The 72089-nt window shown below is 34.1% G+C and overlaps 2 protein-coding genes across 2 annotated transcripts in view; both read left to right on the top strand.

The window, feature by feature from the left end:
* The window catches only part of LOC115446897, an 8604-nt gene extending 7462 nt beyond the window's left edge, over positions 1-1142 (top strand). Inside the window, exons 7-8 of the mRNA XM_037440792.1 lie at positions 151-258; positions 1005-1142. Coding sequence (XP_037296689.1) covers positions 151-258; positions 1005-1142 — 246 coding nt within the window. The remainder of the gene's footprint in view (positions 1-150; positions 259-1004) is intronic.
* A 13655-nt stretch (positions 1143-14797) lies between these two features.
* LOC115446884 (A disintegrin and metalloproteinase with thrombospondin motifs 3) lies at positions 14798-62106 on the top strand. The gene is made up of 17 exons (XM_030173705.2): positions 14798-15458; positions 15551-15657; positions 15769-15937; positions 17416-17581; positions 26719-26859; positions 28623-28742; positions 39290-39422; positions 43012-43181; positions 44821-44966; positions 45659-45777; positions 49331-49439; positions 51029-51393; positions 54481-54581; positions 57803-57925; positions 59804-59908; positions 60546-60678; positions 61190-62106. The coding sequence occupies exons 1-17, from the start codon at positions 14861-14863 to the stop codon at positions 61472-61474; spliced, it is 3090 nt and encodes a 1029-aa protein (XP_030029565.1). The 5' UTR covers positions 14798-14860; the 3' UTR covers positions 61475-62106.
* Positions 62107-72089: the final 9983 nt, after the last annotated feature.

The raw sequence follows: 72089 nt of genomic DNA, 5'->3' as shown, positions 1-72089 counted from the left end.
ATATGTTCTGTATTCCTGTATCTTTGATTCCTCTCCTATTTGAGGACTTCTCCTATCCTTCCTATTTGAGGGTGCTGCGTAATGTTTTTTCTGATATTTGATGAAACTTAAACGTGGAATCGATATTTTATTAGGTTTCGTTTTTTTCAGACAATTTCAGTAAATATTACAAAGTGTTTGATGAGTCTTTTTTATTTGGGTTATAACATGTTCACGCTCTACATCATCTGTCGGTGGTGTGAAGAAATCACAATTCAGGTATTTTGAAATTAATTAATGAACATTGTATAAAATTACTATGTGAGGAGAAATAAAAGCGTTTTCTTTTGAAAATAGGTATTTGATACTTGAGTTCTAAATTAAAATATCAAGACTTGTCACATAGGTGCAATGATTTTTAATACCTACTAGATATGTATTTTATAGTTCTGGAATACAAATTAGGTCTAAAAAAAGAAATAACTTTTTTACATTTTAGATGAAGAAACTAATCTTTAAAATTTATCACTTTTATATTTAGAAAAGTATCAACTTTGTAGATATGAGTTACTTAAATAAATATTAAATGCATTTCATATCGGACGTAACTTTCCGCAACACCTCTAAGTATTATCAATTTAGCATATCTTTTATCTTCGAAGCGGTGCAACTGAACTGACGTTCCCACAATAACGAGTCCCACTTGTTCCATTTGAAAGAAAAACTGATATTGGATGTGTTAACTTTACAAATTTACTAACATTTTCATTCTACACAGAAATACTTTGTCTACAAACATAATTTTCTATTAGAGTTCTTGTTTGTAAAAGCACTTGTGCACAAATTGAATTTATCGTTACATAAAATCACTGTTATAATTTTTCAATTTCTGTGGCCCATGAATATCTTACAAGGAAAAAATAACCACATAGGTTAGAAAATTTGTGGTTATTCCTTGGTATAGATACCAAACTAAAATCAATATTATGAATCATACAAAAATATTTTATCTTCTCATATTCTAGAGCCAAAACATCGGAGAAGCGATTTACTGTTCGGGCTGGGAACAAGGCATGTCGAAAATACGTGGCGTTCGGACCACCATCCTTTTGGTGATGTTACGATCCAGCAAACCCCTAATATTTATCTACCAATGCCGTTAATATCACTAAGACATCGATATCTTCTGACTTTACACGACTCAGAAAAAGAATTTAAAAATATCAATGAAGACCCCAATAATATATTGCAAGCAGGTGTAGCATGTATTTTGAGTTTATATGGCGCTCCGTCTAAAACTCATGATTTAAATACATTAAGGTTTAATTCTTTCATAAAAGCAACATCCAAAATACGAGTGTTCTTTTGTCATCACAACAACTGATGCAGCGTTTGAGCACCTTAAAAGAGTGTACCTACAAATTCAGATATGGCTAGGAAATGACGTAGTTATTGAAAATTGGGGATGGAAGTATTCCAATAACATGTACATCCCAATAACAATGAATCAATTACCTGCTCTGGATAATTTATTGCAAATGTTATTTTGTAATTGCTAAAAGAGATGTGGAGCTGCGTGTGGATGCAGAAAAGTGGTTTATACTGCAGTGTAGCATGTTTACAGTGCAGCGGAAATAGTTGTTCCAATACTTCACCTATTATACAGATAGATGAAGTAGAAGAAAATATTTGATGTAGACAACAGTGTAATATATTTAAATAAACAGATTTTGTACTAATTTTTTTTTTCTTTTCATTAGTCGTAATTAATTACCTTATTTTTAAATGTACACAACAGAGTACGTTTCATTTATAATTAAACTGGCCGAGAAATTCCATTGTACATAGCAGCTTTCGCTCCGCTCTCGCTTCCACGTTTTTCTACTGTTGGAGACCCTACTGCTATTTTTTTACACAGGTATCTTTGAATAATGTTCCTATATGTCTACTCAGGTAAGATTTAACATATAATTAAAAAATACTGTTTAAAGTGAAAATATTTGGTCAAACATTAATTTTTATAATATTTTTTTAACAATGAAAAATGGAGTGCACAAAAATTTTTGGGTAAACATTGCAATTTATAGTTTAAAAAACAATATCCCACATCGATCGTATTAATTCATTCACTATAACTCTAATCCGAGGTTTTACGGTTTTGAATGTTCCAGACACTCCACTAGAGACACGTATATGAAACATCGTGTATTATTAAATCTGAAATTAGCATGGTATCTTACCATAATAATATTAGATATAAGTGGTTTAAATCATAAAATATATACACACGCCATTTATACCCGAAGGGTAGGTAGAGGCGCAACTGGTACACCTACTTTGCACCGTGTTTCTTCTGTCCTGTGATGTAATAGGAGAAGGGCCTAACACCATACCGGACACAAACCTCTTACTCCAGGCATATATCGATCAGTAAAATTCAATATTACTATGTCCGACCCCGGAATCAAACCCGAGACCTCAGTTAGTAGTCGTACCGTGATACTATTACGCCACCGAGGTAGTCATAAAATACGTAGTTGAAAAACGCCCTATAAGCAGAATTAATGATTATTACTCATTTGACTATCGCATGTTTAAGATTAATTTTCCGTAGCAGAACAAATTTCTTAATATTTGCACTGTCTAATAGGTCAATCAGTAATATTAAAGTTTACATAAATCTCCTAAGCTTATCAACATTTATTTGAAGAGGCAAAAGGTATTTTGCTGAAAGATCAAAAGTCTAATAATTAAAAATAATGTCGAATTTAAAAAATGATAGATTGAAATCACGAAAGGTTCAAGTATTTTGGGAGACACTCAACTCTATATCCAGAGGAAGATTATTGTTAACAAAATAGTATGTGAATTTCATTCATTCTTTTTTATTCTGTATAAAAATACATTAAGGTGACTTTGAAACGAAACAAATAGAATGAATGAGTATTTATTGATGTTTACGACGACATTTATACTTCACGTGTTATATAAACACTAGAGTGAGCATTTTTTAACAGAAGCCCATTACAAATTCTTTATAACACTTTTCACATAATTTCGTTTCTTTATAAATGTTTAAAAATTATTTGAAGATAAACAATTCTTAATTTGAATGGTAATGAATAAATGCTTAATGATAGATTATCCTTCAATAGAGTACAGTCAGCCCCTTAAGTAGCTGAACTTATTCAAAACTACACATTGATTATACAATATTGTGTACTTACTATTTATTTTTCTCGTCACCTTTAAAAAATATATATGTATTAATTAAACATTGCGCAAAAAATATTTTAATTAAACTTAAGTCAAAAGAGTCAACAGTCAAAAAAGCAGCTCATCTTATATTAAAAAGTATACGACGCATAAATACTATCTAAGTACTTACCCAAATTCCAAAATAAAGAAATTATCATCAACTAGCGACCCGCCCCGGCTTCGCACGGCTGCAATGCTGATACTAAATACACTACAGAAAAACTGTGAACGTTGTATATAAAAACATAGCGGCCCACTCTGGCTTCACACGGGTATAACATAACAAAATAACAGTATTTCTCCACTATTTAATGGATGTTATTATACATATAAACCTTCCTCTTGAATCACTGTATCTATTGAAAAACCGCATCAAAATCCGTTGCGTAGTTTTAAAGATTTAAGCATACAAAGAGACATAGGGACAGAGAAAGCGACTTTGTTTTATACTATGTAGTGATACTCGAGATTGGGATTACGAACGAGAAGGGATTTTTGGATTCACTGAATCTCACTCACCATTAATAATATTTTTATCACTTTTTTTATAAATGAAAAAAAATCTATTCGAACCCAACAATCTCAAACCGAGCAAAACTATCCAACAAATACCCTCATAGATATCGAAACAGGTATTAAATCAAAAGATAGATAAAAGCACTCGTCCGCTTTCATAGAACAGGTCTATCTATTGTTAGGAACAATGGCTCCTCAATTCAACGCTAGGAATTAAAGGCTGGAACAATCCGTTGAGAGATAGTTACCGGCATCGTATCGTTTTCAAGACTGTATTGTTGATGCGATGTTTTCTATAACATAATTAATTATAGGCACATATCTTAAAGGATTCTTCGTAGAGTGGGCATTAGTTATACCGTAACATAGATTTGTATGAAATATTAAAGCTACACATAAAGTAAATAATTAAAACATATGAACTTCGCATACTACTGACAGCGTATGTAAGTAGGAACAAACAAACGTATCATAGAAGCCTAAAGAATAACAGCCCTCGACATTATATTTCGCCACATTGTATTAGACACGAATTTAGATTCGCAAAAATTTACCTCCTGATTGTTCTGAAGTATTTTTTAAGGAGAGCTCCAAGCATCGCATTCGCGGGTACTGTGCTGTCTGTCGTATGATTGATTAATTAGTGTTTCGATTGGCTAATTACTGGGGCGAACCCGTGCGGCGAGTTAATTTACAAGTATGTCTACGCGCGTAAATCTTTTCGTCAATTTTGTTCGAGTGTTAACATGCTTGCACTTTACTATGGTTCACTACGTAGTTACTACTTTTTATAAAATGCTCATTGAAATTTACAATAGGTGTGTGAAAAGGTCTCTACTGAATATTGGCATTGTTGAATTAATTGAAAACTATATACTCTCGCCAAATATTCACAGCTCAGGTCTCCAATAACATTATGCATACGACCAGGAGAGCGTGGAGTATAAAGCGACGTCACTGCTCCAGGTAACTTTTCACCTACGTCGCTTCAAACAACCACACCCAATGCGCTAGGAAACTCGTGATAAATATACAATATACATATGTATGCAAGCTTACGCTTTTAACCTAGTAGGGTTAGGCAGAGACTCAAGTACACCTACTATACTTCTCTGTGTGATGTCATATGAAGTGATAGTGTAAGGTAATGATTTCTTATGTTTACGCGAATATTAGACATTGAAATTAAATTATTTTTCGGATTTTATCGTGGTTTTTTATTTTATAATTTTCTCCCGACATTGCGAAGACTTTGCAGCCATCAAGCTGAGAGAGGGTTGGTCCTGACTGAGGTGTTGGTCGTCCGATTAGTGAAAGTTACTATATCTACTTACATTCTATGAAATAAAAGTGATAGCGCAATATAAGCTCACCACATCGAAGACAATTTTCTTTCTTGGCGATTATATCAATTTGATACAAAGAAGCCGCACGAAAGTTCGTTGATAGGCCTAGGAATCGAACCATGGCGGAGTTCATGGCCAAAAATCGTTGACAGTAGACAAATGAGGCGATAAATCTAAAACACTGTATTAATTTTTCTTTGCCATAACAGTAAAATAATATATTGCGTATGTTTATTTTCAAATATTCGTAGAAAATGTTCATCATACTAAATTGCTTTAAACACCGCTTCCACGAAATATTGCGTTATTATTAATATCCTGTTTATACTTTTACCTATCAACGATGCGGCATCAACCATTTTTTGTAACGAAATAATCCTTTACAAGTTTTTTCGCCCCAATTCTCTCAGAATCCTTTGTTTTACATTAAAATTTTCATAAATCTATGGTCAGGAGATGTTATGGTTGACAATTGTTTAGTAACCTATAAGAAGGCAAATAAAGTTGAATATGCTAATAATAATATTAGCCCTGTATTATATACTGTCCCACTTTTGGGCACGGGCCTCCTCTACTACTGAGAGGGAATGAATGAAATGAATATGCTAGCACTTACCTAAAAGTGAGATATTAAAATGAAATATGATAGCAAGATTGGTTTATCGCTTCATATAAACCCTGGGGATTGGATTTCCGGCTCTAGCGTAATTTATGAAAGTTTTCAGTTGGATTATGTTCTGGTATTAGATAATTTCCCGATCATTTGGAATTCAAATTTATTTTATTTTTAATTGTGTTTTTCATAAGTGCTTCTATATCGCACTGTCTCATGGCTTAGTTATATAATGGGTTCTTATTCAGTATCAGCCCGGAGTCTGGAATTAGTGCCCGGTATGATGATACCCTGGCACTACGTCGCATCTAAGGTCGGAATATGGACGGTGGAAAGTGGGTACACCTATTGCGCCTCTGCTAACCCCGCATAAAAAGCGTGTGTGTGTGTGTGTGTGTGTGTGTTTTTTGTACATTTTTTATCTTTACACTTTTGATTACTTGTACTACAAAAAACAAGTTTTTCTTTTATACTACGCTAATAGCTCTGATAAAAACAATTCAACAGATGTAAAACGATAGAATTCTTGTATAAAGAGAGATTATTTTTATTATTATAATGAAGAGAAGACTTCTTTACCAAAAAAGTAATAAAGAGTGCATCTTCCTTTAATGAAAAACAGACAAACACGAATTGTCATTTTAATCTTATTTACGGACCGCATTCTCAGATATTATTCCAAGCGGAAGAAGTATTCACTGGAAGCAGAACGCTTTTAAATCCTTTGAACTTATTTTTATAGAATATTGTTAGGGTACAATACGTACCTATGTAGACTCATTGTTCACAAGGTTTAAGTTTTAGAGTTTCATACCTCAAAAGGATTACTTTTTTGACCGCTTATCTGTCTGTCTGTCAATACTTATAAATACATAGGAACGCGTAGAGGTATCAATTTGTATAAGTCAACGCGATCAACGATATAACCGTTTATGTATCATATTGTCGTATAGGTACTTAGCTATTTCAAAAGGGTACTTCCCGTTGACGTAGACTTATGAGATTTTGTAAGAAGCAATGTCTTAAATGTAAAGGAGTAAATGTAAAGGAAAAAATAATTTTTTTTTATGTCATAAACATTTGGGGAACGCGCAATGTGCTCTTAAATCCTTATAAAATTTCTACGCGGATATCTCGTCATGGTGGTTATTAGTTTAGTAATCAATTATAAGGCTCTTTCTCCAAACGTCATATTTTACAAAGAAAACAATACCAAATTGAATATGCATTTAATGAACTTCCTCCGTTATAAGTTACAGCTAAACGGAATTAATATTAAGTTAATGTTGTTTTGCGCGGGACAAACTTCGTGGTAAGTCGTTCCTGTGTTCCGTTCAGAGTGTACTAAGTGCGGCCAACTATTACACCTACAGCTTAATTAGAGTGTATGGCTTTCTGGGAATATATTTACCAAGAATTGTTATGATTAAGGCCATCAAATAACATGAATAAGATAATTCTTGGTTTGAAAACAATCATTCATTTTACTAAATTAAGTTTAAACATCAATTTTACTTACTTCAACAAATAGCGTATATTAAATGAACAATAATTTATTTCCCCAATTTGGTTTTCGACTAGTAGAGCATGGATTATGTTTCTAGGTTTCTCTAACACAATTTCCTCAAGATTAGATCCTGCACAGGTTATAAAAATCTGCGATATAGAGGAAAATGTGCCCAAGAGCAGATCGAAGACACTTAACTATCAACAGCCACACACATGACCTTGACCTCAAATTAAATAATAATTATTATTATATCAGCCCTGTATTATATACTTGCCCACTGCTGAGCACGGGCCTCCTCTACTACTGAGAGGGATTAGGCCTTAGTCCACCACGCTGGCCTAGTGCGGATTGGTAGACTTCACACACCTTTGAAATTCCTATAGAGAACTTCTCAAATGTGCAGGTTTCCTCACGATGTTTTCCTTCACCGTTAAAGCGAACGATAAATTCACAAAGAATACACACATGATTTTTTAGAAAAGTCAGAGGTGTGTGCCCTTGGGATTTGAACCTGCGGACATTCGTCTCGGCAGTCCGTTCCATACCCAACTAGGCTATAGCCGCTAATCAAATTAATTTATTGTAATAGGTGCCGAATCAAATTTTAGTTCAAGTATGCTAATATAAATATCGAATCCAAATGCCGGTCAAACAGTCAACAACCGACTGTCTTTGATTTAGAACTGCGAATTATTTTTAAAAGCCTTTTTATTTTATCCACGTTTGAAGTACAACTTGCGTTTCCACGTAGATCGATTTATATGACTTCAGCGTCGTTCTAACGCACCTTACAGAAATCTTATGCAATCCTATAAATAAAATAAGGCCACTTTATTTTTATATTCTTTTCAGTTCAATATTTTTTACGAATAACAATTCAATTTGATTAATTTCGTGCATTGTTTAATTGCTTTTATCTTTAATTATAATAATTGAATAATCATCACAAATAATTAGTGTACTCCATTTCTGTTAATTTATTATATCACTATCAGAGTAACCTTTTTTTTCTGACATAATGAGAAGACGAGCAATATTCTCGCCTCACGTCTGACGGTAAACAACTGTTAATTATAAAGCACATCGACATGGCGATAGGCACATCACATCATAGGTCGGAATACACACAGTGTGAAGAGGGTGCACAGGTTGCGCCTCTACCTACCGCTTCGGTGATAAAATGCGTGAGTGTGTATTAAATTAAAACTAAAGGTCTAAAGATAAAAAATATACTAAACAAATAATTACAATACTTTGAGTTCATACTATTATTGTTTGTTATTAAAAATGACATAAGTAAGTAGGTTCTCTTAGTAATGCAATCAGACACAAAACCCAGGGGCCCGTTATTATAATCGTTATAATAATATATTCACAGTCAGATGGTTTGTAAGGTGACTCAGTAGTGCACCGTTTGAATACAAATCATTACAAAGAACTTCACCTCCGCGATATATTCACGATGAGAAACACATCGCTAACAATTGGCTAAAATTAAACAATTGTTATTCGTAGATTTACATTAATTCATTGTTTCCTACTACACCTTGTATCTCATCAACGTGGAATCAGAAAGAGGTATATTGCATGGAAGAATCTATCAGAATAGGTACGTATGTACCTATATGTGAAGCTAGAACTGGGCCCTTATTCTGTATGATAGTGTAAACGCGTAACGCGGCCGTGTCATGTTATCTCCGAGAAATGTGCGTGGAATGGTATTCTGTAAGTCAAATTTCTATAGTCCTAAACATGACGCGTTGTGTTACGTGCTTGTTAAGCACTGTTAAAATAACGTGCGGGATAGAGAATAAGGCCCCTGTTGTGTTGTTTCATTTTCCACGGGCGTAGAAAAGTGACCTCTGTACCTGATGGTAAGTGAAGTGGGGTCCAATAGAATGTCGACTGACGAGAAACGATTACCCCCCAACAGTCGACACAATTATGCTGGTCTGTTGAAACCGAATAAACACAACCTGATCCCGGAAGTAGGCCACTATGGCGGGTTTTAACATCTTGTGTACGGTGGTCGTTAATCGTTATCCGGTTTTGTGTTTTGGTTAGGCATTGTTTTAGTGTAATTATAGGGCATTATGTTATATCTTATCTTAAATGAGTAGCGCAGTTCTATACTTTATAATTCAAATCTTGGAATGACATTGAAGTTATTTATAAAACTATAGATACCTTCTATCGCCTCATTAAGTTCTATAGAAACATGGCCCAAAAGCTTGATACTTACTTATTATTATTTTTTTTAATCAGGTTTAAATCGAAAACGAAGCGAGCAAGCCGTGCAGGTCATTACAGAAATCTGTTTAAATTGCCGTTTTAAATTGAAACAAAATTTAAACACTGATTGTCTTTAATGCATTTTCATATTTAACTTAACAAGTATAACCTTTTATATATATTCTGTCACAAAACCCAAAGCAGGAACAAATATTTTTAAACCTAACCTTAATTTTGTCGATGCAGGGATCAAACCCGCGACCCCTCATTTCACGAACAATGGACGTCGACATAAATCAATAGAATTGCCAAAAATAAATACGCTACTTATATCAGTGCTCTGCCGATGATATTTTAAATGTTTAGAATTTATGAGTCTTGTTTATTTTAGTTTGTTTCGAAGTATCTTCATTCCCATATTGGAGTGTACACCTATTGTTACGGGTACATTGTATTTAAAGTATGGTTTAATGTAACTAAGTAATAATACATACAATTATTGTTCGCGACTTCTTTTTTTTTCATTAAATAGCTTTAGTTTCTTTTTTTTTTATTTCACGATTTTACAAAATTCGGTTTTATTTGCATACATTAAAATTACTTTTACAAAGATTGTGTTTTAACCGTAGGAGTGTTAGAGGGTGACGAGGATCCGCTATTTGATACGTTGCTCGCCACAAACCTAGTATTTAGTAAGTTCTAGTATAAAACTAGAATTTATGTCTGATGTTTTTACATTATGTATAATCCTATGATCTATTTTTGAAGTCAGTCTCAGAAAATTTCCAACGTATTTAATTATTCATATAACTAATTATTGTTTAAAATAACTTTTCACTGGCGTGAAAATATTGGTCATTATATAAAATATATTAGTTTTTTTGCGGCGAACAAAAACACTTCGTTTCCCTAATAGCCCCATGTTTATTTTTCTGTCTCTTAAAAACGAATACAGGAAGTTGTATCCATCATACGATATTTCTATATTGAGCTTGGCTAAACAAAATTCATATTAAAATATTAACACCCGGATCCTCCAATGTGAAATTTGACAACTAGTCGTTATTTAGCATATTTTAACAGTAGTACAAAGTGAATAATTTAACAATACTAAAGGACATAAAAAAATATAAGACATAATAATACTCATAGAGCGGAAAATACAAAAAAGTAATTCAAAATCTAAAAAGTTTTATGTAGACAAATCCAATATTTACACCAAGAGAAATGTTTAAGCAAATTATGTACTAAATGATGGTGGTGGAAAACTCGTTATGAACACATACTAGGTATTTGAACTTGCTGTTAATTAATCTGTTCCATAGATTCGATCTGTGCCCGCAGCTTTATTAAAATACATATTATGCCTAACACTTTCAAAAAATTACCAAAAAAAAATATTTCTTCGAAATACACATTGTGTTAAATATAAATTGTTTTATTATAGGTGTAATAATATATTGTCTCGCGTTGTCACAAAAGATATATTCATTGATTATAAGGAAAATATTTCATATTATTTCGTTTATTAAAAAATAAATGCTAACTATAGTGCACGTAATACATTATAGGCATACGAAAATAATAAACCACACAAAAAACACGACTACAATAATTCCCTAATCTTATATTTGTTTAATTAAACCACTGCTAAGCTGGTAAAATACGGATACCGCAGTATACAATAACATAAATACTCTTAAAATATGCATCCAATTTAGTCGGATTACAAACGGTTTCATAAAGATAATTTGTAATCATACTCGTAGACTAAATAGCAGTTCTATTTAAAAGTGAAGTTAAAAGAGCAATGCGATGTACAAACGGCTGTTGGTCGATCGGGATTAACTTCAAGATTATTGTATGGGACAGTGAAGGAACCCAGCTCGAAGTTACAGTGACTGGCTTGTGTAAATACTCGTGAAAACTTACGCAACTGTGACCAATACACACGACAGGGCTCCTCCAGCGGATTACAAAATAAAGAAGCTTTGTAGAGCCAAATGTTTTTACTTTTAAAAACATTTTCAAGATTAAACTTACTTTGAAAACCACTCATTGACTGTCTAGAAAACTGATGTTTTCTTATTCCATCGAGAATTATAGAACTGTTGATAAAAAGTATTTTATTTTTATATTCTATTCTTCTCTCTATACAATTTGACTCCTTAGGCATCCACGATTTCGCTAAATATCCCTACTTAATATCACAAATAATTAATATCGAATTGCGAACCCATAGTAATTAAAGTGAGAGCTTCGCGCCACTTATTTCTTGCTACCTGTAGCTAATAACGTGGAGAAAACGTAGTTCTTTGTGTCAAAGGCTAGGGGCAAGCTTAACCTCGCGATGTGCATACGGAATCCCAACGAATGAGTCGGCTAGACTTTGAAGGTCTCACTCACAGCTATTTCTAATTAGAACTTGTTTAGCTGGATTAAACAGAATATTTATAATGTGCATGGGTATACATTCGATGTGAATACTATTGATGCGGGGGAATAAAACATTGTATTAGATGCGACGATTCGTAGTAAATTAAATTATTAATTTTTTTCCTAGTGTGAACATACAGTAAGGAAAGACTCAATCATGGCGGATAATTTCAGTCAAAAAATTGGTTTCCATCGAGCCATGACCTTAGTAATATCAGTTTTAAATTAGTCGTCTACATAAACCAATAACAGGAAATTGCTCATTTTCCTCATCCCATAGTACACATTTTAATGAACGATGCTCGAAAACATTTAGGTCAAAGTCCTTTATTTTTAAAAATAATAAAGGATTAAGATTACAAAAGCAATAAAATTAAGAGCATTCATGAGCACAAATTGTTAAACAAATATAATATTTTAAGACAAAAGGTAAACTCATAAAACCTTTATTAACTATGATTATTTTTAGCCAACCAAAATAAAACGGGTAATCCAAACTACGCAATATAGTTACATGAGCAGAAATATAACAGTGCCTAAAAAACTCTAGTGAAAAAATAACTTTTCTAAGCAAAAAAAATCATTATCTACATTTCGAATTAAAAAAATTAATTCGATTATAAAGTAATAAAACTTTTAAAATGTTCTGCGAAATGCGAAACAGTCTAACTTAATATTATTTATACACCCACAGATTTCAGATGTTCAATGAAGATCACATACATTTTTATTTCAATGAAGTTTACTTCCCTTTCCTGACATCAATGCTGTTTGCGTTAAATAAACGTGAATTCTGGTCAAAGTTACATAAAATAATATAAAATTAAACCAAATTATCATAGATGATTATACAAGATTTCATATACTACAGAGTAATGCTCTGGTTTCAACCATGAGTGGCGAAGGAGGACGAGGTACCGTTATTAAGGATGTTATTAAAATACATAGCTCGCCCCCTGATATATTATTCAGGTAGTAGAATAAAGTTGTGCTCATCTATGTTGAATTCCATTTTAGCGTAGGTAAATCAATAAACATTGCAGAGGATTAGAGAAGGTAGCGGAAATCGAAATTTTCTCCACTATGGATCGAATAAGTTTCCTTCATCTACGTTTAAATCTATTGTTCTTATTAATATTTGTTTCATTATTCTAATAGATACCGATATGATATGGATCATTAAGATTGTGATTAATAAAATGATATCGACATTGTTTCGACAATACTTTGAAAAATAAATCCTCAGATATAAAAACTAAAAATAAATCAAATCTTTCTTTTTTCTACTTGTAAAATAGAATTTTTCACTAAAATACAGATATAATAAACGTAGGGCCTAAAAGTGAATGAATAAAAATTATACATGTAAATAATTTACGTCAATTTACCTTCAGAGTATATAAGGATATTTAAGAGCAGCGAATATTTTATTTTAAATATGTTCGGAATATTTTATAATTTTTTAAAAAATATATGTTATTATTAAAAAACCAAAGATGATTGTTCATGCCATTTGATTGTCAACAAAAAAAAAAACAGAAATGAAGCCTCCAATATAAAATAGCTTATTACACGACTTGTTACTGAATGGAATTTTACAAAATCTGCTATTGATGGAACTGTTGCATTTCCTACACCTTTATAGGTAAATAATAATAGCACTAAAATGCATTATTCCAAAGTAGATCGAAAAACTTGATCAAATAAACGTAATTAAAAATAATAAAACGATACACATCAAAAGGTTTAAAGATCTATCAAGAAGCTTAAATTCTTGCTAATAGATTCATTATATAAATATTAAACGTAGTCAGTATGAGCGAAATGCGAATGCGTTGATGAATTTATGTGAAAATAACAACACAACTGCTTTGCTCACGCAGACAGTTACGATGCATTTCTGATACGAGAAATGAACTTGCACAGCGAAATGAGTTAATGCATCATGCATTTGTAATGATTTCTCAAGCTTTAAATTAATAATTAATGTTTTTGCAGCATGTGGAATGTGATTAATTTGTTTCAATCAAACGATGACCTTAGTTTGTCGCGTTTCTTATCTAAACGATTTATTATAATATTTATATAATTTTAAATCTTGAGATTATTAGGTTTTATTTGCGAAAAAAATAAAACTGGCCATTATTTTATTTTCTAAATATTTTTTTTTATTTCTATCGATGTTGTAATATATGTAACAATCGGTACAATACATATACCGCGATATTATAAAGTAAGATTTTAGGGGGTAAAATGTTCCTTTCCAACTACAAAACTTTATACTAAACTTAAATATTATTTGTTTAGAGCAATATGATGTATTATTTTGTTTTAAAAGTTGTTCCAAAACAGATTTAGCTAGACGCCACACGATCACGTCATTAATATATTATATTAATGTTGCTCAACGTCAAATAGTTATTTTTGGTTAACAGGATGTCATCGTTGGTGTTTGCGATTAGTATTTTTCTATGTAAGTGTGTCATCTCGAAATAGCTGTTTCCTGAGAATATAGCTTTAATTATTACGAAGTTATATTACACTTTCAAAGTGCTTTTCCCGTTTCGCAAACGAGTTCAACGTTATCCTGTGGGGAGCACACTATCAACTCAATTAACGCTGCAAAGTTCATGCACTTGACATTTATCGCTAATTTATTATCAGTAGTTACTTACTACTTGTTTACAATATATATCGCTGTGAAGTATATTGTTGGAAGCGCACTAAATGATTTCTCATTTATATTAATTTAAAACAATGTTTGTTGTAAGTCGGCACGTGCACATTTTTTTATGTGTATAAATTTGTAACACGCTAGACGATAATAAAACAAAAACAGCCGCCGACCCTTTGTTTACAAATGACGCATGTGACGCGGACGGCGAGCACATGCAATCCATAAGTCGCGGAGTCGTTTACCTTCCGAGCGACGAGACGGCCGCTATGTGCGTAGATGCGTGAGCGCACCGCATGTCGAGCAGCGTCGGCCAGAGAGGCGGAGCTCGTGGCGGCGCGCGGACGATGCCGCGCTGGCTCTGGGCGGCGATGATACTCGCGTCGGCCGGCGCCGGCGTCGGCGCCTGGAGACCGCCGGCACAGCCCGTGGTGCTCACGCCGCGCTCGCGCCGCCACGCCAACCACGACGCCACCGCTCACCACCTCCACTTGCTTGGCTGGCGGCTGGAGTTACACGAGAACAAGGCGATTCGATCGCCTTTTTACAACGAGTGCTTGTTTTACAAGGGGCGAGTGCTGCATGAGGCAGGTTCCTCAGCGACGGTGACGGAGTGTGGCGATCAGCTGTACGGGCTGCTGCAGGTCGGCGGCGAGGAGTTCGTTCTGCAACCGACGCAGTCGGAGGGTGCTCACGTGTTGCGGAGACGGGATGTGATGTTGGCTGAGCATCCGTTCGCGTACAATCTCACTGACGATACGGTCGTCGACCTTGATCTTGACTTCGATGAAGATGACGACCCGTGGTGGACTCCGCACGTGCGGCCGCGCAACGCCGCGCGCCCGGAGACGGAGTATTTTAATAACGTGCAAGTCGTCAGTAGGCCGGTGTCAGGTGCGTGCATTGAATGGAAAGCGTCAGTGTGGGTGCACTACGGCGCGTAATGTAGAACGAGCGGAAATGCAATGTCGCAATTGATGTTCCAGGTGTGAAGGGACTGTGGCTCGAAATGGCAATCGTAGCCGACCACACTATGCTGAAGTTTCACGGGCGAGAGCGAGTAAAGCATTATATCCTAGCTTTAATGAATATTGTGAGTATGACTAACGCGATGCGATCTTTAAGTGGTTTTGTTTATTTTCGAACGATATTTTTGTTAGTGTGCATGGTTCAAATCATTCAATATTTATATAATACGTTATAGGTCAGTGCCATATTCAACGATCCCTCGTTGAATTCAAACATAACGCTCGTAATCAACAAGCTGTTCCTGATTGAGGAGAAAGATTCTATAATAAAATACGGCAACGTGAAGAAATCTTTGGAAGGTGTGAACAAATGGAATTACCGGCATCTAATGAAATTACCTGCAGGTACAGTGTTAATTTATGTCCAACTAATTCACTTATTGAGCATTCAGCGCAGGCATCGCTTTAAATTACTCCAAGGATTTAACGGAGTGTCCACATTCTTGTAGAACGTCAGCCAGTTCGCGTTGCTGAGATTTGTTTTTATTGGTGGTTTTATTATTAGTTCCGGTACAAGCCACCAGACTTGCTCTGACATCACACTTACCTACGCCAACGCAATATTCCGAACTGTTTTTTTTTACTTTTTTAACACACTATTCATTCTCATCGATTCAAAGTGCAGTGATCTCAGTCTTTTCTTCAATAGAAAAGGTGATTTGTGTTCCAAAACTTTATTTTTTCAATAAACGAATTATTCACTGCCTGACTGACTGTCTCGGTGGCGTAGTTGTATTGCATGTCCGGTACAATAGCGCTCTGAGGTCCTGGGTTCGAATCCCGGGTCGGGCAAAGTGATATTTGGGTTTTTCTGCTCAGTATCAGCCCGGAGTCTGGAATTTGTGCCCGATATGGCGATAGGCTCGCCCCCTATCACATCATGGGACGGAACATACTTGGCGAAAAGTGGGTGCCCTAGTTGCGCCTCTGCATACCCCTTCGGGGATAAATGCGTGATGTTATGTAACGAATTATTCAAAAATACTCAAAACTAATTTTGAAGATAAAATTTCGCATTCCGATACAATCGTATAAAAGGAATGTGCTGTTGCAATGTTATATTGATTAAGCCGACAAATTGATGACCCATCGTCACTACTCAAAAATTTCAATATTTTAATGATTAATGTCCATACCTTATCCGGTACCTCTTGTAATGCCTTAAAAAGTATTACCAATTTGATTTTGACATTCGCGACGAATGATGTAGGTGCCTTTAAAAATATGATGAATGAATGATGCCGCGAGTCATTGAACGTATCGTATTGACGATAAATCAACGCATGATGCCTCTTAGGAGGTGTGAACTTACGAAGAGTTGAATCAACAAAAACTTGATGTACGATTATAGAGCCAATGCCATTATTGAATTATAAGATATTGTGAGGTTTTTATGGGTGAACTGTCGGTTATTATTCAATCAATCATGTATGTATTTTATTACCGACATATCAATGTTATTGTCTTAAAGAAAATAAGCAAGCGCTCGGATTTTATTGGAAACAATTTATAAATTATATTTGAAATAAATATGTCGAAAAATACAAAACATTTACTATAGACTGATACATTTTGTTTCTTAAGTAGACATAACAATCTAACATCGCGATTGTATTAAAATATGGCCTTATAAATAAATTTTAAAATCATAATAATAAGGAATATTCTTAGACGCATAAAACAATATGTAAGCGTTTAGAGCCAATACATTTTTAATTTAAAATTAATTTGCGATAAGAAATACGAAGTATTTATGTAAATATCTTTAACTTGCATTATGATCGTTGTGTTATAGATCAGATTTCTAACTAGTTTGTTATCAGACAGCACAGGATGGGACGCTACAGTATGGTTGACGCGTGCGCAGCTTGGCGGCCCGTCGGGCTTCGCTCCCGTCGGAGGCGTCTGCTCGAAGACCAGGTCAGCAGCAATCGACAGAGATGAAGGTCTCACCAGCGCATTCGTCATAGCCCATGAACTCGCGCATTTGTAAGTCTGTTGTATTTCTTCTTGTATGATAGTTGAGAATATCACATTTTTTTAATATCATGTCTGTTGTCTTATATGCGTCTACTCTATATGCATTTTTATACATTATATTAAGTGCAACGCGGTAGTGGCTAAAAATAAAATTAATATTATCAAATATTTTCAACTCGTCATTTTTATACAAGAATAAAAAAGGTATTGTAAAATAAAAGTCATTTTACGTGGAACCAGTGAAAATATTAATTATGATGAAAACGCGCGGAAGTTTAATTGCATCTGATGACAGAACGCTTTATGCGCGGGCTTATATTACAGACGTCGAGTTTGGTCGATACGAAATTTCGCTATCTCCCTTTGTTCCACACCACGCGTCGAAATTATTCATTTAGTAGCTTACTTAAATACAACTCAAAACAAAGTTGAGATCTCATTTTGTATGTTGAATGCTCGGTTATGTTAACTGCCTTCAGATTAATATAAATGTTAAATTGTTTACTGCAGCTTCTTCGTACTATTTAACTTCTTATTAACCTTAACAGACACTGAAAACAATTGTAATTTCATTGAATAATCTGCATTTATCGTGAAGCATCTCGTTGAATATGATTACATTCTGGCTTTCGTAAATTAAACTGAAGGTTATTCTTTAAATATCCACGGAATGAATAAACATTCAAAACCATGTCAAAATTTATCCGGTTGTTATTGAATAAACAAACATTTGTATTTATTACACGTGTAAGTTTAATTTATATTTCCTTAAAAGAATCAAGATATAAACCCAAGACAGAATAAAACTTTTAAATACGTTGCAAAATATAACGGTAATTTTAGAATACAATATGAATAAACCTAATCTACTTTTACTTTCATATCTCGGTCTTAAGAAACGAGAAACTAAATAAAAATATTCTATATTGGACCGCTGCCGACCGCTTGAACGACACTTCGAAATGACTTCAGTGAAATAAAATATCTCGTATAGCATCCTAAGCTGGTAGAACCATCGCTAAAGAAATGAATCAGAGCAAAACAGGGTTCAAAGTGGATTGAACTCAACAAAGAGCCCTTTTACGTTCTTCTAATTAGCACTCGTTTTGTAGTTTAGTAAGCATTACATTCTAACAATATTTTTATTAATTAATGTTCATACTTCGGGTTGTCTGCGTTCTTTTGAAGTTTTACGTAATCTTTGAGATTGTTTTAAACTTATTGAATCTGAATTATATACAAATACCAAAATGAATTTGCGAGAGCCTCGAACAGTTTATCGCTCGTTCCATATTACTTGACTTGTCCCATATTACTGGTATCAATATGACCGTGTTTGTCATTTTGTATGCAACACACCCAAAGCTGTCAATGCATTGCACGTGTTTAGAATGAGCATGTAGGTTGTAGCCACTCCAGGTAATGAAACACTAATTAGTTTTAAGAGACTCCATGTCTTGATATTATATTGGTATGTACTTATGTGGCATACTTATGATTCCTTATAGCTTAAGTCTGAAATCTTTGATGTGTTTTCGTAACGCTCCATTGATATAAGTTCGTTTGGCTTATGACATATCGCTTAATCAAAGACAGTTGTTTATTACGAGATCTCTTTATATTTTTAGATTTTCTCGCTACGAATTCGATAAAAAATATGTGTTAGAATATAAGACGGCACTAATCTATGCCTTCATAGATCCAATAATATATTAACAAATATAGTTTCATTAATATTCTCATATCTAATTGAGTGCAGTAAATGACCCGATTCGATCGCTCAGTCGACATATCTCGAGTTTTTATCTATTTTGGTTCGATTGATTTAAGCTGATTGATGCGATGCGCAAGGTTAAACTCTGTTACTACCATAAAGTATTTATAAACGTCGCTCTAGTGAATATCTCGCGATATTTCAATATGTTATGACCATAAATTTTATTTTTTGTTTTAAAATGTCCATTATGAAATATAACACCAAAGGAAACTAACACGATATGCTTGCGTAACAAAAGTATCGTGTTGATTTTATTTATTCAATACGTTCAAAGGCGCATTTTTAAAATCGAATGATGAAAAAGTAATTAATACAACGTTTATTAATTTCATGAACTGGCCAAAATCAACATTTCCATCGTGTTCCAAGAAAAAATTCGAATCGTGTGTGGCAACGGCGAAACGATTCATGAAATGAACTTTGAGTGGATTGAAACATAAAAATCCACTAAGTTGACACTTGTGATTGCGTATTTGCACACAAACCTTAATAACATTCCTGTGAATATAAACGTTGTTGAAATCTTTAGCTTTAGATGTTTGATAAATTAATACCACGACTTTAGCAAGTCTTATTAATCAAAGTCTGGAAACTGAGTTAAAATACAAGTAAATAAATACAGCATATTGAAAACTTTCCACAAAACATAATTTAAATATAGAGACTATAAATATCTAAATATTATGGATCTTGAGTAACTTACACGCACTCTTTGATTTAACGTCAGTTAAAACGAAGTTGCAGTAAATATATGATAGACATAATACGGTCAACGTTGTCAACTGTCTGTTATGTACCAGAAACTAGGTAAAACATAAATTAACTCTTCGCGGTAATATTTTAATTAAATTTTACTTAGATACTCAAGTGTTCCGTCACACTTAAGAATTATTTGAACGACGTCATCATATTTCATATTTACAACTTTAACATCTCGCTTTCTAGTTACATATTTATTTGGATCCAAAGTGCATTTCGTTTGTTTTTAAAATATTTTTAGATTTAAATTGCCAATGCCTTTTCTTTTTTCTTTCTTTGATATAAATAACAAATATTCCAAAATACTTTCAAGTTTATTGTACTTACGTCATGCATACGGTTTCGTTATTTACAACATTTTTATGTATATTCTGTTGTTTAAAGTGTTTACCGAAAGTGATAAACGACAAGACATTTATCAGTTTTTTTAACTTAACAAAGGAGTTTATAATTATAGTCGATGTTTCCACATTAAACTACAGGCATATTGTAGTATAATGGACAGCTGCATCGTTGACAAACATTGACGACGATTAACATCTATAACTGTTATGACTGCACGAATTTTGGGCTAAGAAGACTTGGTTTTTAATCGATGATGGCAAGATTAAAATGTCTAATTGTTATTTAAGGTGGATTTCCTCAAAATCTGCTATTGAATTTAAATAAACCAAGCCACAGAAATAAGACTCAATGAATACGTAAATCTCCTTTTTTAGCTACCTTATCTCATTCCACTGAGGGATTAGATACATACTATTTTTCCTCTATGTTGTAGAAAGGATATTGGCATCTTCTTTACGACCGAACGCTTACCTGTATGTGATATGTATTAGGATCGAAGACACTGATCGTAATAGATTTTTCTTGTTACGCTCATCAGTTATGGTACAATATCTAACACGACAGCTAACATCTTCGCAATACATACTTTTCCTTTTGTTCATTAGTGAGCGGCTTTTTATTAAAATCTAACATTCCTTACGGCGGATTTCAATTTTCTTCAGCAGATATGCATCACGCTGCCTGTGTTCTTTTTATCTCGCGTTATCTTTACGTTCCACGTGCATCAAGTCGCAGAACACGCTTTTAATCATCTGGTCGACGACACTATCATTAATGTGCCAATGTGTCTTTGTTCCTTTTTTGTGTCGTTAGTGGAATCGCTCATTACAGTCTTCGCTATAACAACATTTAATTACACTACTTACAGCGTATATTTTGTGTTTTTATCATTTGTGAAAGAAGTTATCTTAGACTGATGATAACCATTTAAGTCAGCTGCCTTTATTACAGTTTATGTTTAGAGAAACAGATTTCACCAAATTTCATTTCTAAAAGCTCAAATACCAACTTTAAGTGGATCCATTAGATTAACGTCAGCTTACTTTGTCCACCTAATAAAGACAACCGCCGACAGCATGATAGGAAAATTAATTCTCATGTCTGCGTTTAATTTAGATATCTGAACATTTATACGATTTGCATTATGCAGCGGATAACGAAATATTCCGAGCGAATTCAGTACTCAGTGTTCTAAATATACCAAATGTTTTCACATATGCCCTGACCTTTGATGTACAACGCATGTTCAACAAATGTATTTCCGTTGTGGTCATCTGTCGTTGTTTTAACAAGGGTTCCGAGGTCGACCGTCACTAAGTACGTTTATGAGCATTTCTACCAGCAATTTATTTTTAGTCTGCTCCCAAGGTCTCGCAAATAAAGTAATGACATTTTATTTTGATCGTATTGTATTCTTAGCCTTGTCCCAGATACATTAGTGAACTGATATCTGCAATGCATATTGTATCTCATGTGCACACTTCACATCCAGTCCTTAATTTAAAAAATACCATGTCATGTATTGAGCCTAGCCTCAGGAGTATGCAGCGAAGTTTCAGTAGGTGAAACGATCAAATCCACTGTATCATTTGAGACATAAGTTTGATGGCATATATATGTTCAGAACGTCAACCATCTTGGGATATATTGATATATCTAGTACACAATCACAATATTAATACATTCATTTCAGAACTGTGGTTTCAGTTAATGTGTCCTTTGTCGAATACGTAAAGTGTGTTTCTTCAGTCAAAAACATAACCCTCGCCAGTCTAAGCTGTACATTTTACAAATAGTCTAGTAATAATTTTTGTTTTATTTGAACATATGTATTACAATAATGATTAACAATCTTTTATATATATATTGTGTGTATATCTATATATATATAAATGAATTGCTGTTCGTTAGTCTCGCTAAAACTCGAGAACGGCTGAACGGATTTATCTTATCTTGGTCTTGAATTATTCGTGGAGGTCTAGGGAAGGTTTAAAAGGTGAGAAAAATTCGAATAATTGCCGGGAAAATCCTCAAAACAGCATTTTTCTATTTCCCATACAAACGTTTTCTAAATAAAATGGAGAGTCAATTTGTAATTTATTACCGCTGCATAAAGTTCAAATTCGCGTGCGCGTTGGAAGATCTAATATCGCGTTCTGAAACTCAACAAAAGTGAAAGTTAATCGCGAACGCGACAAAATTACATAGTCTCAAAATACATAGTACATAAATAGTGGTCGGCTTCGAGAAACTCAATTTTAGCTAACTTCAGTTGTTAATCTATACTATTATATAAAGCTGAAGAGTTTGTTTGTTTGTTTGTTTGTTTGAACGCGCTAATCTCAGGAACTACCAGTCCAAATTGAAAAATTCTTTTTGCGTTGGATAGCCCTTTGTTCGTGGAGTGCTATAGGCTATATATCATCACGCTAAACCCAATAGGAGCGGAGCAGTAATGGCTAATCTCAGGAACTACCGGTCCAAACTGAAAAATTCTTTGTGTTGGATAGCCCTTTGTTCGTGGAGTGCTATAGGCTATATATCATCACGCTATGACCAATAGGAGCGGAGCAGTAATGACTAATCTCAGGAACTACCGGTTCGAACTGAAAAATTCTTTTTGTGTTGGATAGCTCTTTATTAGTGTAGTGCTATAGGCTATATATCATCACGCTATGACCAATAGGAGCGGAGCAGTAATGGCTAATCTCAGGAACTACCGTGTTTGAACTGAAAAAATCTTTTTTGTGTTGGATAGCCCTTTGTTCCTGGAGTGCTATAGGCTATATATCATCACGCTATGACCAATCGGAGCGGAGCAGTAATGAAACATGTTGCAAAAACGGGGAAAAATTATTAGTTTTGAGAGCTTCCGTTGCGTGCGCTGCGTAAACGGTTAAAGTTATGCAACAATGATGTATGACGGGATTATTCCTCTTAAAAAGTTCTAAAAAATATATTATAAAACAAAGTCCCCCGCTGCATCTGTCTGCCTGAACGTGTTAAACTCAAAAACTACCCAACGTATTAAGATGAAATTTGGTATGGAGACAGTTTGAGAGGCTCCCGGGAAACTACTACTTTTATAACGGAAAACTTTAGCCTGAAAAACTTTATAACGCGGGCGGAGCCGCGGGCAAAAGCTAGTATATATATATATATATATATATATATTGTATATTGTATAGTTTATGCATATTAATTGATGACCAATTAATAATATCTGCATACTGATACAGAAATATGAAACAACGAAATACGAAATTCAACGCATTTGTTTCCATGTGGCAACACCAAGACCATGATGAGGTTGCGAAAATATATACTTATGTATTTAATTTGGTTTTGTCTTTACGAAATTTTATTTTAATTAATACAAACAAAAAACATAGTTAAAACACAAAAAAATAAAAACAGGTCCAAAATTGTTCAAAAACGCTAACACTTTACAAACTCAGTAGAACGACTTACATTACAAAAGCAGAGCATAAAAAATCACACATACTGCCATCTAACAAATGGGCTATTTGTATTCAATTTGGGACATGAATAATTTAGGCATAATAGCTTGTTAAATACAGACATGTACATTCTGTGATAAATATGTCTCCGTATACGGTCATGTTGACAGTGCCCACAGATAGTATACAGGGCACGCATAGAATGATTTATGATTTATATGGAAACGTTATCTCGCCTAATTGTTTAGGCTACGTTATATGAAGTAAAGTCTGCAGTTTTAATGGCTCTAAGATAAAGGAATAATAAATATATAGGCTAAGGATAAATCGCTATACTAGAAGCTTCAAATAATTCGTAAACATAATTGATACCTTGTTTATAATAGACCAATTAAATTTACATGAATTAAGACAATTTCTGTCGAGTAAACAATTAGTATTAATCACAATATAATGTAAATAAATTATTTATTTTGGAGAATGCAAATTAAATTTTATAAAGGCATTTCAAAGCTGTAATAAATTCACCGTTAATTACGTGATTACATGAATAATTAAAGGCGAAAATTTTCACTTTAGGTATATTAAACTAAGTAACACTAAATTCTACATAATAATGATTAGCTTAAATGCTTCACAAGCAAATTTAAATCCGTTGTAATAGTTGATAATAATTTACCACTCGTATCAAAACCGTTTTTAAAGCTTTTGGACTATTCAAACCCAACCTTATTGTTTTTAAACACAATACGAGTTGACAGACTACGTGGTAATTAACGCTGGTAGATTTCTTCGAAACATGTTCACCAGATTAAACAATTTTGGGATTTTATCTGATGTTGAGACAAAGAACCTTGAGCACAACTTAAGGATCGAAATAAAGTACACAAGATAACACGCTCAAATTGTTTTTGTAGGGCCACCTTTTGTTATAACTCGAGAGGAAAAAATCCATCAAACTTAGCACACTAATTCGCCAAAGCAATTGCTTTAAAATAATGTTATTAGACCTCTCTATTTCATGAATAAAGTTCTTTGAAACCAATTACATATCAAAATCTAAAGTAAAATTAGTTTCTTAATTGTTTAATTACAATTACAATTAAGAAACAGTTTACAAGTAAGACCTCAATAATGTCTCCCAGTTAATGTTGGAAAGTAAATAGAGGCCAATTTCCCATGTCACGCGAATGATTAATCTATCAAGTCGCGTCGCTGCTCGCACCGCACTCCGCGGTGGTTCCGTTCTCACGCGCAATTAGCTTCGTTTACTAGGATTAATTAATTCGCCTGTGGGGAACTGTTGGGTAAACATGGAACAAAATTAATAATTGGTATTCATCCGCAATCTCCGTGATCCGTCGACGTAAACATTTCAACACGTATTGTCAAAACGGGTCGTACACTTGATGTTAAACGTGATCAACAACGTCTGAACTGTTATAGAAATATGTTACTTCAGCTAGATTATACGTATTGCGATATTATATTTTTTTATCAAGCTTTTTTTTTATCTTATTTTTTACTAAAACCCGAACGTTTTAAATGTCCACCTGACTTTATCTGACTCTAATATGTAGTCAGCACAACACATACAGTAAATAAATATCAATTATTAAATTAACATAAACAAAATCATTCATGTATGAAATGTAAGTGAAAATTAAGACAACCATATCAATGGAAAGAATTATGCCCCCACGTGGCTTGTCGGTGCAAATGATATTGTGACGATCACGATGACAGCTGCACCGATCTAATAATAAACGTAATAAAAAAACACATACACATTGAGTTCATTAGTTAATGTGTGTGCGATCATTCGGGGATTCTTGAAGCGTGATGCGGCAGTGGCTGAATAATTGCCCTCTTGTCGGGTGACGCGACGGAGACTTCAAAGCCGCCGCCCTAGCCAGTAGAGCTGACCGAGCGCGATACACTAGACACCATACATCATCCGTAACAATACCCGTGCAACTCGAACCATTAGCTAGCCACTCGACTCCCGTAACAAAAGTTTATTTGACAAATTACGTTCACAACAAACCTTTGAAAACGCAAGTCACTTGCCAGAAACGTCATTCAAACATAAAACATTTACTCGCAAAAATATTAACGCTTTTATGATTATTGGCGCCACTGAGCCCGTAAAAGAAAATTCAATAAAATAAACAGCCGTGTTTTGTTCAAAATCAAAGGCCGAGTACCAGTTTAAACGATTGTAAAAGGTTCTTTTGTTTCGCATTTTATAATACCTAAAGCAACTACTGCGGAATTAATTTGCTTTGTTTAGAAATTCGAATGAAATTCCATTTTGGACTGAATGTTTGCCTTATTCCGTTCAGCCGTTTACGAATGTTAAATGTATCAATAAATTTCAAAATCCTTTTCGAATTAATTTTGTTTATCTGAAAGCTATAGGCATTTTAAAATAGCTATTAAATTATTGTTACTACATGAGCATCTGTAAGGTGTCATGTTGATATTACACATTAATATGTGAAGAAAAAACATTTTACTCCGTGTTAAGCACATTGCGCGCACGACTGTGAGATTTGACATAATAAAAATTCGTAAATGCACAAAAATAAAATATATAAATCTATATAACAAAATAAGTTACAAATATATTCAATTCGACGATCAAATTTCAACCATTGGACGACCACTACTATATATTTTATATGCGCTTCTTTTTTCATAATTTTCATTAAATAGCTCTGTTCTGAAGTGAAAAATTTTGTTACAACTACTAGATATTCATGTAAACAAATACATTCTATTATATTCCTTTTTGTTCATAGGCTAGGGCTAACGCACGATGGAGAAGATCAATGTCAAACAGCAGCTCTCCGAGGCTCAGTGATGGCTCCTACAGTCCTCGCCACTCTTCACAACTTTGCTTGGTCTAGCTGCTCTAAGGAACAATTCCATGAAAAGGCTAAGTAAGTAACATGGTTCATAGAACTGTCGATAGATTGCTTTATTATAAACACATTTTGAGGCACAGTGATTGAGGTGTATATAAATATTATTCGCTATGTTTAGACATAGCAACTTCCTCCCTTCTAGTTCGTAAACCTTAGTACGGAAGAAGTATGGACAATACGTTGAAGCTTGTAAGATTATTGGAACCATATAAGAGTGAACGGGCATTTATTGAATAATATATTAAATCGGTGAGACGCTTACTAATAAGGCAAAGTAGGAAACGTAAGATCTGTCACTATATTTTATTCTATTTACGGCAACAACGAATTAATATGTCAAGCCGTTTATAAGCGTAAACCTACTTTGTTTATAATAAACTTTATCTAGAGTACTCTAATGGAGTCCACTAAACATGACTAACTGAGGAACGAGCCCAAGATCTCACATATTTGCTATTGTGCCAGCAATTTCATTAAAGCATAAAATGTGAAGTGGTATTCAGTAAGAATGGAACGCATATCGTTTACGCAAAGTGGAATTACTAAAGCACAATATAGTAAAATTGTTTATTGACCAGTATTATTTTATGCGTATCTTGTGCATGCTTCATTTTATCTTAAAAGTTTTTGATAACCGCCAGTACTATTACAGTTAATAATCTGTGCACTTCCAAAACAACTATGGATGTTTGGTTTGCGTGATTAATTACAAATCAACAGCAGCGGCATGCGCGCCACGTGGAGCGCCCGTGAATGCAAATAAGCACCCGACGAAGTAAATGAAACCGCACCAGCGGTCAGTAGTTGACTCACGCAATTATCGCCCTTTGTGTCCCTCACGCTGACAACAGACCGTGAACGGAACGTCATCAAATACGGGCTATTTGGCAGCTCATTCGTAATAGAGGCTGATACAAGACAGCCAGTCAAAATGCTTGCCTAATTTATATTAATAGATTAAAACGGGCTCAATTAAATTATTCGATAAAATAAATGTCTGAAGTTCTAGTAACCATATCTAGCCAGATGCTAAACAGAATTACCAGCCTACAAACTGACGTCATTAGACTTAGAAAATTCGACTTTATAGAAACATGAAGAAGTGAGTGTCTCTAGCAGAACAATGGCGAGTCACTTTTCTTTTGACTGCGGCACGGCCCGAAGGCTTCTCTGTTCTTCTTAATAAGATTGTGCCTGTTAATATTTTTAAATATGTTTCCACTTAAGATAAAATCAGTTAGTATTCTTGTATGTGTGTATCTTACAATCAAAAAATTAAATCGTAAGTTGTTGTTAATAAAGCTAATAATATTTGGACATCATCACGAGTGTCTGTGAGCGATGTTAAAGCAAATATTTAAAGAAACGAAAACCCATCTACCACGCCTTTTTTATAATCTTAGATACTGGATACTGTATAGACTAAAGAGTATTTATAAAGAATCATTAAAAAACACAACGCCCATAAAACAAACAATCTTGCTACACATTAGTGCTGACAATAAGACAAATCTTAGGAATACAATCCCAAAGTTAATTTAAGACCTACTCAGTTGTCGATGTACAGCATAAACATCTGTTAGTTGATCCATAACCAAATACGCAGATATTTCTAGATAGTTATTCTATCCTTACAATACATTATTATAACGATAATGTAAATAGAAATCGGACAACGAAAATCAATATTACTTACCGACTTAACAGAATCTAATAACAGGGATCAGATCAGATTGTACTGTTCAATAAGACGTGTGGTACAAAGCGTATGTTTTCAGAAAATGGTGGTGCTTACACGAACGGAGCAGGGATGAGGGGGTGGTGCTAGGGGGCGCTAAGGAGATCTCCCACTATGCCTTCACCATGGATGAACAGTGTCGGACGGAGTTTGGCGAAGGGTGAGTCATTGCTTAAGTGGATTTTTCAATATGTAGGTGGCCATTTTTTCTATTCCTGGTTTCTAAAAATATTCATATTATTAAAATTGAATTACAGCAATAAGTATCATTTGCAAAATTGACATGTCAAATCAAACACGAAATTTCGGAAATCTATCGCAATCAAGGATAAATCTATGTTTGTTTTACTTTAAATCTTTTTATTGGCAACTAGATTGTATAATTTATTTTGTAATTAATTTATCCCAACGACCATTCGCGACAAATGAATTAAATCACAAGCGAATAAATATTTACGTGGCTACGTAAGCCGTACGTTTGCTTTACAAATCTGGTTCAATATTTGTACTACTATTATTTGACTCGCGTCTAGATTAACAATGTTATCAACTTTGGGAAATCCTGTAATAAGATTCAGAGGAAATTGTTTTGCGTAGCGCAATAATAATTAGGGTGGCGTGGGGTCTCAAATAAGGGTCTAGGCTTTAGAGTCTAGACCAAGTTGCCTACGAAACATACATACTATACTTTATATAATATTGTCACCACATGCAAAACTCTTGGTAGTAGAAATACAAATAAAATGTAACAAATCACTTCTAGTTTAATGCAAATACTTAACGGAAAGTTTCGTTCTAATACAACTTCGTTTCAGGCATTGCCCCGCAAGTAAAATTAAATATTATTTTATAATATTTTCTAGTTTAGAGTTTATACCCTACGCAAGCTGCTACCGTATTGTGCATATTAACTTTTTTATTTATACTAGTTTGTTTAAATTGTTTGCGTTCTATTGAAATTAAATAATAAATCGTATTTTGTTAACTATCACAGTTCATAACTATCTACTTACCTACTACCGACAACTTCCTACCTACAACTACAACTACAACTATCTAACTACCAAAGCCTACTAAAAAGGTAGTCGATACTGCGCAGTGCTACTTCAATTCGATATCGCTTCTTGTTTTCAGTCTATGACGGCTTATTTCAAACGTATTCACACTCGATCTGTTACAAAGGAATATATTAGCTCATACCATTGTAATGGAAGTCTCGTCACTGATTTCTGGATTGTTATTTCATACGCGTATGGATGCGGTGTGAATCTAGCCAATGTTATGTTATATTATGCAGATAATATACCTCAAGTTTTATTAAAATCTATTATTAAATCCAAATCTATCCGTACACTTACTAATTTCAAGAAGTATTATTGTTCCAAATATTCATAGTAAGGTAAACTTTACAATGACTGTATAATCTATTTTTATTTTTGGCAAGACATTCCTAAAGACATTTGTAAGGACACTTTCCTTGGGACACGCGACCTACAATCCCAGATTCCGAAAACACTTTGTATTTATATTCTTGCTCATATATTTACAAACGCGTGAGCGATCACATCTTTCTATTTCACGCTTAGAAAACATGTCGTATATTGCGACCTGGCTTCGCTAGCTTTGCCTTTGTAGGTACGTTGTCATGGAAAATTCCAATTGCAAAGCGCTGTTCGTTCGTAGAAAAAAACTATTTTTAGGGTTCTGCGAACAGTCTTAACTGTTTATGTGCTAACAAATTATGCATAGATTTTATGTATGCTACTAGAAAATAAAACTACAGACTTACTTCATTTAATGTGGACTTGCTTAGGTATTGATTAAAAATTTGATAACTTTGATAAGTTTCTACTAATGTTTACACCGGAAATCATTTAATAATACCTATATCCCTCTCCATAGCGTGCAGGCAAACACTATGATTTTCGGCATGCAATATAAATTATTAAAATATATAATATATACTAATATATTCCTTTGTAACATCTTTGACCGGTCATACGTGAAGTTAAGTGCACAAAAAATTGTTTTGGAATCTCCAACGATGACGCCACTGCGGCTGCGATTAAACTGATGCCGTTAAATACTCTTATCGAAATAAATGTAACGTAAACAAGCCCACCACAGCGGACACGCCGGCGAGTCTGCAAATACCGGGCTTCTGTGCATTTTAACAACGAACAAAACTTTATCCTGACTCCTATGATTGAGGGCTGTTGTTTAAAAATTCCCAAGACAGTAACAATTTATGAACCTATAAATTAATGTAATTTAAACTCTATATGTATGAACTTTTTTTAAACACTAAAAGATTTAAGTGACTTATGTCAATGGCCTTCCAAATGCGAGCAGAATTTTTATTATTCTTTAAGGAACTATCTATGGACCATTTATTGTTGGAGGTTCAAATTGTAAAATTTACGTAAAACTAAGATAAGATAAGAAGTAAGATTACTGTTCATTATTGTATTGTACTTCCTGTTGACCTAGAATCATGAAATATGGTAATAAGCAGTGTTACACCACAAGTAAAGGTGGTGTAACACTGCTTCTTACCATATTTCATGATTCTAGTAAAGTAAGTAAATAATATGAAATCCGTAAATATATAACAAGAAAAGCGAATTTTCTATTACAAATTATTATTTGCGGTTGGTACAATAGTCGCGTTTAGAGATCGAATGGCAAAGTTAATTTTCAACTTACATATCGACGGTTGATAGGCTAAATGACTTAAGCGAATATTTTTTGGAAAAAAAATTCTAGATTAGAAACACATAGAAAAAAAGTGCTAATTTTAAATATGTATAAAACTTTGTATCACAAAAAAACGTCCCTCAAGTCAATTAGATTTTCATCCGTCGATATATACTTAGATACCTTACCAGCAAGTTTATACTGAACCCTGAGTGCGTAAGTCCGATTTGCAGTTGTCCGGTTTAAGTAAGATATGCATTTTCTAGAAGGTGTTTACATCAGGCGCGCGTCAGGCGCAACAAATAAATCGAATCTCTTCTGCAACATGATTGAAATATGTATTGCGTCGACCCATTAAAAGTCAAGAAATAAATTAAGAATCAATTAGCTTATGAAACTTCGAGATGAAATACTCTTAATTTTACCGAGCATACTTTAATTATACTGTAAAGCAGTACGTCTAGGCTACTTGATTCACTGAAGTGTAAACATTTGTATAACAATATAAACACTGCAGTTTGCCAGCATGGTTCCAAAACAAGCAGGTGTAGGTAACTACCGTGCGTTGTTTGCGTACTTTAATTTATCAGTACCTACATCGTCTTAAAACCTTTAAGTATGGATACAACAGCTCAAAATCTTTTATATTGCATGTATTTTACACTTGTGTTAGCCCGCGGGTTCGCTCGCGCGAAAAAGTTTTTCCGAGACAAAACTCCCGCTATATATTTACCCAATCTTATCTTCTCAAACTATCTCCATACCAAATTTCGTAGAAATTCATTCGGTAATGTTTAGTTTATCGTGTTCAGACAGACCGACGCGGCAGGGAGTTTGTTTTATAATCTATTTGCTTTTGCCCGTTGCTCCGCCTGCTTGAAAAAGTTTTCCCTGAATAAAAAAAACTTGTAACAATGAAAAGTGATGTAACTTCCTATAAGTGAAATAATTATCAAAATCAGTTCAGTAGTTCCAGAGATTAACCCCTAAAAACTGTTCCTCTTTGTAATATCAGTAAAGAGAAAAATTAATATTGATCATATAACCTACGCGACTGTTGTGAATTGTATTAAATATTTTTATTAAAAATTTTAAATTTTTAGGCGATAAATTGTATTACTAATTCTAAATATTTAAATGATAAATCCTGACTCAAGTAATTGCAATTATAATCATGTGAAACTTACTGATTAAATCCTGCTTTACATAATACTACGATGATTGGTCACAGCGCGGTATAAATTGATTACTGCGTCATAAAAATATTCATTGTCCTGGCTTATCAATGTCCTTATGTTTTGGCTTAGTATTCATGTCGTATTATTTTAAATGATAATAAAAATAAAAATTGTTACGCAACTTTGGGTTTTAGTGTGGGCATTATGAATAGTTTTATCGGTTCCTCTGTCGAAAGGGGTCTAAGATTTTAATAAAAAAATATTTTGACATTGTGAAAAGTGATTCACTGTTGATGGTCTCTCATACGTGAGACTCCGTCTGCGTAGGTATCACCGTAATAACTATTTCTGCCGCTAAGCAGCAAGATGTAGTCACTGGACAGAATAAAACTTAACAATCTCATCATTCAAAGAAATAAATAAATAAAAAAGAATCACAAATATGAATTTTAGTTCATAAATATTGTCGAAAGTGGATGCTTGAAATTAGTGGTTTATTAATTGTATCAAAGCGAACGTACGGAGCCACATGGTCGTGAAATTACGACCAAGCTCCTTAAATAAAAATTAAAAAAAACACTCCTTTTTGAGACCACGACACATTTGCCTTGCACGTATTCCATTTCAAAGTCAAACCAACTTAATTCCTAACGTGCATGTGTAGTGTGTACCAAACTATTCCAATTAGGCAATGAGCACACACAGTCCACGTGTATTGAAAGTAAAAGTTTTGATCGAACAATGCACTGAGTCATCACATCGTTCGTGAATGTTTTATGAATTTGATACTGATGATGAATCTTTTGTATGCGAGGCACTGGCTGAGTAGGTAAAATCGCAATGTCTATTTCTACCGCTAAGCAATATTAACAACTGTTGCGTTCCGGTCTAATGGCCTTTGTAGCCAGTGTAATTAATTACAGGGTAACATCTCAAGATGATGAGCGCAGTGCTTTACCACGTAGTGTTGCTCAGACTTTGGGTGATGTTGCTACTGTAAATAGGCAGTCATGTCGAACAAAATCAAGCAAGCAGCTTGCTCGTAATTTTTTCGATTAAAAAAACAAAACTGTTGATACATGAAACCAAAGCACATGCACCGTGAAGCGAAATATGAAACGTCCGTGTCAAAATAAAGATAAAATGCACGCGATATAATCTAAAATCTGATAGTACAAGGACAAGATGTCAAAAACAACAAACAGGGCCTGTGTAAGCAATATTTATATAACGTGCATTGTCATGTTTATGCGACTTATGTACACTAAATAGCTGTTCTCGGAACACTAAAATAACAATAGCATGATGTATCGAAGTAATGCATTTTACGTAAATGTATTAATCAGAAAGTACTTATTATTTTTCTCCAGATTTGTCTTTTAAGCTGTTTTTAAAATATCTAATCAATAAATTAATATTGGTTTTATATTTTAGATTATAATTTCTCCTCTAATTCCTTCGTGTCTCATCCCTAAGTCTCCAAACTCGAGTTTAAAATCAATCTTTACATTTATCATTACAACTCAATTATATAATACGCGTTACATTTTGACAAGTAAGTTTGTTTTTGATTATATTATTGTATGTTGCTAGGTACACATATATAATAGAAACTTTCGATAATATTTATGGATAAACTTTCACATTTGTGTATCTAGTCTTAAATGACATTTTACATAGGTATTTACCTACTTATATTACCTATCTCTACTTCGTTTAATAATTCTTTGTTAATATTTATATTTCCAACTTTAACATCAAAATCACCAAGTCGAACAATAAAACGATTGAGTACCTCGATAGAGACATAATCAAGATTCTTTACACATCTGCGTAATGTCTTCGCGAGCAAAATCAGATGTAAAAAAATCTAAATAAATATCAAAGTAAGTTGATCTCATTCATATGATAAACTACACAATTTGTTAATATGTTTATTAACAGTAAACACAAAATTCCCTACAGACTTAGGATGGATTAACAAAGTTGGACAATATCCCGGATAAGCTTACAAAGGTACTTATATTCCGGACACACTGTTTTTTTTTCCGGGATTTTCTTATGCAGGCGGAGCCGCGTGTCACACCTACTCGTGAATATATACCAGCTAAGTTCAGGTTACGTCGGACGATACCACAGAAACGCTGCGGTCACAGACGCTACTCGTGTGTAAGCATCAGCTAAAATGCAAATCTATATGTCTACACGAGTGTGTTTTGTAACAAGAGAACTATAGTGTCACTGTAAAATGTCGAAGACAGGTTTTTTCATTAAAACCTAGAAGGTTCGGATTTACTTAAAGTAGTAATTTTTGCTCGGGGCTTCGGTCTCATGAAGTACGATTTGCGACGAAAGCGTATTAAAAAAGGTAGCCTATGTCCTTTCTGTCTGTTTAAGTTTTCTTCGTATAAAATTTTATCAAAATCGAGTTACTTAGAGAGAGTTACTTTCGCATCACTTCAGTAAGGATTTACCTTTATGATAAACACGTGTTGCCAAACAGATCCCTTTAGTCTCAAATTCATCACATCCGAAATTGTAAGTTTAACACATCAAATATTAAATGTAAAGTTATCGTGGATTGAAGGGATAGTGATTATAATAAAACTAATTGTGTCAGCGTATACAGATCATTGATAGGGAGTTTTGAAAATGATTTCCAAGTAAGACGACACAACCTTTTGCATGGGTTACTCTCCGTTGGGGACTAATGTCCCCGGACAAGCAATCGGGTAAATTTTCTTGTTTTAAAAACACACGTTACATCGATCCCTAATGGAACGGGATAACAGTAGGTTCACGTTATAATGTTTCATTGTTAATTATCATTGTCACATGACGCGGTTCCCAATAAACATTATGTTACTAAACACGTGTCTAAAAATATCTATGTACTAATAACTATTTTTAAATTTACCAAACATAGGAAAGCGAATCTCATGCACTACAGTTAAGATTTTTCCGATAATCTATTTATGTGTAGATACTAATCCAATCGGGATTGGATTTGTACGACGCTGCGATCCGACAGCAGCGCGCGCCTTTAGTATCCTTAGCACATCTTTAATATGTCTAAATGATTTTGTTTTTTTACTGCTGAATTACATATCAAGCCGCTCAATTGATAGTGCACAGTACGACTGTCAATAATCTTCAAATTACATACAAACTTTGAATGCTACTGAAATGCATTCGTCACGCTACAACATTACTTGTCGAGTATGTCTCATAATTCTTCATAACTGCGTTGACAGCTATGACCTTCAATTTTGAAAACTACAATATTTTTGCACAGCTGCTTGGTGGAAGAAATAGACCATGCGGTTATATTGTAGTAGTGGTGTTTGGTATATGAGATCTGCTACCTAATTACTAAAAACAAAGTTACATGCGAGCCGGTATGGACAATTAATGTAAGACTGCTACTCGCGCATGACCGCATTATTGGCATGATTTGGATAGCCATCTGGTAGAAGCAGATGTTACTATCAGCATAAGCTTAGCAGCTTGCCTTGTATAAACAATGCATTAATCATTAACGTATTTACTAAGCTAAAGAAATGTTTAGGACCTATTTTCTATAAGCGCTGTGTAAACTAACATTTTAAGTACTAATTCGTAGTTTTTGTAATTTGTTAAAAACTAACAATTTATATATGACAACATTGTCAAACTTCACATTAATTTTGCGTTAAAATTCTACTATTCATAAAGCACGGAAAATATTACTTATACAAATATATGTTGGAAATGTTAGCGGCCCTTTGTAAGGGAGTTCGGGGAGCTCTGCCCCGCGGCGTCGAGTAACATTTATACAAATGGGGTAAAACGGAATGCTTTCCTATTTTTAACACTGTTATAAACTAGATTTTACTCTGATATACGCGTTTGCAAATATTTTGCCGGAATTAAGGATTATGCAAATTTTATAAATATGTTAATATTAATAGTATCTATGTGGAAATTTCATCTAAATTCGTCCAGCATTAACTTCTCAAATATAAAACATACCAACAAAGTTTACATGTATAGTGGAAACACGAATGTAATTCTAATTGTACAATATTAAACAGATATTTTAAAGCAAAGACTATAAACACTTAATCAAAATAACGTCGCGAACGAATTGATGGAAGATATAAAAATGCGGTCTAAATTCTTTGATGTACAATTTCTGTGTAGTGTAGTCTGGCTTATCAGGTCTAATTAATTACTATTAGACAAGCTGCAGTTTAAAAATCTGCGCTCTTTGATCGTACCAGCAGTTTATTTGCTTTTGTATAGGAATATTGGTTGGTGTTTGAGTATTTAATTTAATTCTAGAACATTTAAATTAAACTATTTTTCGGTTTTTATCGCGGTTTTAATATTTTACTTTTCTCCCGACGTTTCGAAGACTTTGCAGCCTTCATGGTCACGGGGGGCACTTAATTCTAGAACGTTGAAATTTAGAGTCTACAAATATTTTCCTTCTCCATCTCCATATAATAGTAGTATGTTAGTATATATATAAAGACATACTACGGACCTGATGATTGAAGACTGTCTCGACAACGCAGTTATATTTTCATACGACTGCAGTGCTGATGTCTTGGGTTCGAACCCCGGGAGGGGCATTGTTATTGGGTTTTTCTACTCAATATCAGTCCGGAATCAAGAATTTATGCCCAATATGTTGATAGGCTTACCCCCTATCACAACATGAGACGAATACACATGGCCAAAAGTGGGTGCATCAGTTGTGCCTCGGTCTACACCTTCGGAGATAAAAAGTGTGAGTGTGTGTGTATAATACATCAGTCATATCGACTTAAAAAGTACGAATATAAATCCATTTAAATCCAATGACGATCTATAACAGTTCTGAGGAAAAGCGCTCTTTGCGCGTTTTTATTTCGATCAAAACAGAATATTTAGGATAATACATTAATTAAAAATGCGTTGATGGTCGTGTCAGTTGCGTTTGAAGCGTCTTGTCAGATTTATTGATAAGCGCATCGTGTATAAGCCCTAATAGACTGATCTCATTCTTATAAATACCCACGGTAAACTATATCATTAACCCTTCATTACAACACATCACACAACATTTCTATAACATCACAATCCCCATATCGCATTATAAATTCCGTATAAATAAGTTTACATGAACTCGGTTATAATTTAAGGAAGCCACTCGGAACCTTTTATCAAGATTGCCCGTCGAGAAAAATGTTTTCCTTTGTTACCCAAGGGCCGTCCGATCCCGGCTGGCCCTCGACTAATATCAATATATATTTTCAATTTCACGTGGATCCCGATTGGCTTGATTGGTTTATGTGATGATTCATTGGAATTTAGGTCGGGTTTCATTTGCTACTGACGTGACCCCTAATTGTTCGAACAAAGGACGGTTACTGTATTGTGTCAGTTAACAACGAGTTCAACGTTTCCTTTCGTCGCTAATAAGCATGAAATCATTATTTACCAACTGTAAATAGTGACATAATGTCTTGTTATAGAAGTGATTACGGAATGGTTGCGGCCTACTGATGTTTCCCGTTGATTAATTACAAATATTTGGTTAGTAGCCAGCTGAACCTAAATTACACTGAGCTTGTTGGTTATCTGGAGATTTTTTAATTATTCAGATAAGATATTCTCCTTCAAGATGCTACATTTCATAAATTAATGGGAGATTTTCTAACTAATATACTTGTACTCTATAAGATGTCGTCAAGACAGCCATTATTCTATTTACCATTATAATTCTCAACACTAAATAATATAATTGTTTAATTAGTAATTCCATAATTTTTTGACCAAGTTTTGCTTTATTTATAAAATTTACAACTATGCAATCCCAAAACATAATTTACTTAAAATAAATTTCAATTAAACATGTTTATAACAAAGGACAATAAATCAAAAGATAGTTTTCGCAGAATTCTGCTACCCCTGTTACTACGTATTGTCCCCACCACATTAATCTCAGTTAAAAGCTAATCAACTGGCGGTTCGCTAATAGTTTTCGTAAAATATACTTTATCAGCGGGTTTGTACACATTGTTTAAACCAGGATAAGCTATTGACTGCATATCCGACCGCAAGACAAGTGTTGTGCAAATATTTGTTCCGGTGATCGACCTGCATTTCTAAACGGAATGAGCTTCGTGCTGCTAAGATCATTGTTATTTGCTCTGTTTCTATTGACAATTCTTCCATGCAAGGAAACTTGGGATGTGGGTTTATTAGTATATAAGATGTTCAATTTGTGCCTCTTGAGTGCACTTAACTCACAACTAGATGGCTTTAATGGCGGTTTGACGAATGTTTCAAATGTCATGTTTGAATAATGACGCGAGCATGCAACTAGCCCTCGGTAAACAATAGCAACACTATAAGATAGGTATATTGATCTATGGTTCTAAAGGACTTCGAATCACAAAATTCAGCACTCCACTACGCTCATCATCTTGAGATATCTATAAGATTTTAAGTCTCATATTAAGTAAAGGATTCCAGTCTCCCCTAAAAAATCATTTTGAAGTAACAATTAATTTACTTATATGTTTTGTATTTATGTTGAATGAGGCCCAATCAACCTCTCCTCTTCCCAAGCCCTATAGTTAACAGATTCTTCTCATTTTCTTGTGTTAATTCATCTGTAAGTTCACTTATCAGTAGTTATGACTTTCTATATACCTTTGTGATAAATCTCATATTAAATTCTATCCACCCGATTGTAGATATTCATAGTTCCTTGTATAACCACGTCAACACTACTTTACATAACAATGAATCTCAATTGAATCCCGTTGCAAACATGGCTAATGTAGCTTCCCCTTGCCAGGTTCTCAGTATGCAAGTCGGTGAAGGTGCGGTCGGCGTGTTCGCGGTTATGGTGCGCTCATAAAGCCATGCCCCATGTGTGCAGATCCAAGCGAGCACCGCCATTAGAAGGCACACCTTGCGGCCATAATCAGGTATGTGAAGCGTATTAAGCTTAAACTATTTTGCTATTTTTTGTCTCATTTCTCACACAAAATTTAGTGAATAAGTTTCAGATTCTGAACAACAGATGGCGTTGTATTTATTTGATACAAATCGCCGACAGTGTAAACGCAATCTAATGGGTAAAAACTCACACTTGCAATCCAGTACAAATATTATACTTTGTGAGCGATGGCGAACGCGATACTTACTTGATGGCGAACGCGATAAATAAATACGATTTGCAGATTGCTAAGTCGTTATTTCTTAGGTTTTTATTTATAAGCGAAATGAAAAAAAAAATTAATTTAGATAACAAAACACTCCTACAATTTATTTTTATTAATCTACATCTTTATTGTTCACTAAAAGGATTATAAACATAAATGCAGAGAGGTGGTACAATAGGCTGTCTTATAACTTACTAACCACTAAAAATATAATAAATATGCTAATTCCAAAAGAAGGGAATATTTTAAAATCTACACATTGAGTGCATGCATAAGGGTGCACTTCATTCTCACTTAATAACATGGCGTGTGGTGAGTAGGGACCATTAGTATGTTCTAGAAAATTCCCTAATGAACATATAGTGCAATCACCGGTGAAACTTACCAGACAAAGGAATCCATACAAAATACTAAATTATCTTGAACGTACAACTTACATTGTATCTTCTGGGAAATGTGGTTGAACTTCATTTTGATTAATATTTAGTCACGCATTCGTAATTTCTTAATTATTTTTTTAATAATTGTCATTCTGAAAGACATAAACTCAATTTTTATAATAATAAAAAAAATATCTTCAAAGACGAAACTGAGTACAGTTTACTCAATAAGTAAATAACCTGTTATTAAATCATAACTAGTGATGTAATAATGCCAATCTATTTGCTCACTTAAGCACTTACACTTAATAGCAACCAATAGTTTCTTGTTGCTAGCGTCAACCTCTTAATTAATTTACGAACAAAGCAATTGACTGTAAAGTGCCACAGGGAAATTGAGTGAAGCACGTATAAATATGCAGTGGTGTGGAACGGAAGCCAAGTTTCTAACATGCAAAGGCTCTGCTGCATAAGTAATTCTTTTTGGGCGAACCCTGCCTACTTCAATGTATGAAGGAAATTCGATGATTGCATTCATATTGACGTGATGCTATCGCATACCTTGCATAGGATTCCATCAGCATTCACAAACGCCGTGCACGTGTACGCGCATAAATTCGATGAAATCCTTTGTGAATGTTTTCCAAGCTATGCAAATGTAGCGAGCTGGGCCCAGCAGATAAATATTGCCGTCGAACACCGTACCTCTGCACAAAGGAGCAAAATAACACAGTAGGCACCCTCAGAAGGATTTTATGGTAGCTTAAATTCAATAGTAAAACCAATTTCGAGCCGAGTGCGTTCCAATGGCGGCGTCTGCTTATTACAAATGGTTACGAGGCTCGGCTCCGTAGGAGTTGCTGAAATACTGGCAAAGTAATTAGCTACACACTACGGACCCCATTTGTTTTTGCAGTCTCGATATTACTAAGTTAACGTCCTTATTAAAAGCATTGTCATTAGCTGCGTTAGAATTATATCAAATGCAAACGTAATGAATTAACTGCGAGCGTTTTTCCAACATCGTTTCTTTGAATATACACTAACTAGATACCCTGGATATTAGGACTCCTATGCAACGAACAGTATTATATTTAAATCATTACTTTAAATCGCAAAAAAGATTATGTAACTTTGAGTAAAGGCAGCTATTTAGCGGCAATTGCAGCGATTGAAAAACCACATACATTCAATGAAATATTGTAATTTACTTAGTCATCATATTGCGTGTTGAAATTATAATCATCGCATAAATACAAACTGATTGTTTGTGGCCATTACATAAGCTACTTTTATCTGATGCGCGTTTTTAGTGGAAACTTCAATCCGTTAAAACACTCACGCGGTTGAGTTGGAAATGAAAGCGAATATTTTTAAATGGTTCAGCAAAACATCTATAGAAACGAATAATGAAATAACTATCTAAAATTCCAATGAAAGCTCTTGTAAATATTTGGCGAGGACAGAATAAATTACAAAATGAAAAAAAGAGTTACTGAAATTGAAAAAATAAGTTAAGTCTAATCTACTTACAGGGGCTTTGCAAGAAGAGCGGAGGCTACTTCGCCGCGGATATAATTTCAATATTTTACGACGTCATTTTAAAATTGAAAGTAAAAGAAAATTTTATGACTGAAACTGTAATGTTTTAACTTGTAAATTAAAATTCTTTATTTAACATCAATACCTCGTTACGTTGGTACTTAAATTTAGAACCGACTATGTTTTTATTAACTTGTAATTGAATCCAATGCCATGAAATTGAAATGGTAACAATTCTGCATTAATTACTCATTTTCGGGAATTTCATTGATAGGACAAATAAAATAAGGCGATTTTCTGTCAAATGAGATAATGTTTTTGTTATTTTTAATTATTTTAACAACCAAATATATTTAACATCATTTTTTTTTATAAAATCCCAGAAGGATAGACACTAAAGCATATAAGTATGCTTAGCTTAACCCGTATTCACAAACGTTTCGCAGTTAAATAAGTAGCACTACTATGATAAGAAATCTGTTTCTAAGTGCTTACGGTATGATAGCCTTATGATAGATTAAGATACAACTTTAAATCAGTCGATTGTCAGATAAATTAAGCCAAAGAAAACTATGAAATTGCCGACATTATTCGTTCAGCCGTACTGTGCTTCCTCATAATATTATTTGTCACTTCAGATGTCAGTATAATACCATTGCTCCTTACTTAGATAAGTAACGTTTGTGAATACGGGCTTAATTCTATATTATATTTATATATAGGTACAATAAGATGGTATATTTATTTTGTCTATATTAAATTTAAAAAATAACTACAAGTTTCGAGGAATAAGTAACCAAACGTAAAACTACTTTTGTAAGTTTTATTTGTTTTCTCTAATGCTTTTCTCGTTGGATTTAGAATCTAATTACAATTTTCTGTAAGTCGGGGGCAGGTGACCACACGGGGAAAACGAGCCACACGCGTCACACGTGTCCCGCGTTACGAAGAGGTGTGTCTGGAGGGGCATGACTTAGGCTGAGATAGATCTAAATCCACGCAGAGGACGTTATGGGCACAACTAGTTTTTGATACAATGTCACAAGCAAGCAAAATTTGCGATTTTCTTCACATGGACGACATAATTATTCTAGTTTTTTTAGTTTTAAAACCAAACTACTGAAGCGATTTTGCAAAAAAAATCTATGGGACCAATCTGGAGGTATATTCTTTCGAATAAAAAAAAATCCAAATCGGTTCATAAATGAGCGAGTTCTGACTTAACAAACATACAACAAAAAAACATTCACGTCGAATTGATAACCTCCTCCTTTTTTTGAAGTCGGTTAAAAACAATAAGGGTTTCGTAATTCAGGGTGTTTAAATCCGACAGCACTGGTACATTCTGGGTATAAATCATACTATGGAAGCTGCCTGGGTCAAAAACTTTTTTCATAAGTGGACTTACTAATTACTAATTTAATTTTCAGTGGTGTGTAGATAGAATTTGCGAACCAATGCCGGGTCATGGCGCTGAGAGTAAAGTCGAAGTGGGTGACAGTGATAAGCCGGAGTGGGGAGAATGGGGGGCGTGGAGTGATTGCAGCGCTGATTGCGGCTACGGGCTTCGTACGCGCATCCGACGATGCCGATACAGGGGGTGAGTGACCTCTTCTTCAACTTAGGGCTGCCACACAAAGTTATATTTCAGAGAAGTTCTTTATCTCGTTGGTGACATTAAATTAGCGATAACCTCATAAAATAAACCCCTGTAATAATCTTTCATTCAAGGAAATATTACTCTCTATAGAGAGCTCTTAATACGGTCATTAAGATTGTGACTTTTAATTGGGTGACTCCCACAGTTGTGTCAGCCCTATTAAGCCGAATACGTTAATATCAAACAGTCTTCTAAGAAATGACAATTTGAGAGTGATAAACTGAATTTTGTTAAGTGGTTCAGTTAATGCTTAATGAGTCATTTAATGGATTATTGATTTATTACATTTTTCCATAAACGCGAGATGTGGTTTTAATGTAATATTTCATATTTATTTAAGTAACTTACATGTGGTAGTCATCTGAAATAGTTTTAATTTAGTTACAATCAATATAATTCTCATATAACCGAGTATTTTATTCACTACAAAATAATTAATGTAAAATAAAGTAAACCGTTACAGGGAGATTAACATTTTGTATTATATACTCCTATATTATGAACTTGTGAGAGTAGTTGACTAAATTAGAGAAATGTGAGAGTGTACACCATACATATTTAAGCTTTTCATCCCAACTTCAAGTGTGCTTTCACAAGAGGTGAAAATAGCATACGAATTTCAGAAATATTTTGTATAAAGGTATTTATAATAGGAGAGTATTCATTTGAATTTTATTACGTTTCTTATCTGTAAGGTGTCTTTGTCCACTATATTTGGTTATTCTGATGAATAGATAATATTCATTTATTACCATTCTAGTAAAAGTTAAAGGGACAGGAGAACCGGCAGCAACTCCGTGGCATACCTTGGGAGAAGCCTATGTCCAGCAGTGGACTGCAACGGGCTGATGATTATGATGATTCTAATAAAGAGATAGAAATAGATCATTGTCCTCTAGCCAAAGAAGAGTAGCTGCAAACTATTTAATACAATGTTCCAGAAGGATAGATATATGCGTTTTGAGAGATCCAATCGCTAATAGACATAATAGAAATATAAAATTGTCTAGCCTGAGTCTACTTAATTCTTCACAGTCCATGATCGTTCCACCACCGCGCGTCTGCTTAATTTATAAGTTGTCGGTACAATATTTATTTTGCTTACCGTGAATTTATGAACCTTGGCAGCGGACCATTTTTCTACATACATATAAATAATGTAACAAAGCCCAAAATTTACAGCAAGAATTTATGAGGTACTGCGTCTTCCATTCCTTTATTCTCGTTGGTTTGTGCACTAACGTGCGAAAAACCGAACCGCGTCAAATAATGTGGATTGGCTTCAAACGATTCTCATTTATTTGGCAATTCCCTCAAAACACTTTTTATAACATTATTTTACTTAAAGTTTAGGAACTTCAATTCGAAACATAATCTCGCCGTGGTTTGCATACAAATTTTGGTTTCAATAGATTACTCGTTGTATTACCCAATACATTTCTCATTTTCCGCTCCAAATAATAATACTAAACTATTATTCACTATACCATCATACAACAATAAACTTAGCGAATTTTGAATAAAATTATGCCTCCGTCTACGAAAATATAACGTAATGTTATTGTATAAATTTAAACAGGATGGTATCAGAGAGCGCGTGCGAGGGCGCGGGGTCCCAGGTGTCGACGTGCTGGGCGGGCGCCGCGTGCGCAGCCACGCGTGACATCCGAGCCGACTACTGCCACCGCCTGCAGCATCGGCTCATACCGCACCTACATCCTAATGGTAACACCTTCCTAACTTTGTATTAGATTAATTACATTACGGGTTAAAACGGTTAATTAGTTCTTCCAGAAACTCGTCAAACTTGACCGCTCGGTATTGTTTAATTTTTATTTCAGTGAATGACGAGACGAGCAAGACGATTGCCTGATGGTAAGCGATACGGCCGCCTATAAACAGCAGCAACACCATGCAGAATTTGAATGACAAAGTACTGTCTGTCGCACCACTACGCTAGTCACCCTGAAACATAATATGTTTAGTCTTATAATGCCCAGTAATTACTGGCTAAAATGTCCTACAAACTCAACCATAACAGTGCATGCACACTGCTGCTTGGCGATAGAAATAAAATGCGTACCACTGCGTGGCATGGCGTGTGGGTTTAGGGGCGAGATAGTCTGGTAATTGTATTAACTACCAAGATGTTATTAATCTGTCTTAAAACAATCACTGGTGTATCACTTTCTACCTTATGTTAAATAATTTGGAATATATGAATACAAAATACAAAACCTTCTTCAGAATTCTCTATAGCATTTTCGAGGGTATGTAAAGTCTACAAACCCGCTTAATCTAAGGTGATGGATTAAGGTGTATATTCTCTAATACCCCAAAATATCGCAGTACTTATTAATTCAAGAAATTTTACTGCTCAAAGGTCTTAAATATTTAAAACAATGTTTCTCTTACAGATACAAAGCACTGTGAGATCTGGTGCGTAGATTACGAAGGAGGCGAGGCTTCTAGTTACGGCGCGCTGCCCGACGGTACATCGTGCAGTTACGAGAGACCTTACGATGTCTGTTCTCAGGTACTACGAACAAATTATATAAATTAATCATGTAAAGAAATTAATTTGATCAATTGCACTCTTGATAAAATAAGGACCCATTCCAAAATTGCCAATTTGTGGGAATCGTCAAACAACCAATTTCTGTTTGCGACCGTTTAGTTTTTTCCCTTTTTTTTTCATGCTATAGGTTTCATTTTTTACCTATCTTTAATGAGTTCAGTTTTATAGCAACTTAAAAAAAAGGTAGCAAACAGAAATTAGTTTTACGCCGACTGCCACAAATTAACAATTTTGAAATAGGTCATTATTTTATTAAGAGTGCGCAATGTCATAAATCAATAGAATGGTGATTTACAAAATTCTGGAAAAACAACTCTTTATTTACGCAAGAACATCGTTAGGCCAACTTAAATGAGACTCTTTCTCGTATCCTTTGTTATAACCTTTTTTTTCCATGCAGTCAAATACGCCATTATAGTAACAAGCGAAGTTTGTTACAACTTCTAGTTGCGCACGGAGGCGTACTTGGGCTGTTAGTAATTTCTTTTAATACATTTATAATACCAGTTATAAAATATAGATAAAAATACCATTCAACTTCATATTGCTTTAAATTTTCTTTTTTATAAACTTGGTAAGTATTGCAATGTGTGTGCGGTAAAAGTATTATAATTATTTTAATGGCGTGTTAATAACTACTGAACATCAAAGCTCAATAATGATAACATTAACAGCGGCGAAGAAGGCGGTTTAATTATCAAATTAGTTGATGTTGAACACACGCTCCCGAATACATATACAAATATTTATTTTGTGAAATAATATTTAGGTATACCACGGACATATGTTATAGTAGTTTATAATACGTCGTATTTTTACAATAAGACAAGAAAATCACAGCACATTTGTTCTTACTCGTGCCTTTAACCTTTACATCTACACCAGAGTATATCACTAATGTAACAAAACGACATGAATTAACAAATGAACTCATTAGCCAAATTACACTAGTGTCCTATGTATTACCTTCTTACCTTTGTAATCAGATAACTTTTCCGGGATAAAATGCCTGCTATATATTTTCCTGAGACAATATTTAATTCAAAACGGACATAAACTATTTTCATACCAAATTTTATAGAAATTCATTCGGTAGTTTAGTTTACTCGGGTTCAAACAGACAAGCAGACGTGGCGGGTGACTTTCTTTTATGATATGAAGGTTTAAGACTTATCATATTTTTCATATCATATTAGGTAGATTATCATAACCTTTTGAAATCATTATAATGCTTATAATTCCTCATATTAGTAGTATTTAAGAAACAAGATGTTTAAAAACAAAGTTAATATCTGACAAGCAACATAATAGATAAATTTCGAGGAAACATGTGTTATTATTAAGTGCAGGGGCATGGTTGAGAAATATAAAATCGTATAAATCGACACTAATTCAGTGTTGAGTGCTATTACGGCTATTATTCATAACTATGCAGGCCACCACGTAATATCGATACTAAAGCTTAATGAATGAATGCACTAAACTAGTGACTAGTGACCCTTTTCAGAATATAGTGTCTGTGGAAGTGTGAAGTTACTAAAGCAATATTCAACAATTTAATATGGCAAAGTTAGAGGCGTGAACTTCAAATTTCGTAAACACGCCTGAATTTTTCCCAAGCTATTTCTTTTAATAGCTACAGGACAACAGAGGTCGTCGTTGTTTACACAAAAATATTTAAACAGTAACTGGAAACAAGATCACGCGGTTTTCGAACCTTTTTTTCTCGCAACTGGCTCGTCAAAAATACCATATTTAAAAGCATTTAACAAGGGCATAAACATTAAAGCCAATCCTGCTGTTTGTAAACGCCTTTAAAGTAACCCAATAAAATGTTTACGTGTTTTTTTACGTTATCATAAATTCGGCCACCTCTGTCTGTGTGCTTGCTTCACAACTTGTTTTTCACTCGTCATAAAATGTTTATGCTGCAAGTGCGGCCCTGTTCGTTTAATGTCGCCGCTGCCATTTGTTTCGGATTAGATAAAAGTACCCTTATATGTTAAAAATACTGGCCTCTTGGTACTTAAATAACTCATAAAACGCATTCAATGGAAAATGTGATGTCATGTGACTTTACGAATAGGGTTTAAAGTAAATACTAATGTACATTCCAGCTACAAAAAGGGAAACCAACCATATTAACTAAATCTGCGTGCGTGTGTTCATTTGTTTAAGTACTATATAGATAATTTTAGAAAATAGTAGACCTTTTGGAATTTAAAAAATGATACTCGTTAATCGTTGTCATTTAATTTTGATTTTCGTGATTGATCGAGAGATCAATGCGGACTGTTACTTCTAGTTGGATGCTTCAAACATTCATTTATTTATTTATTTATTTAGGCACACCAACAATGCAAACACAAACATATAAATTAACCCGACAATAAAACTTGGGCTAGTGCTTACATTTGTGACAGATGTGCACAACAATTTTAACAAACAAAAATAGTAGCTACGCTTTTCCTCTCTACCCTCCACCCCTCTCCTCTCTCCTATTCAAATTTATAATGCGATTTTGTGAATTTAAATTTCAAATTTCAAAAGCGATAAATAGGCACGATTATCCGAAACATAATTTATTTTTATTGTATGCCATAAATATAAAAAAAACAAGACAAATATGTATACATACGGTGGAAATAATTAAAATACCGGTGATACAAATAGCGGTCAAAATCGGTGGTACGAAGTTTTGGCATTTATTAGCAATTATTAGCAAATAAACCACTCCAATTTCATATTTCAGCGGCTCTATACGAGTTACTCAGCACTGTAAGCTAGTTACTCTAAATTAATTAATAACATAATATTAATGAATCAAAAATATGCGCATGAATATTAAATTTTGACGCCGCTGCCTCGTAACATGGAGGCACAGGCGTATAAAGAACCTTGCCCTTGTTATACAGTTGTTAGTATCGACCCGCTAACTTCAGTTTAGACGTTAACTACTAAGCTCCGAATGTTACATAATTAATTTATGAAGGAAAACTATACACATTTGTCATACAAGAAATATAGAAGTTACCGAATCCATTTCAATTAATCAGTTATTAAAATGAACGAAAACTGTATATAAAATTGTACCACCGATGTTTAAATAATTTCCATCATATGTATACACATTTGTTTAGGTTTTTTTAATACTTCTGGTGTACCTTAAAGTTTTAAATAAAATAAATAATGTATGTAAATCACGAATATATAGATCATGAATTTTGTGAAAAAATAACGGCGGATTGAGTAACCTCTTTACTGATCAAAATATAATCTTGACTGATCAAGACAGTTTAATTCTAAAATGTTATGCTTGAGAAGAAAATGGTTAGCTCTTTCAAGTTCAATAAACCGAATAAAATATTTTTATGCATATTACTCTTAGATTCCTTGCTTTGCTCTGAAACAGTTTTATTACTTTATACGATTTTAGTTTATTCGATAGAATTTTTACGTTAGGGTACGAATAAATTACGTGCACCCTTTTTACCACATTTTGTTTTTTCAGGGCACATGTGTGAAGGGGCAATGTAACGCGACCGACCCTGCTTGTAACTGGTGTCCAGATGGATATTGTAATAACAACACTCATATATACAACAGACAACTTACTAAAGGTGGGTATTTCAATTTGTATAATGTTTCATAAGAGTGGGTTGTGTACTCGTATGGAAATTTAAAATTAATTTATTAAAGGACCTGCTCTAAACTACAATAAAAAAAAACGATTGTATTTTTTCTTCTCTATATCCTGTACTGTAGTTTATACCTTAAACTGCTTTTGAAAAGAGCAACACCAGAGTTCTTCTTTGTTAAGAGCTGCTTTCCGAACTGGTGGTAGAGTTAATATTGACGGAATCTAAATAATATATAACATTTTATATTATTTAGATTCCGTCAACATTTTACGGGTTCAAACAAATCATTTAATTTCATTTCATAACAAAGAACCATAAAATTATTCCTTAAAATTAAAATGACCAGAAGAGTCCTCTACATTAAGTCATTGTTTGTATATGAACAGGTTAACTGAATCGACCTCATGCTCTGCCATAATCATCAAAAAGTATTTACCGTAATCAGTATATCTATACTTATAAAGCTGAAGAGTTTGTTAATATGTTTGAGCTAATCTCAGGAACTATTAAACCAATTTTGTTTTTTTTTTCACTAATAGGTAACTACATTACTCCTGATAGGCAACATTTTCCGGGAAAATATTTATCCCGGAAAAGCTATTTCTCATCGGCGGGGTCACAGGGAAAAGCTATACTAGATATTATGAAACTTAATATTTGTCAGGATGACGAGCGCACTGCAATCCAGTGCAGTGTTTTCTAATTTAAACCTTATTGGATTCCTACTCTTGCTATACGGTTATAGTGCATACTACTAGTAAAGCAATTTCCTCTATGATTTAGGTATCTAAAAGTGATAGCCCAAAGAGACTTTCCCGCCCTTACACCCATCACTACAACTCCTGTAAGCCAGGATCAGTAGTGGCACGCATTTTATGACACCGAGCAGTAAAGCTCCGTGAGTCTCAGGGAAAACTATTTTTTCATTATCCCGCAACGAAATTAATCAAATAGAAAGATAGGGAGGAGTTGGAAATATTAATTGTCCACTTCTGTTCATAGGAAAGTGATAGCCCAGTCAAATTATCAAATAAATAGAAAAAATCATCAGTTCACTAAAAAAAGAACAAATGATATTTAATAATAAATATGCAATCACACATTTCAAATCAATTTCTGAACGCGACCAATTAGTATTCATGCAACGATAAGCATTAAAATTCATAACTTGATGTAAACCAGATCGGAAAAATGTTCCAAATGGATACCGCTTGCATAATTTGCATTGTGATTTCACTTTAAATTCATCTCCGAGAACACTTTTTCAATAATTGTAAACCATTTCATGACGTTAATATCGATAGGACAATGTGAACTAAAACGGAATATTAAAAGTTGAATTTGTTTTAAAAAGAAAATCTGTAAATAATTTTTTTTTTTTTTATGGTACATCAACATTGTCATAATTATTATTTTATTTTATCCATATTTTGTTGCTAATGCTTAATTATTGTTACTCGAGATAAAAGGAATACTTACTAAAATACTTGAAATAACGAATGGTTTCAGAAAATTCCATTTACAACCTAAGTTACTCTAATTATTATGTTTACATCATCATCATTCAGGTTGGACCCGCATGACAATGGTGCCGCACGAAGCGAACCAACTTTCCGTCCACATATCTACCCCCGTGGCCCTACAGATAGCCATCAGGGAGCGCAAAAGGGACAAACCAATCCTCGAACTGAGCAAACACTCCAAACGAATTGAAATAGACAACAAACAGGACAACTATCTTAAGTACGACCCCAATGTGCCGCAGAATCTCCAAATAATCGAAGTGGACAGTCATGTTATAGACATTAAGGAGGTTGGCTACCAGTGGGAGGGGGAGGCCGTCGCCGCCGGCACGCTGCTCAAGTGGAAACAGACCGATACTGACGTCTTTATATCGTCCAACTCTCGCCTGCAGACCGACTTATTGATAATGGTAAGTTTCAAACTGAATGTTGTCTTGCTACTAAGATCCTAACAAAGACAGCTGTAAGTGGATTGCAGGAAAGTAAGCAAATTAAACTATTTTGTTAAATATACATATATGTCCGAGAAGAATTGTCCGTTGAGATCGTTATTAATGGTTGTGGACTTAGTGGGCATCATCAGGGTAATTTGCTACCACAAAACACAATGTTCACAGATATTTTTATTTTTGAATTAAATTAAACAATATTTTATCACTTACAACAACAACAATCAATCCAACTCATAACTTCCTCCGACATATTATATACTATTTTATTCGATGTTAATATGTATGTGAGCTACGCATATTGAAGCAACTCATACAGAATAAGAAAACAGAGAAAATTTTATCCTAAAATCTAATGCTATGCTAAAGCTATAACAAAATACGTTTCGGCCTTAGGTGATGTATTTTGACCTCTAAACATACTACATACAACACATACCATACACTACCACGCTCACGGTTAATACGTCAACTCCCACCTTCTGTGAAAAATCGGCCAACGAAATCGCAACTTGTTACCCTGTCTCGCTGGCTTGTTGCCTTTGTGAGACGGCAGAAAGAATAAACGCTTGCACAAAAGACACAAAGCGTAAAACGTAACTAGTATAAGAGCAGCAGTGCATTTTCTTTAGCACATAGTCACGTAAAGTTTTGAATATGAAGACATGTCAACTTGTGTATGGTGGTCGGTATCCGAGCGAATATAAGATATATCCTACCAGCAACTATTATAATCTGTCCGTGATTTATACCATCGCGGCTCTATTTCGCGACTGGCATGACCAACCAGTTTAAAAAATATCTCCTAAGAAGACAGCCACTAAAGAAAGTAACGCTTCCCATTTGCTCTAAAAAAATAACTTGGCCATTTTGCAGTCACAAAAAATCCCTTCTATAAAATTTCCGCGCGATGTAAGCGGCGCTGACATAACGAGCAATTGTCTCGAACTTCGTTAGCTCGCTAACTGGCGTGCTTGTGTTTTGTAAATGGTTAGCTAAGGGTATTCATTGTTGGTAAAAAGATTTTAGTTCAGTTAAATATAATAAAGGCTCTTTAGCATTAGGGCCTTTTAAATGAACAGTGTAAAGTTTTAATTAAATTTGTTTACTTTGCGCAGTAATAGTCTAAACAACTTTAAATAATTAGTCGAACTTTAAATAATATTCCCCATTATAGCGATGTGGATTTGCATATGTTTAATAATTTGAAACGATATTTTTACTGATTTTTTAGAACATATGTTAATTTTCTTTAGTAATATGCTTCTTAACGATCTTATGTTTAAGAGATTTGGGCCAAAATATTTCTATTAATAAAATTAAATCTCTTCCTAACCCAAACTGTATAGTGCAACAAGTAAATTCCTCTGCGGCTCTAAAATACCCTCCATTATAATGCACCATCAGCTCCACACAATAGGTTCACGTACAGACTTCGTACAATAGCCCAAAAATATACCTAAATACTCATTCAATAGCCCAATTAAAACCAACAATGTACAAACTTGTAAATTGCTTTCCCTACTGCGCGGAACTATTTGTTGCATCGAACAGAATCCTTAACAGTAAACTACGTATAAAAACAACGGAACGCAGTTTTTCCAAGCGAGTTGCTTTGAGTAAACAAACAAAAAAGCACTTTCTTTTTCTTATTCCAGTAAGTTCCTTTTGAGAGCTCTGCATAAACGGACATCTATGTTATTTGCCTTCAATTTTTATACCCGCATTTGCCTTTTGAAGGCGTCTCGTGTATTCTGGTATTTAGTTTATTATCTTTGTTACTTTCCAAACTCGTCACAAATTTATTTGACTCTGTCTCTTCTGTTTCTTGTTTAAAATGCATTAAATACTTTGGAACTCGTTATGTGTTCCTCTTAAATTTCTCTCGCAGTATGTGAAAAGTTATAAAAGGAAATTAAGTTATTGCTGAGTACAAATAAATGGAAAGAGTGATTTTTAACACGTTCATACCTCGCCCCTTGATTGATTTCAGGAAATTTGCCGAATTATAAGTGATTGAAACGGTTATAAGCAAAATTTCATTGTTAATCGTTTTTATAATTTTATAACATAAAAAAATATAACCTGAAATTAATATAAATACTACCTATATAACAATTTTCACACCTCCAAAATTTCAATTCAGCTCCGCCTAATTTCACTTTTGTGCGAAAAGCCACAAGAACGTATATTACAAAAGGGACTCAACTATGAAAAGTGTAACGAGCCGAAACATCTGATGATAAGGGTTGGTCCATCCGCACAGCTTTAATTATTCACGAACGCTTTCAACTCAACTGCTGAAGTTAATTGGGAACGCTACCTTATATCTCATTTCCCTTTATTGTATTTTATTCAGACATTTTTTACATTTTGCACAGCCGTATCGTTAACGTGTTTACTTTTGCATACGTAAGTTCAAGCATTTATTCTCGAAGGGTTAGACAGAGACGTAAATAATGCACCCACATTTCATGCACTTACATCCGTCCCATGACGTGATAGAAGATGTGCTTAACGCATAGCCTGTACTGAAGTGTTTGCTTGTTTATTTTATTTATAGTCAATAACTTGTACCTTCCTATTCTATCCTTTGTTTTTGTATATTCCTGCTTTTAGTACTAAGTATAATCTTTTCTTCTTCATCGTGTTAGGACCTATTTCGGCCATATCGCACGAAGAGAGGCTAAAAACCTGGAGAAACTGGTTGTGACTCGAAAGGTCGAGGCCGAAAGATCCAAAGGTCGAAACCCGAAGAGATGGTCAGACCAGATCTCCGAACAGCTGGAGATCTCCTAGATCTCCATCAACACCGCCCTTCATCAGGTGACAAATCGCATCAACTGGAAACAAAGTTGGAAACGCAGAAGGAGTCACGATCCTCAGTAATGGGGGAATGATTAAGAAGAAGACTTCTCTTCTATATTTCTACAATTATCATACTCAGTAAAAATATATTTTTTCTTTACTAGTACCTAATCGTTGGTCAAAACCGGTCAATGGCACATTCTAGATTGTGTAATTAATGAATATGTGTTTGTTGTATAGGCAATCCCGACTCACCCGAGCCTCTCTGATGATCCTGTGTCGGTGAAAGTGGCAGTGAACTACAGCACTCCGGCGGGCCGCGCGCGACCTTTGGAATACAGGTATATACAGGATAGTAAAGAAAATTATTTATGAAATTTTAATAATATCTTACACAGTTTGCGAAAATGTTTGTATTTTATGTCAGTGTCAAATAGGTAACAGTTGAATGTAGCCAGCAAATTATTTTAAGACGGATGTTAATATGATGTTTTAATGTTTAGTAGATAAACAATATTTTACAATAATTCTACAATATCATAATAGGACACTAGTGGGTCGCTATGGTGGATTCTAATACTTTTTTTAAGACGGTCGTTATTCGGGCGTATATAAAATATACCCTACCACCAACAAAATAATGAAGTAACTTAAGAAATCTTTCATTTGTGTAATTGGTATAAAAACAGAATCAATTGCTAGGATTTTTGTATTTGTGTGTTAATCGATCATAATTTTAAATATGTTAGCTTACGTAGAATATCACAAGCTACCCTGATTGATATGTACCTAACATCCAAAATGTTCAGCAATCCATATCAGGCGCAGAGGGTCATAAATCTGTCGCTACGTCACATTGGATATAAATTGAGGCATTACAAACTATAATTCACATTCATTTCGACAATCTTATTTTAATATAAAATCTAGCTTATGGCCGCAACTTGATTTAAGGCTCTCGTGGTTGGCGGCGGAAAATAAAACCATTTCAAATTCAATTATTTTGTTACAATTGGGTATTATGCTATACAACACCAAGCAACAGTTCTTGGGTAATTGTAAAACAAACTACAAAAAATGCCTTTAAACTTACAACCAACTGTTTTTTTTTTTATTAAATAATATAAGTAGATTGTACACGCATGTCTCTAGCTATATCAAAACAATAAACCCCAATAGACAAGCGGCATACAATGTTTTTAATAGGCATATAAAATCGTTTCAAAGAACTTCGATAACATCATTAGCTAATGTATGTACAGTGTACATATTCTGCGTAATCATCGTCAGTTATTAGACCTTTTTACGGCTCTAATTTGACACTCTGTACATTTTTAATGCCATTGGCCTTCGTCTGACAAGTTGATAATTCCTCATTTGTTCCATTCATTTATCATTCGTTGCGTGTGTAACGGTTTGCATAATTAGTATTCTTTACTGGGTAATACCTGTAATTTTATCCGATTATATTATAAAGAACGATTGAGATAAGGTTTCCTTAAATCGGTATTAGGTCTTAATGTTACTATTTTCTACATTCATATTTCGTACTATCTAATCGTCAGTAACTTTGAACTTTCTAAAGTTAAAATATAATGAGACAGTTATTATTAATTATTTCGTATTCTTTAACTCTCTCAAATGTGAAATATATAGTGAATATTAAAATGTATAGAACACAGCAAAATTTATCTTAACAATTTTAATACAATTCACTGCGTTACTTTGTGAGACTTGAATTTCTTCAGTAAAAATAATAATAACATATATATCTAAAACATACACTATCTATATTAAGGTAAAATGTTCGATTTAAATTAAAGAATAGTAAATAAATTCAAAAGAATTATTTAAGCCGAATTCCATAAATTAATTTTATTCAAGCTCCAAACTACAAACGTTGTTCATCAAAATTCTGTTAAATAAACAAGAAATTGTGCGACCAATAACGCTGTTTGAGGCTTAATGACATCATTACTGCTATAAAGCACATTTAAGCCTGCGTTGATGGTGATTGCATTTCAATTTGAGCTTAATTTCAATAATTTAACGGTATATGCATGAAGTATACACACTATGATCAATCAAAATCTTATTGAAACATGAGTACGAGTAATTATTGTATTATAGCATATATTTACTCGTAATTATTGTATTAGATTATTTAATAATTGAACATAATTTATCTATACATTATCTTTTTTCTCAAATCCTAATATATTTAGTGAAAAAAGTAATTTAGTATATATTTAGAAAAACTAAAATGCGACTGACCTACGATCAAAACGCGCAAAAAAACACTCCAGCGAATGACAATTTCAAGATTTCTTCGAAAATATCGTCCCTTACATATAAAACAACCACGATGAAAGCTAGGAATTGTAAATCAGTTCTTTATTGAGTTTAAGATAACATATTTACAAGGCCTTCGATGTTCTGTTGCTCAGCTAAAATAAAAAATAATTATTGCTGTTGTATTTTAGAAATTTGATACCGATGTCTTCACTTCTCATTTATAGAAAATGTTTATAATTATAAAATTTACTGGAATTTTGTTTCTTTAATTATTAAATGCTCCTTTATAATATATAGCATAGTTAGTTACATAATTTTTAATAAACAATTTATGACGTAAATATGTTATTAAAGAGATCAAGTATTGAAGTAACAAGTGACTAAGACTTACAAATCATATCGGACAATATTACAAATAATTGTAACTATTTAAGCCTAATTCTTTGATAAACACAACAACACAACAACTTCTTTTTGTATCCAGATAAAACAATTTCACACATCAAATCACAAAGCGATATAAGTTGGCATTCCCAGTTGTCTTTAGTACTCCAGTTGAAGTTCAAACAATAGATGAAAACCTTTTGCCATGAAAAGCGTTTCTAGATATCCCTGGCGTTCGATTTCTTCATGAATCAGACGGTAATGCATTGAAAAGGCCATTTATTTATTCTAATCTCTGTAGTCTTCAGTTCAACCATCTTAAGTAATCTTTCCTTAGAATTCTCTATAGATTGGATTTCAGATCTATTAAAACAATGCAGAAGGTTTTTAGTTAGTCTATTATGGTATCAAATATGACTAGCTACTAAAATTTTCGTATGGATTAAATTAGGAGGTAATAAAAAAATAAGCGTGAGTAAAGGAACAATAGATAAGATAATGCATCTAGTGTGTTTTGAAATATTTATGATGTTTACACGTAATTTAAAAAAAAAATAGCAAATGAAATCATACATACATACATACATAACATCACGCATTTATCCCCGAAGGGATATGCAGAGGTGCAACTAAGGCATCCACATTTCGCCAAGTATGTTCCGTCCCATGATGTGACAGGGGGCGAGCCTATCGCCATATCGGACACAAATGCCAGACTCCGGGCTGATACTGAGCAGAAAAACCTAAATATCACTTTGCCCGACCCGGGATTCGAACCCAGGACCTCAGAGCGCTATTGTACCGGACATGCAATACAACTACGCCACCGAGGCAGTCTCATCAAATGAAATCATAACTTCTTACAAATTATCCTTGTCTACAGATGGTCCACAGAACGGGGTCCTTGCTCGGCGACGTGCGGGGGCGGACTCCGAATTGTACGGGCACGCTGTCCACGGGACCAAAACTGTCCACCGGCTCGATATGAACCTTGTAACACGCACAGGTAAAAGTCAAAGTCAAAGTCAAAAAGAAATACGAATGGTATTCATAAAGTCGCTTTAAGTGATTGACCGCAAAGCTGAAACTATAACCTGGACTGAAGTAATGAAATTTTAGGACAAGCAATAAATTCTTCTTGAGGAAATCAGGTTTAACTGGTGATGGAAATTTAGCCTCTAAGTAATTTGAGTATATGGAACTTGTTTTTAGAATTTTTTATGCTCCACCTAATATAGATTTTGGTAATATCGTACCAGAAGTTACTATCTTAGCTGGTTTCTAATGAAAGAGTAATAAACGTGCATAATAATACTAGTTATACATACAATCACACATGCCTAAGTCTAGAAGCAAAATATCCTCGGGACTAAATCCCACAAAGAGAGATGACATCAAGCAGGCGGTCCTTATTAGAAAATAAAATTTCAAATCCTACCTGCAACATGTTTGTAAACTTGTTTTCTCGCTCCATATATTGCAGTGAAATTAAGCTAAATAAAGGAAGACATACACAGTCACAACTTTAAGAATATTCTGTTGCCAGTCAATGCTTATTTCCTTCAAGAAACATAAATCAACATGAATACCAACCACATACAAAACTGAAACAATACAGGATTTTGATATCAAATATAAAAGAGCTTGAATCCATAAATAATATCATCTCCCCAATCTATTACATCTTCAGTGTTTGGTTGTCTACATTCATATTTCGACACATTATTATATGTACTTTCCCCTTTACCGATCACGCGTGTTAATTCTCTTTCATCGCTCGTCATTCACCATCTATATTTAATAATATGGATTTCTAAAACACATGTAAGAAAAACATGTAACAAACACAAACAAACAACAACTCGGCCATGTAACTAAAGATTACTTTCACTTTGCCGGCATTAACGCCGAATTATTAATGGATGATCGACGTATTGACGTGTATCGATTCAACATACTACAATGTGGCTGTCGATTGCAGCTAAAATTAAACTGAATGCTTTATCGGCAAAGAAGGCTCAAATCAATAAAAAAATATTCTAGTGCTTACATTCTTTCTTTTACGTGGGGAAACTTGTTTAAAGATCGATAGGGTTTTCTTTTTGTGTCAATGGAATATGTTATTTAAATAATTATTTTTAACAAAAATTCTGTGATTAGGGATTTATAAGTACATTATCAACTTTATTTGTCAATGTGCCAAAATGGGAGATAAGTTTGCTACCTTATTTTACCATTATTTTACCACTTTGGCTCGTTCTTTTAAAAAAGAGTATTAGTCATAATTTGTTCTCCGCCATAGCCTATTCTTATTTGTCCTCCCGAGAGATCATCCCATATCTTCAACAGATTTCATCTTCACTAAGCTCAGTACCAAGTTTAAAAAGTTATTTATTTTGATACGTTCTCGTATATGACGCATGTCAGCAGTACGTTCTCATATAGCAATTTATTTCCATTACTCCGAAATCTGCGATCATAATCCTTATGAAATGCCATCTCCATTAGTGGGATGCCGGCGTTTTCGCACGCACGCCCCGTACTTCTGTGAAATTGAGATTGAATGCCGAATAAAAATTGCACGGCATTCACGATGATTTATTTTTATTTAACGAATTTCTATTCAAGGTTTTGTAGTAGCATTTTCGTTTTTTTTTTCATATCAGTGAATCAGTGAATATACAAAACCATTGGTGGATAAGACCTTTGTATATGGTAATATTTAAACAGTAGTAAAATTTACTAAATCATTATCAGTATCTAGTCATACTGTATTTTACAAGAAAATAATCCTCAGTACATAAAAAATATTTTTATATTTTATGCCTGGCTTCGCTTTTAACATTTGAATTACAATTAATCAGATTCTTTGTTTTGTTCGTAGTTGTGAATTCGTATGGTCGCCAGGAGAGTGGGAAGAATGCAGCGCTACCTGTGGCGATGACGGCGTCCAAGAAAGACAACTGTTCTGTGTACCAGCAAACGTTAGGTAAACTTTAATATCGAGCAAGTTAATATTTAACGCAGGCAATATTAAACTTTTGCGGATTCCCTGCCCGTCGGTAAACTATTATAAATAACGCACAAACAAACTAAGAAATATTGCAACGTTTTATATCTAATGAACGTATTTTTTTTCTTCTAGAAGTGTACACAACAATTATGTTGATATAAATAATACAATCATGAAATGTACTCGTAACCATGTTGCCAAAGTGGTAAATCAAATTATTCAAATCGAAATCGATTTTGCGCTGCAAATATTTAATTTGATGATTGCTTTCACGATATATGGAATGTAATAGAACTAGAATAAATTGCACGAGCTTCAAACGAAATTTTATGGTAGCATGGGTGTTACATCTATGAATAATACAATTAGATGTAGATATCCATGTAGGCATGCTAAAACCAAATCAATGATCTTCAATTGAGAATAATTTACAGTGCACATTGTTGTAAAATGTAATCGATGAATGTTTATATTTCGAAAAGTAGACGATAGGCATATATGAAATATAAACCCAATTTTTGAGAAGAACCTATGTGAAATTAATGTAAATATAGATTTTTGCCTAATTCACCCGTTAAAGACATGATTTTAAAATTTTTATTGCTTTTGACAGTATAACATCATTAAGAGAAGTGATTAAGAACAGTGTGTCTCCTGCGTTGTGTCCCTCCTCAAGACCAGACAGGCAGCAGGCGTGCAATCGTGTACACTGCCCAGTATACTGGAGAGAATTAGCGTGGACACAGGTATGAGAACTAACATTATCATTATTTACCATACTAATTTGCACTACGATACATAGTATTAAAGGATTTTCCTAATGATTTGTTATGTTGACGCGAATCACATTATAATAAATCTATTTCATTTTGTATAATCTTAAAATGGCATTAGATATTTTAATTTTGATCTTTCGGACCACCAACACTTCACTCTCCGCCGTAACCATGAAGGCTGCAAAGTCTACGAAACGTAGGAAGAAAATCCGAAAAATAGTTTTTTCAAGATGATTCCTAACTTTCACAATCGTGAAATCATACCTTTGATCTTTACCGTCACAGATTATTTAAATAGATTACCCAATAAGATGAATTCGTCACCTTTATATTTGTAATATTTAGGTAGAGCAGCGATCAAATTTTTTAACAATAATTAACACACTTGGCTACACTTCTCAAAAGTCATTCAAAATATTTTGCTATGAAATCGATAGTCTGATCACTAAATTGATTAATTGGAGTATAAAATACCTTTCAGTGTTCAACAACGTGCGGCCGTGGCGTATCCCGAAGACCTCTAGTGTGTCCAGCAGCAGATGAATCCCTCTGTGGTCCGAAGCCCCGCGAGCGACGCCGGCGCTGCCGCCTCCGAAGATGTCCTCCCGCCCCACGGCCCCTCACCACCTGCCCAACCAGTGACGCCACGCAATACTGCGAGCTCTTCACCCTCGACCAGCTAATCAGGAACTGCGTGGTGCCTCCCTTCAGGAAGTACTGCTGCAATTCTTGCAGAAACGCGGACCGGAGTCGCAGGTTTGGTTAGAAATTCAGCATCAGTAGATCAAGGTCCACAGATTATGTACTACAAGCTCTCAGACCAAATTAAGTGGAACTGTGTGGTCTGTCTTATAGTACTGCAAAACGAAGAGGATTGAGTTTCACACAGGTTGGATTGAGAATGCATATGATTTGTGTGAAGAATAGGTAGAGGTGATTGACGGACAGCCAAAGATAAATAAAACTATAAATGCAAATCATGACCAATTTAATGAGATTACTGTATTGCAATTACGTGCCAAGGGATAATTGCATAAGTTATCTAGGTACGCATAGATCTTATTATGTTTTTTACCTCAATTTCCTTACTACTATGTTATTTCTTTCAAACATAAGCTAAATCTTTACTGCCACTACGATTTTAGTTTTGATGTATATTTAACCAATCTAACAGTCATCTCTATTTAGTCTTTATTTGATTGGTTTCTTGCTTTAGAGTGGTGCGTAAGAGATTCCATGTCAATGTAATCAGTATTTTAGAACACTGTTGTTTTTTTCATATTTATAAGTAGATATAAGTTTATACAGAATTACTCCTTATTTTATAGTAAATACGGAACTAGGTGCCATAATATGTTGTACTACTTCCAACATAATAAATGTGCTATTCTTGTAAAATATGAGTTTCATTACCACCCTAGTTACTACGCACTACATATTCTAAATATTAAGGCATTACAGAACTCTATATAGACTAACGAAACGAAATATAAATAAACAAAAACAAATTACGATACTTAAAAGAAACATAAATTTCCCCGACATTCCTATCAATAGCTGTGTAAGCAATCTAAGTGCATCTGTTTACAGTGGCTCAAAGGAGAGGTCTTGTGAAACAACATAGTTTGACGAAGGCCTGTATGAAAGCTTTTAGTGCCTGGGGCTGGCTCCAATTCTGCGGTTTATTGAGACTCGATAAAGGGAGCGCAGTCCATATCGTTTGAACTAGACTTAAAGCTTGTTCTAAAACTATTTTAGTAGTACTTACTAAGAGAATGATGGAATGCTTTACATTTTTAGCTTAACAACTCACTTCTCAGTTCAGCTTTTATGATATTACAATAGAAATTTACCTCGTATTTGTCTTTAGTTTTTAACTATGAATGTTGAATTTCAATGAAAAACCTGTACAGTATTTTTGCTTTAAAAAAATTAATATGTTTTTTAAGCAAAGCTATAGAAAATGAATATGATGTTAATTTCAAGAAATACCTTTTTCATACTGATGACAAGACGTACTTACACAACATTCACAAACTACTATATTAGATACACTTTACTTCAGAGACGTTACGAAACAGCATATATTCTAATACTTAGACTCTATTCCAACTGTAAATAGCTTTGATTAATGTGTATGAAATAATATTCATTGCCGAATTACTGATTAAGTAGGTCATGCGTGTTCGTATCTTCTCTCAATGTAAAGGCACTTTTAAAGGTGAACACACGTTAAAGCAGTAGAGAATACCTAAATAGTCTGAAGTCTTAGCTTTGGTTTAATCATGTCCCTCTACAAAACCATCCAATTTATACAGCCTACAAACTTTATATTTAGGTAGCACACTTCAAGCATATATCCCCGAAGGAGTATGCAGAGGCGTAATCAGGGCACCCACTTTTCGCTAAATGTATTCCATCCCATGAGGTGATAGGAGGCGAGCCATATCGGGCACAAATTCCAAACTCTGGGCTAATACTGAGCAGAAAAACTCAAATATAACCTTTCCCGAACCGGGAATCGAACCCGGGAGGACCTCAGAGCACTGCTGTACCGCGCATGCAGTACGACTACGCCATCAAGGCAGTCTAATGTATTTAGGTAGCTCTGTATGGAATTTAAGAAAAAATGCATCTAAGGGTAAAGAAATAACAATTTTATTCAAGTATTTAACTAAAGTTAAATTACTAATCGACAAGCCATTACGTATTTATTACATATACGAAAAATTTCAAAGAAGAACAAGCCGATTTGCCGCAACAAAATGTTGTAGCCGATTTTTATTTCAGTCACGTAATGTAACAATAACAAACGAAACAAAACCTTAAACATTTATCGGATCCTTCTTAAGTAGACAGCAATAAAATCTTATTAATTTCGTATTCCGGCAAGATACGTCCCGGGAAAAAGTATATATTTTTGTCTTGAAAGGAATACTTTAGACACAATATATTATATAAAGGTGATTAGGCTTCACGTAAAGAAGTATTACTAAATCACTGGAACCTCCCGCACCACAACACAGAACGTATGGTGTGGCGTTGCGTGGGTACGGGGAATGAACTAGAACAAGTTATTAATTCAGTATAATATCCGATATTGTAACTGCAAAAAAATATTTAATATTGCATGAAAGTGATAGGCCACGAAAAAAAATTTTTTTGAGGGCGAATATGGTGACAAGATTTTAGTATCTTTCATAGAAATGGTTAATTAGGTAAGGTCAGCGCGATTAGCGAAGGCTCAAACAACCTTCTTCCACTTTTATTGCCCCTTCTACCAAACTCGTGCTTTATCTTATCTCTACATGACGCTAGCTTTCTAGATGGTCGTGTAGCTACCATTTCTAACCATATCTTTTGAACCTGATCTCACACTGGCCTTATGCTACAAACACCCCAAAACTCTAAATGCATTAACCAACCTTATTAGTGACATCGGCATCATACGCCGACGTCGTGGCGTGGCTTGATCGCGTCCCGGCTAACTGAGGCCTACTAAATCTAATGCCAATGTCCTTGGGTGACAAGAAATTCTATTATCAGATTACGCATTTAATATTATTAAACTGAAAAATCACAGGAATTGTACTTTACTTATTCCTTTGTAATATCAGAGGATACTCGCTACAACTCTAACAAGTCCTTTCAAACAGAAAATGAATTTTAATAAACCAAATAATGATTTTTTAATGCCCTAACTAGCTGTAATATCGCAGAAATCTACATACAGCCGTCATAAAACTCAAGGGTCACAAGCGACGCTTGTCAAACACTAAGCGCCTCAACATTTCACAATCAACAGTTCGTCTGGGTGATAAAAATAAAGTGCGCGCAGAGTTTATTACACGGAAAATGAATGCGTGTAAAGGGTCCGGGTACAAATGGGTGCGCACGGCAATGATGTTGGCCATTTTACGTACGCGTCGTTTCATATTCATACAAGCTTTACTCACAGTTTATGCATGCGGCACTTATGTTGTTAGCTCTTGGATTAGAGTTGTAATTTTTAAATAGTAAAATAGTTTGGGATGGATGACAGTAGTCTGAAAACAACGATCGTAAAGTCTTACCGATGCGATTATAAGCTGTTTTAAAAATCGACGCCATTCTCAAGCTTCAATCTGATTCCCTAAGAACAAGTCGAGACAAGAACAAGAAGAGAATCAGAATAAGACATTTGCAAGAATGTGAAAAGAAATGTGTTTTAATTGGTCAATTTTAGAGATTAAAAAAAATTGGTATCGTTTGTTGAAAATGGCAGTAGAAATTAATTTTCAAAATTCAGATCAAATGTTAATTCCTCAGGTTCACGATCACTCACTTATGTCCGAACTACCGCCCGTAGACATTTTTGCTTATTATTATTGCAAAATAGTCTAAGGAAGTTACTTATTTCATACCATAATTAATGAATTAAGCAACCAAGCGGCTCAAATCTTAATATTAGAAATAATGTGTCCCCAAAGAATAATAAATGAAAAAGCACCATATTCCACTCGCAGATATGTTGGGTACCTAATATCGTATAACGAGGCTTGAATAAATACATTTCTGATTTCGGCGATTTGATAAAGGATCCTAACGCTCGCGTGAATTTTCATAACTTGATACACTGACGATTTGCCGAATATACTTAAGTATATTGACGATTGAAACGAAATTGACTTAAGCGACATATTTAGTATATCAATGGTTGAAAGACTAATTGTCTTAAGCGACATATTTAGTATATCAATGGTTGAAAGACTAATTGTCTTAAGCGACATATTTTTGCGACACTAACTTTCATACGTATTTAATATCAGCACTCAGTAACATTTGGGGAAAACATTAATTCAATATGCCAACTAGAGTCAACTGTCACTCAAGAACTGCTAATCCCTTTCGTTTATTCTCTCATTAACTAAAGTCTCCAACATAAAGACATTCATCTATAGTACTTTAGAAATCTGCAGTCTGTAACAACGTGACATTGGCGGAATAGCTTCATAATCAAGCTCGTCGCCAGTAATCAAAGAAAAAGAAGAAAATCAGCGCTTTATTTCAATGTTTTTTTAAACTAGTTAATTTTTTTTTTGATAAAAATGTCGCTTAAGTCAATTTCGTTTCAATCGTCAATATACTTAAGTATATTCGGCAAATCGTCAGTGTATCAAGTTATGAAAATTCACGCGAGCGTTAGGATCCTTTATCAAATCGCCGAAATCAGAAATGTATTTATTCAAGCCTCGTTATACGATATTAGGTACCCAACATATCTGCGAGTGGAATATGGTGCTTTTTCATTTATTATTCTTTGGGGACACATTATTTCTAATATTAAGATTTGAGCCGCTTGGTTGCTTAATTCATTAATTATGGTATGAAATAAGTAACTTCCTTAGACTATTTTGCAATAATAATAAGCAAAATGTCTACGGGCGGTAGTTCGGACATAAGTGAGTGATCGTGAACCTGAGGAATTAACATTTGATCTGAATTTTGAAAATTAATTTCTACTGCCATTTTCAACAAACGATACCAATTTTTTTTAATCTCTAAAATTGACCAATTAAAACACATTTCTTTCACATTCTGCAAATGTCTTATTCTGATCTCTTCTTGTTCTTGTCTCGACTTGTTCTTAGGGAATCGGATTGAAGCTTGAGAATGGCGTCGATTTTAAAACAGCTTATAATCGCATCGGTAAGACTTTACGATCGTTGTTTTCAGACTACTGTCATCCATCCCAAACTATTTTACTATTTAAAAATTACAACTTTAATCCAAGAGCTAACAACATAAGTGCCGCATGCATAAACTGTGAGTAAAGCTTGTATGAATATGAAGCGCTTTATTTCAATGTTTTTTTAAACTAGTTAATTTTTTTTTTGATAAAAATGTCGCTTAAGTCAATTAGCATTTCAATCGCCGATATGGAGAATTCCTCCTTTTCGGGCGACTTTATAAAGTAAATGTTGTTCGTCTTGTAAGATTGATCATGACACAGATGGGAAAAATGGTTTTATTTACGCACTTTTGTAGATGAATTGTCTGTAGGGAAATATTTATTATTCATGGCAAACGTAGAAATCGAGAAAACAAGTATTTGGAAATACTCTTTCGAGGTTTTATCTGTTAAAGTTGAAACAAAATGTATGCATGCCAAGAGTCAAATATTGTCCATTGGCAAATATTTAATATTGGCAATTTATTTATACGCTCTGTATCACAGTTTTCTCGTTACGGGATTGCGTACAAGCGCTCTCGGTTGGTAGGGAATTACCATAAGCGAAAACAGGCTCTGATTTAAACAAATAAAATCAAAAACCTCGATAGTTTGGTGAAAAGTCCCTTTTATTCCAGTACCTTTAAAAAAAATATATTCGATGCATGACTTATCCGTTATTTTCACATATTATTCATGTAGGCAATGATACATACATACATAGTATCACGCCTTTATCCCATAGGGGTAGGCAGAGACTATAGATTGCCACTTTGCACGGTCCTGACATACTTCTCGAGCTTCCTCAACCTTCATTAATCCTTTCACTTTGCAGCTACCCATAAAAGTGTGCAGTGCCCCATTCACCCGATTCCATGCACTCACACGTCTATCTATATCACTATCATGCCTTCCATCACTAGTGAAAACACAACCCAGATACACAAACTCTCTTACTTGCTGTAGCCTTTCATCACGGATTATAATGTTGCATTCTGTCATGCTATCGTCCCTTTCAAACACCATAACTTTCGTTTTATTAATATTTACTTTCATGCCCTTTCTCCCAAAAGCACCATCCATAATTGTCACTAACTTTTGTAACTCTTCCGCCGATGAAGCAAGAATTACTTGATCATCAGCGTAGAGTAAACAATTGAGTGACAACTCATTCATCCTCAGCCCATACTCACTCTCTTTCATATCCTTTAGACAGCTATCCATGAATAGGTTGAACAGCCATGGAGACGCTACACATCCCTGTCTCACACCCTTATTAATGCGAAACCCGTTAGTGTAGGCTCCATTTATTCTAACACAAGAAATAGAGTTCTCATAGAGAGACTTAAGCGCTCGAATTAGATTACTACTCACCCCAAACACGGACAAAGCTGACCATAGTTCATTCCTTATCACTCTATCATAGGCCTTTTCCAAATCTACGAAAGCGCAGAAAACTTTTTGCCCTTTGGACAAATATTTCTCTACAACATTTCGCAAGGAAAAGACCTGGTCTGTGCACCCCATGCCCTTTCGAAATCCAGCTTGTACATCCCAAATGTTATCACAGGTCTCTTTTATAACCCTTTCAATCAAAACTTTAGCATATAGTTTGCCGACAACACTAAGAAGGCTAATGCCTCGGTAGCTTTGACAGTCTTGCTGCGACCCCTTACCATTGTATAGTGGAACAATGACGGCGCCGCACCAATCTTTTGGTACCACGCCTCTGCTCCAGCACAAATTCAAGAGTCGACACAACAGACTTGCCACAACGCCCTGTCCAGCCCTTAGCATTTCGACAGACACCCTATCATACCCTGGTGCCTTACCCATCTTCATGCTATTTAAAGCTTTCACAATTTCATCCATGCCTATTTTATCTTCTTTTTCTTCCCTTTCATCAATCTCATGTAAATCCTGCGTATCTTCTTTCTCAAACATACTTTCAAAATATTCCTTCCATCTTTTTAATGCGCTTCTCCCATTCGCATCTCTAACACTACTAAGCTCTGCTGATGTTGATTTTCCTCTAGCTTTCCTAATTGTTTTCCAGAAAAACTTAATGTTCCTCTGGAAATCCTGACACAATCTTCTATCAAAATTTTCCTTTGCTTCATCCTTCTTCTTCTTAACTAATGTTTTCACTTCCTCTTTTATTCTTTTATACTTATTTTTCATATTTGACACATCTCTATCATTTGCCTTTCCCATTCTATTATCTGCTCTTATTGCCAACCAGTCTAACCATGCATGCTTCTTCTGACTAACAACGTTTTGAACATCATTGTCCCACCAAACATTCTTTACCTCTTTACATTTCTTTCTTTTTGTTACTCCACAAACTTCAACTGCAACATTCACAACCTCCTTTTTAAATTCCTTCCATAATTTTTCTACCTCACACACCTCACCTAGCCCTTCAAATTTTTCTTGTAATTTACTTTCATACATTTCTAGGCATTGATGTAAATATTGATACCTATTTAAGCAATTCTATTGTAACAACTACAAATGTTTAATTATCATATTGTTTATTAAGACCAACAAGTATAAAGAATAATAGCTTATTTAGGAGACCGATATCGAAATTTATTTCTGAATGAAATTTCTCTGCATTATCAAACAAAATTACAGTAGACGAGATCTTGTATCCATCATTCATCGTACCACTCGTGGTATAGTTTAGTTATAAAAACAGTTATAGGTAAATAATCCGATATGCATCAATCTTCACGTTTGTTTAAAGATATTAGTGTAAACAAGAATGTCCTGACTGTAAACACACCGGGTATACATGTTTCAATGGGACAAGCTTCAAACAACTAAAAATTACATTTACTATTGCGTGCTGTGATTACCGTAGTGTGGTTGTGCAACTACTTGATTTATATTTGTATTATGTATCTTTTTGTAAATGTTTCAAAGTGACAATTGTTGATATTTTAAATAAATAAAAACACGAAAATATTCTCTGCATCTAGATTAATCATTAACCGATTTTATACGCGATTCCAATCTATTTTCAAGTCCTAAAAAAATAATTCAGAATAAGATTTGTGTGTGAGGCTTACAGATGATTTATTTTGATTTTTATTCCCAGTATCGATCGCAAAATAATCGTTGGTATGGTATGTTTACTACCGAAGTTACCTTAAATCTTGATAAGTGGGACTATACTACTGCTATCTCTAAACGAAAGTTTAAAATATTCATTAAATATTGATTTTAATATAATCTAGAGGGGTAATCATTTCTCGTAAATAGACATTATATTGGACCCCACTCGACTTACCATCAGGTATGTATAATGTATAGGTATGTGTAAAACTAAGATTATTATACAATAAATTGTAAAGGACATTAACACTCAGGGCTCAGCTACAATGTACCTATTCAATAAAGATGTATACATGTATATACGTAGTCGACCGCATAGGAAATGGCATCCGTGGCAGTTCGTACGTGATGGCCAGAGGATATGTGGGGAGCGTCGTGTGAGATTCAGAATGGAGCATGCGGTTACGGCATCGGACGCTTGGACGCCGCTCGTTCATGTTAAAATATATTAGCAAAATCTTACAGTTCCCGCACGTGCCAACAACCGCATGAATCACGTGTTCAAACGATAAATAAGTAGGTACTTAGGATGTATTTGATTTGTAGTTTCATTTGAAAAAGGTTAACCTTTGTTTTAAATATTTCTCGATCAGATTTTTATATATCATTATCGTTAAAGAACTATTAACTTTAATAACGTCATATTACAGATTTCTTATCATTTTTAATAACCGACTGCCAGACTTCCAGACACTGTGAGCTCATTTTGCGTAGATCAGACCAGACAGCTTAAAAAGAGGAATAGTATAATTGTAAATTGTAGGTATATATTATAACTTTGACTTTACGGATAACCAGCACATCAGTTGAACACGAAGGCTGCAGTCTTCGAAATGTCAGGAGAAAATTAAAATATAAGAAACCGCAATAAAATCCGTAAAATATATTTTTTTAATGTCTAACATTCGCGTAAACATAGAAAATACCATTCTTAATAAATATTTAATTTATTTACATTATTACAATCACAACTAAAAGTCCTAAGAGTAAGTAATACAAAACATAGCTTCAATAAACGCTCCTTTTATTTAGTCGGAGCAATCAGTACCGTGGACTCAATTCTGCGCAAAATTGCGTTTGTAGGAACGTCAAAGTTCTTTATAAAATGTATAACTCAGGCCCAGCTTACTGCTCTGAGTGCTGGATGAAAAACGAAGAAAAAGATATTTTTTCCGCATAAAACGTAAGGTTTTTAGGCCACCGAGGAGAATGATACTGGTAAGGTAACAAGTTTAGCAAAAGTACGTCGCATGAACTGGGGCTACAATGTTATTGTCTCTACGTTGTTTAATTATCCACTCCTTATTGTTATTCTTACTTTAAATGGACAAATAAAGTAATATAGTAAAGATACGGATAACGATTAATGTATGCTTTAGATTGGGGCTAAGTACGTGTCTATTCAATTCAACAAAATATGTAAGAAAGTATAGCACTTGCCAAACGAAGTAACAGACACGAAACTAATATTATGCACTATATTCAACACTATATCTTCTAAAGATGATAATGACTATTGGCAAGCCACATAACACTTATAATTAATTAGCACGCACGTAAAAGACAAGCCTCGCCTCAAAAAAACCCTATTAAATAAAAAGTTGATTCAATTAATACAAAAATATTCATTGAGTAGTTTGTGAGTTTATCGCGTTCAGACAGACGCGACGGGGAGCCTTTGTTTTATAATATGTACGGATATTAACATAATAATGAGAGTAGAACGAAAACACAAATAGTTTTACCATAATAAAAAAAAACAGTTTACCCATCCTTACCAATACTTAAGGACTTTAAGCAATAGTGGCAAAGAATATTATGATTTATGCTATTTTTAAAAATATATAAAAGTTTTATGAGCCATAAATGTGCAGTTATATGTTCATACATTTTATAACCTATATTATAGACAATAGACCCATTGATCTTTCTATTCTAGACAATATCACATAACATTTCAATATAAATTCCATCAGTAAACCCGCTATTATCAAGCGGTCGACCCTGTCATCATTCTAATAATATCTTATTATGAACGACGTTGCCATAATACTAAACTATTAGTTGACTATAAACAGAATTACGAAGACAAGTCAAATAACGAACGATCCTCGTAACAAAGCCTATCTATTGATTTAATTAAATTCTATATAATGATACATTACCTCAATTTGTAAGTGAACGATAAATTGGTGAACGTGAATTTAGCTGAGTATATTTCTAGAGAAAATCTTATTTGTCCAATACGAAAATTGCGTGTTTGTCCGAAATTGTTAGGTAAATGGCATTTTAGTAGTATAACGTGGTAAACTTTGTACCGTATGAATGCACAATCTTGGGAAAGTATGTTATTATTTTTAGACATTAGCTTTAGATTTAAATGTGCTGATTTTACAAAAGATGTCCAAGAATAATGCATCACGATCAAGATCACACGTCAATATCAGTCATATTAACAACGTATGTAATATAATGTTGTCTGTAATATAATTATTATTTATTTTTATATTATCTCATTAACCCGACTGCATATCAATATGCAACAGGTAAT

This window comes from Manduca sexta, chromosome 20 (assembly GCF_014839805.1).
Source record: "Manduca sexta isolate Smith_Timp_Sample1 chromosome 20, JHU_Msex_v1.0, whole genome shotgun sequence".
NCBI lineage: Eukaryota > Metazoa > Arthropoda > Insecta > Lepidoptera > Sphingidae > Manduca > Manduca sexta.
The sequence above is the reverse complement of the archived record's forward strand: the minus strand, read 5'-3'. Positions and strand labels throughout refer to the sequence as shown.

Coding starts and splice junctions, on each gene's coding strand:
- LOC115446884 (XM_030173705.2), top strand. CDS start 14,861: ATGTCGAGCAGCGTCGGCCAGAGAGGCGGAGCTCGTGGCGGCGCGCGG. Junction 15,658..15,768: donor TCCTAGCTTTAATGAATATT/GTGAGTATGACT, acceptor AATACGTTATAG/GTCAGTGCCATATTCAACGA. Junction 60,679..61,189: donor GAGAATTAGCGTGGACACAG/GTATGAGAACTA, acceptor AATACCTTTCAG/TGTTCAACAACGTGCGGCCG.